Below are 72,089 nucleotides of genomic sequence, written 5' to 3'. Positions count from 1 at the left end.
AGAAGGTAAGTAGGGGTTATCGGGAAAAGGCAAATGCATCCAACTCTTAACGGGTTTTTGAGGAAGGAAGTGAAATGCTAACAGCAGCTTTTAGAGCAACTTCTCAGATCTCGACTTAGGGGAGCAAACAGAATTTGGTTATGACTGAATTAACTGGACCAAGTAGAAGATTGTGGGGCCCTATCCAGGATTTGACATGTCCTATCTGAGACCAAGTGGTGGGTGTGAGAACAGAGGGCAATGGGTGAGTCTAAAAACCAGTCCAAAGAAAGAAAAGGAAGACATGTTGACGTTGGCTAACCAAATGAAGGGGGAAGAAAAATTAAAAAACAAAAACAAAAACTTGGAAATGGCAAAAACAAACAAATAAACAAAAACTGGCAAGCAGACAACAGACAGGGAAGCAATCTCTATGGCCAGAAAGGGAGTTCAAGTTTTAATATGTTCATCTGGGGGGCAACGGCAGGACATGTGAGGGCAGGCATATCATTAGCACGGAGAACCCTTGGATAAGAGACCAGACTAAGATCCCTGTGAGGATGTGGAAACTGTGAAGCCCCAGGCTGTCCATCAGATAACTGTTATTATTTTGTAAAGTCTCAGAAGCTTCTTATAGGGAAAAATGGAACATAAGTACAAAATAAATAATGAAAACGTTTCTCCCAGCTGCCACTTTGCCCAAATTTCTCTTCATGTCACGCTTTCACACTAACCACTGGGCATTCCTGTTAAAATACTACCTCTACTTCTTAATGTCTGCCCATGTTTGTTTAGATGGGTCTATGCCTTTAATCCTTTTTCTTTCATGCTGTCTCAAGTAATAAGGACAATAATGACTGGAATCTGTCTATTTTGGCCTATACAGCACTGATTGGAGTGATATACTTTTATACCATGTTATTTCATAGTAAACATGACATTAAACTCAATTATACCGAAGATTAAATTCTTTAAAGTCAGCCTTTCTAATGGAACTAACCTCATAACTCTTTGTATGGCCTTTGTTGCACTACCGTGGGTAAAGGCTGAGCTACTATTAGAAACCAAAAAAACAAACAAACAAACAAACAAACAAAACAACAAATTCAGAAAGTGGGACTCTACCACTTGGAATTTTATTTTCATCCATATCCTAGTTCAAAAATAGCAGTCAAGTTCTGGTGGGGTTTCTTGGACATCGTCAACAGACGTGGCTTCTGTCTTAGGACTAAGATGGCTATCCTCAGTCATCGCAAAGGGTAAAAGAGAAAGCAGAGGGCAATCAGCTTCTTTTTTACCAAAGAACTGACACAGGTTGTACACACATCACATCTGCTCATACCTTATTGCTCTGGACTTAGTCACGTGACTTTGGGAAAGCCGGGAAATATGGCTTCTAGGTGGGTGGCCTTGTACTAGCTACTATCAGAGGGGAGCAGGGAGTTCAGGTCTTTATTACTAAAAAGAAGAAGGGGAGAATGAATTTGTGGGACCAGTTAGCAAGCTCTGCTACCCTTGGGTTCAGATCTCCGCTCCTCATTATGCTGTTCTCTTCATTTAGCAAGACCTCCTTCTACAGGTATCAAACCAATTTTTACAGCAACTAACCCATTTTGTAGTGCTGTTTTCAAATGGAACATATTATGATTTAAAAGAGCTAAAGGTCAGAGCTGCTTTGGTTAAAGTTGGAAGTGAGGGACCAGCATAAGCATCTGAGTCTCCTCTTTTCTCTCCATACCTCACTTCACAGGAGTCCCTTAATTCTGAGAAATAAGGAGTTCTTGGGTGGCTCAGTGGGTTAACTCAATCTTGATCCCAGGGTCCTGCGACTGAGCCCAGCATCGGGCTTCCTGCTCAGTGGAGAGCCTGCTTCTCCCTCTCACCTGGCTCAAATAAATAAATAAAACCTTAAAAAAAATCTAACAACTAAAATTTGGAAATTGCTATTACAGTGCTCTTATATGCTAGAGCACCTGGGCTTAAGATCTGCCTTGGGCTCAGGTCATGATCTCAGGGTGCTGGGACTGAGCCCTGAGTCAAGCTCCCTGGCTCCCTGCTCACGAGGGAGTCTGCTTCTCCCTCTTCCTCTGCCCCCTCACCACACATGCGCTCGCTCTCGCTCTCTCTCTCCCCATCTCAAATAAATAAATAAAATCTTAAAAAATGAAAAAAACAACTATGTTATGCTTCCTAAGCAGTCAAAGATAACCAGTGAAAATTACTCTCTACCTCTTAAATAATGAAAAGTCCTCTTCAAGTCCTGATTTACATCCATCTTGTCAGCTAAGTGAACAAGTGAGCATGGAGCCATTTCCCAGTCTGTTCTCAGAGAGCTTCTAACCTTGCAGAACACCCTGCCAAGTGTGAATTAATAATCACTTTGATGCAAAGGGCAAAAGGGTAGGATATTTCTGTGATTCTTCCCCACAAATCTAATCTTGACAAATGGAATAACATTATGTCTCATTAGCTAATAAACTATCTAGACTGAAATTGCATTTAGGGATAGAAATGAGCTCAAATTATGCATAATACTCCTGGAAACATCTTTTTTATCTTCATTTCAAGAATAGAGTGATGTGGTTTGAAGTGGTAGGGTTTGTAGCCAACGGCCAAGGGAAAGTTCTTGAGATGTCTTTGGTACAAAAAGGTGGTTTTATTAAAGCACAGAGACAGGACCCATGTGCCTAAAGAGCTGCACTTGGGTCGTAAGGAGTGGCTGGTTATACACTTTTAAGTTGGGAGGGGGTTACGGATAGTGTAGGTTTCTAAAGAATTTAGAAGCAAGATTTCCAGGACCTCGAGGGGCCTAGCTATTATTTGGAAAAGGTCATTTATTACTGTCTAGTAAAACCTTAGTCATGAGACCCTTCAGATGTGTATCAGGGGGTCATGTGCTTGGGGGATGATTGCCAACTTGTATCTTGGGGGTTAGAGATAAAGGAAGTTTCCAAAGGAATTTTTATATGTTAAAGGAGACTTACAGGATCCTGGGGGGGTCGGGCCAAGATTGACTTTTGCTCTTAGCAAAGTATTAACATTGAGGCAGCTGAAGTCCTAAAGGAATGTCACTCTGCCTGTTTCAAGGACTTGTCAATGGGCTATAAGGAGTAAGAAAATCTGATTTTTCTTTTGCCTTTGCTTCCCACGTCATTAAGGGCATTAAAAAAAAAAAAAAAAATCCCTAAAGAAAAGTCAACAGAACTAAAAACAAAACACTAAGAAATTTTTATTCTAGCCACTAATTCCATGGGTTTCATTATTGCAATCTAAGAAAACAGGGTAAACACCTTGGCCATAGGGGGCTGTGGTTAATTATTTCAAATTCTGTGAGTCAAAATCAGGCTATGAAGTTCATCAGGCCTCCTGTCAAAAATCAAAATATTTAACAGCTTTTTCTTTTCCATTTTTCCTTTTCTTTTTTTCTTTTCTCTTTTCCTTTTTTTTTTTTTTTTTTTTTTTTTTCCTGGTAGCATAGTACTATAATTTCTCATTTATAACTCCATGTTTGGGGTAAAAATAATTTATTTCTGAATGTGGGAGTAAATTATATCCAGCTACTTGTTAATATTCCTAGGATTAGTTCAAAATAAATCATATCAATACTTGTGGAAGGAAATTCTTTGCAGGACAATCTCATTGCCTGAATTAACAAAATACACATGCTTTATCATGGCGGGACTTTGTCATGGCCCAAGAACTCTTGTGTATAGGTTATTAACGGTGTCTTTATAGAATTCAAATGGAAAACTTGGGATATTGATCCACTTTATATTTGCAAGAGTAAAGTTTCTCTGTAGTTTTCAAGAGGTCTCTTGTTTATAAAGAAATAACTTACAAGCTATACTAACATATTTATTGTCTTACTAGCGATTACTTTGCTACTGAGAAATACAGGAGACTGATATTTAGAATTCATAATGAAACACACATTAGAGCATCTCGCATGTAAATCTTGTTTCAGTTTCCATTATTTTAATTTGCATAGAACCTCTGCCAAAACTTATTCAAGAAAATATTGGGATTTCAGATGTCGCATTACATGTTCTATCAGACAATATTTAGATGATCAAAATACTGTTTTGCAAGTCCTAGTATCTGAAGAGTTATGAATAACCCCTTGTATTCAAGAGTTAGAATCCTCACTCTAAGAATGCAATGTGTTATTTTTCCACCAATTCATATTCTAGCTGCTGGATCAAACCAGCAATTTATCTAAGTACTAGAGAGATAAAATCAGATTAAAATCAAATTATGGCACCTGGTCAAATACTTGCCCAAATAAAAACAGAAAGAGCAGATAATCCCTTTTTAAAGATGCCAGGTGCTTCAACTCACAAGATAAACAGCATTTAGCAAGTCCCAGCTCAGAGGCAGTGGCTGTTCCAGTGTGAGTCCTTTGCCTCTGTCAGTAAACTTCCTTAGCCTGCATCTTTCTGGCTTCCTTCAGTCCTTCAAGCGTGTGTGTGTGTGTGCACGCACACACACATAATAAGAGTCTGTTTGAAGTTTGTCTCTGGATCAAGTCATGGCCCATCATTACAGAATAAACTTCAACAGGACAAGGGCGGCATCTTTCTTACTGACCTCAAATCCTCAGGGATTGGCTCAAAGCAGGAATTCAATGAATAGTTTTGAACAAATTAGTGAATGAATAAACTAGTGCCAAGATTTCCACTCCTACACCCTGTAAAGCCTACATTTGTCAGGGTCCCCAGTGACCTCCATGTTGCTGAAGCCGGCTGTCCATTCAGTGTCCTTGTCTTTTTGACTCATCAGGCCACTTCACAATGTTGGTTCCTGTCTATTCTCTGAGATCTCCACTCTTTCTCAATCTTTTTCAATCCTTTTTTAACCTTGTTTGTCAGTTTCTCTTCTCCTCCCTGAGTTTTAATGTCAGAGAACCTGGACCTGAGGGGTGCTCTTTTTTGTTGTTTTTTGTTTTTTATTCTTCAAGGAGCTCACCCAATCTTATGGCTTTAAGTGACATCACTAACTTCCAGATTGATATCTACAGCCAACTCTAGACTATCCAGTCACTTCTTTTTTTTTAAGATTTTATTTATTTATTTGACAGACAGAGATCACAAGTAGGCAGAGAGGCAGACAGAGAGAGAGAGAGAGAGAGAGGAGGAAGCAAGCTCCCAGCAGAGCAGAGCGCCCAATGTGGGGCTCGATCCCAGGACCCTGGGATCATGACCTGAGCTGAAGGCAGAGGCTTAACCCACTGAGCCACCCAGGCGCCCCTATCCAGTCACTTCTTGATATCCCCGTTCGCATAGCTACTAGACTTCCCAAACTTCCCATTATCCAAATCCAGTTCCTGCTCCCCTTCCTATTGAGCCACTCACTTCCACCCCAAACATGCCCCATTTGCATTCATCTCCCTATTAGTATCAGTTCATGGCTTTTCTGTCCTCCAGGTGCTCAGTCACCCACCACTCCTACCATCACGAGACCGGAGACACCATCAGAAGCAGAAAACAATGACTTTTCTCTTCCTCCTACATTCATCCTCCTACCCTCCTTTCCATTGGCAGATTCTATGTGGAAACCAGCTGGCAAGAGAGTCTAGGAATAGTGGTTTGAAGCTTCCAGACTCATGGCACACAGAGGAGAGGTTAGAAACCCGAGCATCTGTGGACACTAGCTGCCGCAGCCTACTAACTCCTCTCCCTGCTTCCACCCTTATCCCCTGGATGACTCTCAACACTGCACCCAAGGGTACTTTTTAACAAATGCAAATCAGATAATGTCACTCATTTGCTAGAGCAGAATAAAATAAAACAAACTTTATTTGCTCTCCGTTTCACTGAGGAAAAGACAAAGTGCTCACAGATGGCTGCAAATGGAATGTGATCTAACATCTGTGGCCTTTCTGACTGAGCTCTGTGGCAGCAACCCTGGCCTCCTGTTCCTGGAATACCTTTAGCTCCCTTTTGCCCTTGACACTGGTGATTCCAAAAGCCTAAAACACTCTTTCCCCAGGTGGTCACCCTCACCACTAAGTCTTTGCTTAGTTGTTATTTTTCTAATGAAATTTTATTTTAAACTTAAATTTTAACTTTAAATCCTACCCCTAGCATTTCTAGTACCTGCACCATATTGTGATTCATAAGAAATATACATTTTGGTCATGCAGCTAACTATAATGTATATCTAATATGTATTGGTCTTTGCCCCTAGTTCTTCATTTACAGCTCCTAAAACCCTTGGAATTTCCTGTGATAAGACTGATTAATGTGTCTTTTGTTATGTTAATGAGGTGACTTTTGGACTCCACCCAAGGGTAGGGGCTGGCTGCCAGAACCAACCATGTGATTAAAAGGTTGGAAGTTCAGTTCTGCTTCCCTCACCCCCAATCTAAGGATCAGAGAGGGGCTGGGTGTTGAATTAGCCAATAGCTGGAGAGTTAATCAACTGTACCCAAGTAATGAAGCTTCCATAACAGTCCAAAAGGACAGGGTTTGGTGAGCTTCCAGGTTGGTGAACACTTAACAGATAGAGAGAGAGTGTTGTACCTGGAGAGATCATAACAGCTCCGCTCCCTTACCACATACCTTGCCCTCTGTATCTCTTCATCTGGTTGTTGATTCATATTTTTAATATAAACTGGTAAACATAGGTGTTTTCCCCTAGTTCTGTGAGCTGCTTTAGCAAATTAAAGGAATCTAAGGAGAAGGTCATTGGAACCTCCAATCTAGAGCTGGTTGATTAGAAGTGCAGTTAACAGCCTAGGGCTTGTGACTAGCTTCTGAAATTGGGGGGGGGGGGGGGCTGAACCTTTAACCTGTGGAAGGTGATGATGTCTCCAGGTAGATAGTATCAGAATTGAGTTGACACCAGCAGGGTGTCCAAGATTTGCTTGGTGTTTTCTTGGGGGGAATTTCCCACATATTCAATGAACTCCAGAAACCCTTAAAAAAAAAAAAACTACTCTGATTTCTTTGTTGGTGGTAGCATTTTTAACTTAGCACTCTTTACCTACTAAGCCACAGAACTAAGCCATGTTTAGTTTTTCATGTGATAAACCCCACAAAAGAGGCGCCTGGGTGGCTCAGTGGGTTAAAGCCTCTGCCTTTAGCTCAGGTCATGATCTTAAGGTCCTGGGATGGAGTCCTGCATAGGGCTCTCTGCTCAGCAGGGAGCCTGTTTCCCCCTCTCTCTCTGCCTGCCTCTCTGCCTACTTGTAATCTCCCTCTCTCTGTCAAATAAATAAATAAACCTTAAAACACACACACACACACACACACACAAAAGCATGAACTTTTGTTCAGTTACATTTTAGGCCTAGGCCAGTGTTTTCAAAGTAATGAAAACAATTTCCCACATGCTGACCCTAATGGATATCAAGTCAAGATTACTGACCAGGCAACTGGTTTGTGCAAAGAATCAAACAGCTGCAGATAACTCTTTCATGCCTTTTGTTACTTTATTTTTTTTTAAACAGTTAAACAGTTAAGCTTCATGCCTTTTCTGATAAATACCTTTAAGGAAGAAAAATAGAAAATGGGTATTGCAATGAAATGGTAGGATAACTGCCAAGTGACAGAATTGAGTATCTCAGGAGGTTCTCTCTCATCTGCAGTAACAAAAACCCAGTTAAGTCAAAAGTTGATTTATTGGGATGCCTGGGTGCCTCAATCACTTAAAGAGTATGACTCTTGATTTCAGTTCAGGTCATGATCTCAGGATTGTGGGATCAAGTCCCACCACTGGCATCACGCTCAGTGGGGAGTAAGCTTCTCTCTCTCTCTGTCCCTCTCCCTCTGCAACCCTCTCTCCCCCACTCATACACGCTCTCTCTCTCCAATAAATAAATAAATTTTTGGAAAAGGATGATTGTTGACCTCACAAGTGAAAAATCCAGGAATTGGAAATGACGTAACTGGGTCCAGATAACTCTAGTTGTAACCTGAAGAACCAGTCTCTTTCCTCCGCATGACTTTTTCTTCTCTGTTGGCTTTATTCTCAGGCAGGGACTCCCTAACAGCTGCCAAACCTGGCCACCAGCAGCAATAGTTTCCTTCCTGCTCATGAGGACCACAGTGAGGAAAGCGGCTCTTTTTCAGTGGTTCCAACAGAGTTTCCTGACTGACTCTCACTGTGCTGGATGAATCGCTACCCTTCTCAAATCAATCATTCAAGCCTTCAGTGGCCCTGTTTGAAGTCATATCCTGTTCCTCAGTCCAGGAGCTGGGGTGAACCCACTCAAACCAGATGAGAGTGACGGGTAAGTGGTTTCACAATGACAAGTCAAGAACTTTTACCAAAATAAGGAAGAAGGGGCACTGGATTGGTATTACAACTGATGTCTACAGTATTATGAAATGCCCAGAATTCTGAGAAAAAATGAGCAGTGTGTCTAGAGTAAAGTGATAGGAAATGAGAATGGAAAATTAGATTGGGTCTGCTTGTAAAGAGCTCTTCTTCCTCCTCCTCCTCTTCCTCCTCCTCCTCTTCCTCTTCCTCCTCTTCCCCCTCCTCCTCCTCCTCCTCTTCTTCTTCTTCTTCTTCTTTGTGAGAAAACCACTGCATGTGGTCTCAGGAGACTTGAGTTCTATTCCCAGATCTTTCTGGAACTATCTATGGGATCTTGCCAAGTAACTTAATATCTATATAAATGTGTCCTCAACTGTAAAATGATAAATTATACTAATATAATCTCCATATTTCCCACTAGTTCCATCAACTGATGATTCCCAAGGGACAAGGTAGGTGTTGCAGCCAGGTAATATACATAGATGTGCTTATTATCACCTAAGTGAAAGAAGAGGGAAACACCTGCTCTCTTTCTCTTGCCACAAGCTAGGAACACAGTTTCACGCCCATACGTAGTATAGTAGGGCATTCTGACAGATGGGAAAATTAATTCCAGGCAGAGAAAACTAGGTTCTGGCTAGTGCTTCCCAAACCTGGCTATGCTTCAGCATTACCTGAAAAACTAAAAAAAAAAAAAATAATAATAGACCTGGGCCCATTCCCAAGGTCTTGACTTAGGTTCATGAATTTGTATTTTTAAAATTCCCCTTGTTTTTGCCTCCTCCTTCTTTTCAGTCTTGGATAAGGCAGTTTTCTTAAATACTAATCAAAAATCTTATTGATCTACATGCCAAGAAAGATCTTGATTTGGGAATACACATCCACAAAATATCGCCTATATTGCTTGACACTAATATATGGGAGAAAAAGAAACACCACATTCACTAACATACTTGAGTGCTTTATGCAGAAGAGATGCATTTCATTTGACAAGAATTATGGTTTTCATAATATATACAAGATGCACCCTCTTTATTCTGCCAGTTTCAGAGAACTAGTCATAACTTTTCAATTTTCACAAAACATCAAGTCACAATAAGAATGAAGACACAATCTGAGGGGTTTGAAGTGGCGGGGGGGTGGGAGGTTGGGGTACCAGGTGGTGGGTATTATAGAGGGCACGGATTGCACGGAGCACTGGGTGTGGTGAAAAAATAATGAATACTGTTATGCTGAAAATAAATAAATTTAAAAAAAAAGAATGAAGGCATCCTCCACATATCTTCAGTCATTGATTTTTTTTTTCAATAAATCTCCAGAATTGTTTTAAATGTGGTGATGGTAATCAATATCAATTAAATCTAACACATCTGCTCCCCTTTGTGATGAATTTTTTAATAGATCAGTACATTATACTTGATTAAGTTCTTAATTTTATGAATCAATAAACTGCTTTAGTTTTAATTTTTCTCAGAGCATTTTTCTGAGATTTGTTTAGCCAATAGATTAATTTTTGCAGGTCTGTCCATTTAGATGTGATAAAATTAGCCACAAAAGGAGCCTGAATTCTGAGGAAATAGTATCTCACTGAAGACATGTTTATCTTAAATAGTGTTGTCATCCTGACTTCCTTTCTGTGTGAATATGTGCTCCGGGTTTGTCAAGAAAGAGTTAACCTCAGCATGATGCATATTCCTGAGACTAAAGGAAGGGAGTGCTGAGAAAGCTCAAGTGAGATGTAAATACAGTATTTCCTTTCCACAAACATAAGAAAATAAATAAGCATCAGGCATGCGTGCACACACACACACAAACACACACACAAAATACATTTAGGATCAGTATGTAAAGTGTCCTGAGAGGAATTTAAACAAATGCTTATTTCAGGTACAATGGAAATAATCTCCAAACATCAGATAATTCTGACAGCTATAAGAAAAAAACCTGAAAAAAATAGATTCCTCTTTTGCCCTCGAGAATAAAGGTGATGTTTCATTCTTTAATAAGGTACTCTCCTTGCCAAGGCTATTTTGGAATAGAAAGAATTAATATTTGAGTCACTAAATTGTTCAATCATTAATTTACCAAATATTTATTTAACCTCTTCTATATCTAAACAGAACGCTTGGTACTAAGGAGATTTTTAGTATCTTCCCATGTAAACCATGACTGATACTACAGTAGTTTTTTGAGACCATGGAGTTATCATAGCCTTCCAAATCGGAGGGGGTTCCGAAGTACCTCAGGGCCTCTCCAGCTCAAATGAATCACCTATCAGGACACACAATATAAATGTACATCTTTCCCATGTTCATAGAGCATGTCTTCTGTGCCCGGCACTGCCTTCCTCCTAATTCTGGGAATAGAGAGGTAAATCAGCCTCAGGTCCTACCTCCTAGAGCTATCGTACCAGTGAGGGAGCTGGACATGTAAGAAATGCTGTGTGTGTGCCAGAAGCTATGATCATTGCAGGTGCAGAGTGCTAGAGCGCAGGGAGGGCAGCCAGTTCCCTCTCTCAAGACAGCAGGGGCATTGAAAGAGACATAAAGAGTACGAAAGAAAGGCCAGGTGTGCGTGGCAGAGGGAAATGTCGGTGCAAGTGCAGAAACAGGCATGAAAAATCCGGGGGGAGTCCTCAGGATGGGTTCAGAGAAAGCAAATATCGGAAGGATAGAGAGAGAGAGGAATGTGAAGAGAGGAGAAGAGCGTGGGAAGAAATACTTGTTTTAGAAAGACTTTTCTGCATGTTGCTTGAACACTAAACGGACACAGTTAAGAGTGCATTTCAGAACCATCTCTCCAGGGTCACCTGGGTGGCTCAGTTCGTTGAGCCGCCCATTCTTGATTTTTGCTCATTTCAAGATCTTGGAGTTGTGAGATCAAGCCCTGCCTCAGGCTCCACACTCAGTGGGATTCTCTCTCTCTCTCACCCTCTGCCCCTCCCCACTCTCTCTCTAAGGGTAAAAGAAGAAGAAGAAGAAGGAGGAGGAGGAGGAGGAGTGTTAATGTGAGAATGAATTCAGGTGAGGAAATCTGAAGTTAAGGAAAGGGTTAGAAGACTATCTGTATCATAGCAAGCCATGATAAGGGTCCACAAAGTGGGGAGAGCTGCCAGTAGGAATGAGGAGGGGATGAGTTTGAGATTTGAAATGACAAATTTAAGGTGGAAGATGCAAAGAAGGGAAGAATCAGGCAGGGGTGACTAGCAATTTTCCAGTTGGAGAAACAACATGGATGGTGGACCCTCTGTTAAGTATAACAGAAAGAAGTGAAGATGTGGGAGAAAGTAGGAAGAATGCAGAAGATGCTGAGTTCAGATTTTTTCTTTCTTTCTTTTTTTTTTTTTAAGATTTTATTTATTTATCAGAGAGAGAGGGGGGGAGAGAGCGGGCACAGGCAGACAGAATGGCAGGCAGAAGCAGAGGGAGAAGCAGGCTCCCTGCTGAGCAAGGAGCCTGATGTGGGACTCGATCCCAGGACGCTGGGATCATGACCTGAGCCAAAGGCAGCTGCTTAACCAACTGAGCCACCCAGGCGTCCCTGAGTTCAGTTTTTTTCATGTGAAGTTTGAGGCACCTGTGGAACCTCCAGTAGAGGTTCCCATTGGGTAGGGGGAGGTCAGTCTGGACCGAGAAGACAGCTGAGGGCCGAAGATGTGGTTTCAGGAAACTTCTGCATGTAGGTGGCAATTGAAGACGTGAAAAGAATAAGGTCAACCTGGATAGTTGTCCAGTGAGCGTGGAGGTAACCTGAGAACAGAGCTCTGATGAAAACCAACATTCAAGGGAGGAATAAAGGAAAACCACCCACAGATGAGAATAAATTGGGATAGTTTGGGGGAGAAGCAAGGATTAAACAGTGTTTCTTAAAAATAGCAACAAGGAGTTCATTAGGGACTTCAGAAGAGAATTTCAGCGCTACTTATGGGCAGCAGCCAGATTAGTTTAGAATAGTGAATTGAGGGCAGAGGCAGAGAATGTGGACTATGAAACTAGACCATGAGAGAGAGGAGACTCTCTCTCCTGGATACCACCAGGAGAGGAATGAGGCTACACCAAGGTGTTTTTATTTTACTGCTTTGTGATAGAAGATGTTTATCTCCCTAGAGGAAAGAGGCACTAAAATAAAGACTGGAAAGCATAAGCCAGCGGAAATAATAAATGGGTGAGGTTTCAGAAAAGGCTATACAGAATGGGAGAAGAGGGGGCAGGGAGTGGATCTGGAATTAAACAGAGAGAAGAACATCGCTTCTTTGAAGGAAAAGCTTTGAGTGGATGCAAATGTTAATGTATGTGGGGGGAGGGACAGGAAGTTGAGGGCCTGCTCCTGCATTACCAATTTTCTCTGTGATATGGTCTGAGTCATCTTAGGAAGGAGAGCATCTAGAAGGCCCCATCGTTGCAATCTCTTCCTTGGGTCACACGAGGAATGTGACAACCTTGTGATCAGAGTCTGATATTTAAAATGTACAACCTTCTGGGGCCAGAGCTGCTAAAGGATCCCCTCTGTTCTGAATAACTTCAGAGGTAAACTTCACTGTGTGGGGATGAGACTCCACTGGGAGATACCAAACGATTTATCTGGAAGGCAGCAAATGGGGCAGAGAGGAGGAGACAGGGAGTCCTTTCTGGGGTCCCAGAAACTCCAGGCCCCAAAGAGTGTCAGAGTTCCAAAGGATTTCTAGAAAGGATGAATCTTGATATAACTAATCAGGCAAAGAAGAAGGCTTGTGTAGAAACATGTTCATCGCCATCATCCAGAGCTGAGTATTACACACTGGAAGAATTTTAGAATTTATTTGCTGAAGTTAAATACCTGTCAACAAACTTAAATTTAGACCCATTTAAAATCGAAGGCAATTTTCTGGCTTTGTGTGCCAATAGCAATCGAAGAGCTAACCTTTAGGTAAGACTTCCTGCATTTATTTTGGTAGAAGTTCTATTTACCTAAGGTATTGATAACGAATGTTATAACATTATTAAAACTTCTTAGCTATACATTTAAGGCCTTCCTAAGCCTGTCAGTGTCATTTTCCTTTTATTCAACTTTATCTGCACAAGCCCTTCTCTAGTCAAACAAGTCTATTCAAATACAGTTGTATTTCCTTTTGTCATAAAACCTACTCTACCTTGCCTAAAATCCTTTCCCCACTCCTATTTTTCTGGATCATATCCACCCTCAAGACACAGATGGTATTTCTTCTTCTTCACCATGAAGTCACTGGGAGCTCTTTCTTATAATGATGTCTTATGTGAACCTCCACAGAAGCATTGCTTACATTAGTCTTCCAGTACTTGCAAACATCACCTTTATCATAATTTTATTTTTATCTGGGTCTAGCCTCCAATTCGATTTGTAAATTCAGTATAACTAAAATCCTTTCCTATGCTTCTTTGTATTCCCTCCCTCCGCATCACTACTCTGTAATACTATCTCCAAAGTCTCCAGCCCTGACAACAATCCCCTTGGTATCCCCAGAGCTCTTCCTCTTCTTCCTACCACAAATGTTCTCCTGCTTCATCCTTTTCGTGTCATCCTTCCCTGCATTTTCTCTCAATCTATCAGTCCCTTCTTTATGTTTCCTTTTCTAGACATTCTGGATCATGTGGTTCACCTCTTAGACCATACTGTTGTCAACATTATCAGCTTCCTTCTTGTTCAAAGTCGTCCACCCAGTAAAATATCCAGGTTTAATTCACCCAACCATCATCCAACTCCATCGCTGTGTCTAGATTGCTGAAGTCCCCTGAGCATTAGCACTGGGGTCTCCTGTCTCAATGACTCAAGGCCATCTTCCCATTTCACTCTAGTCACCTACTTCTCCCACCCCACACTACAACCCTTCCAAAATGTCTCCACTCTCCTTTAGCCACTAGCTCCACCAATACTCCTCTCACTCATAAGAGAAGTTGGTTCACCTTCTAATTTGCAGAGAAAATAAAAGCTATTCAGCCTCATCTCCCATAACATCAGTCCTCTCTTCTCTGAATAAATCTATTTATTCCAATATTATTGCTTTTCTTCAATCCCAATGAATAAATAATTTCCTTTTCAACCAGAGTTAATCATGATATACATATATATATATATATATATCATATTTTGTATATATATATATCATATTTTGTATATATATATATATATATATATATATATATAATATTTTGTATTATCCTCCTCTGCTTCCTCAAGAACCTTGTTTTTTCTCCCTCTCCCTCCTATATCTTCAACACCTCACTCTCTATCATTCTTCTCCCTAAGCTTATGAACATGGCCTAAGGTGTCCATATTTTTTTTAGAAAGAGATAGAATTAAGCTTTCTTGATTCTATGTCTCATTTATCTATGGCTGCATATTTGTATCCACTTATGGCCATGCTACATGAAAGAGTGGTCTATACACACTCTCCCTAATCTCTTACTTCCATATTTACAGTGTATCACTGCAAAGCCACTTCAGAACCCTGTGTTCCATTGGAGTAACTCATGCAAATGGCACATCTAAAGGAATATTTAGCCTTTGCTTTTCCTGATTTCAGTATCTAACACTGTTGACTATTCTCCATCTCTCTCCCAGTTTTCAGAAACCCACACCTTCTGGTTTTTTGTCTATTTCTCTGGCCATCCTGCTTTAGGCCCTATCTGGTTCCCTCTTCTTAGATATTTCTAAGGATCATGTCCTCAATTCTCTTCCCTTTGTATTATATAATTTACAACCCTCATGGCAGGTTGGAGTCACTCAGAGAAGTATTTGTAATTATTAATGCCTAGTCCTCATTCCCAGAGGATTTTATTCTTTGATCTGGAGTAATTCATACATCAATATTAAAATAAAATAGGGATGCCCGAGTGGCACAGTCGGCGAAGTGTCTGACTCTGGTTTCAGCACTGAGATCTCAGCGTGATGAGATGGAGCCCCATGTGAGCTCTGTGCTTAGTGAGAAGTCTGCTTGGGAGTCTCTCTCCCTCTCCCTCTGTCCACCCCACCAGTGTCCTCTCTCTCTCCCTCTCTCTTCCTTCTGTCCCAAAATAAGTAAGTCTCTAAAAAAATAAAGTAAAATAAAATAAAAATAAATGTTGCCCGTGATTCTGGTGCACAACTATACCAAAGAACCACTGCTCTATAGAGTTGTCTTGTGTAATTCTATCCATTTCCATAACTGCTTCCTATCCATTCTCGAGTTTAGGTTAGCCAGCATAAGAGGGGAAGAAAATCCTGGATGATCATGTCACAGAGAGAATATGAATAAGCAGAATATACTGCAAAATAGTTTCAAAGCCCATTTATTTAGAAAGACTCATTTTAAATATTCAGGGACACGTTTATAGACATCATCCAGATGTCTTCTAGACATCATCCAGAAGTGTTCATACAAGGGCAGTGGTTTAAGATTACGTTATTTAAAGAAAACGGATCCAAAATCTCAAAGCTGTCTTCCTCGTGTTGCCGTCTATCAGAGCTGAGATCTTCCCTTGATCAGATATGAAGACAAGGACTACACACAATCCATCGCATTCTGAACACATTCTCTTCTCTACTTTTTAAATGGTCCATCGAAAAGCTTATGTCCACAGCTCATCTCCTTTTCGCTGGTTGACCCCTGCCCTTCACTGCCATTGTCTTTTCCCACATGGCCATTTTCCTTCCGTCCACATCGTGATTCTTTTTCTCTCAAAGCTTACAGATGGTAGAGTCAAAATACTCATTAAAAAACAAAACAAAACAAAACAAAAGCAAACATCAAAAAACAAACTTTCTGGCCTCAAAAAACATGATTTGCAATTTGCGTTCACACCCGCAGGATGACAGTTGTCCCTTGCCAGCCTTGTCGCCTCATGTCTGTTTGGTAAGAAAGAAGGGTTCCCAAACTGTAATAACCACTTTGTAAGCTGTTGTAGCCTCCAGATGATAAATATCGTCTAAAATACTGCTTCACGGAAATTGTGTTTTTTCGACAAGTATACTATTAAACGTCTTTTAAAACCACATTTAATACACAACCTACAAAAAGTATATCTTGGGGGCACCTGGGTGGCTCAGTGGGTTAAAGCCTCTGCCTTCGGCTCAGGTCATGATCCCAGGGTCCTGGGATCAAGCCCCACATCGGGCTCTTTCCTCAGCAGGGAGCCTGCTTTCTCTTCTCTCTCTGCCTGCCGCTCTGCCTACTTGTGATCTCTGTCTGTCAAATAAATAAATAAAATCTTAAAAAAAAAAAGTATATCTTGATCACTACGTATGTTTAGGGTTTCCAAATCTACAGCTCTGTCTCAAATTCTTTGTAAGAGTTTCAGACTGTCCTGCCAAAGATCTGCTGAAAAATGCGCCTGGTTACTCACTCCATGGCTGTCTCACACTTCAAATGTCCAAAATTGAATTCATTAATCTCCATCATCCTTTCTCCAGAGCCTGACTCTGGAGACTCTCTCCTCCAGACACTCTCTTTTGGAGATTTTCACAACTAGCCCCTTGCTGGCCCCCTAGCCAGACCTTGCCCATGCGCAGGGCCCTACATGGGCTAGTATCCTCCCTCCCTGGCATCTACTCTATCTCCTCATCTCATATGGAAGAGGGTGAGGGATACGGAGAGAAGACAAATTATTTTTCATTATTTTTTCACTGTTGCTGTTGTTACTATAATTACTATTCGTTTTAAACAGGCACATTCACTGTGGTCTCTTTAGCCTTCTAGTAACTTCCTACTAAAATGAATACAAAATCAAAATCTACCACAGCCTACCTGACCCCACAGGAGCAGATCCCTTTCTGTTTCTAAGATCCTCTTTTCTCTTTCTTGCCCTCACTCACTTATAGCCCCATAGGCCTTCTTACAATTTCCGGAACATTCCAAGCTTGTTCCTGACTTGGGAGACTTTCCACCATTGATTCTCCTTCTGTACAGAATACTCTACCTCAGCCTTCATAAGGCTGGTACCTTCTTGCCCTTCTGGTCTTAACCCAAAGACTTTGCCTCAAAGAGTACCTCCCTGTCCATAAACCTAATTAAAGCCAATGCCCCATCACGATCACAATAGCTTATTTTGCTGTCTTTATAGCATATATTACCCTCTGAAATTATTATACTGGTTAACTTTCTTGGTTTTTGTCTGTCTCCCTTCAAGAAAATTCAGAAAATTCAGAATCCTTCTGAAGAGCAGCTCTGCCTCTCTTGCTCACAGCTCCATTCCAGGACTCTACCTCCAGGAGCTAAAACAGTGCTGGGGCAGAGTAATGCTCGGTCATTTGTAAATGTTAAATAATAATGATAAATACTAAGCTATCCACTAAACATGAAAAGGTACATTCCAAACATTTATTAGAGGACAGGAGGAAGGGAACATCAAGAGAAATACTAATTTGGAAAATGTAGCAGAATCCCTAAAGGGGTTTCTGTTAGAATCCCCAGAGGGATGATTTGGGTTGGAGTCAAGATTGGCAGAAAACAGCCAATTTGTAGGAAGTCATGGGGACGAAGACAGAACAAATTTTCAGCAATTGTTTTGAAATCCACCTGACCCAACTCTGAGTCCCTGGATAGGAACCACTGGGTCAGGAAGCATGTGTTCATGGTGTACCTTTCGTCATTTAATTGCACCACACCTGGTGTAGTAATTTGACTCTTTAACGTACATGTGTGTGCCTCCTCTTGTGAGGCAGTGTGGTGTGGTGCAAAGACCCAGACCTGAGGTCATTAACCAGCTTTGTGACCTTGGGGAGGAACTATACATCCTACTCTGCTGACTCATCTGTCTCCTGCCCTTCAAACCAGCTAGGACACCAAACTATTCTGGGGTAGGATTTGAAAATGCTGCCTTTCTTGAATTGGCTGCTCTTAGATTTAGCCCACACTTGATTTCTTTCCACAATACCCCTTATTATTTGTTTATAACATTTTTTTTTTCCTCCTTAGGCCAGATCTTCCTTAAGGTCTTGTTCAGGTCTACATCTTATCTTCCACCCCCAACTTCTTATCCCTACCTACTCCCAAACCCATCCCTTCACTATTATGCAAAATAAAAAGTGTTTGTTAAAATGTTCCCCAAAACTTTCTGGAAAACAGAGTAGTAATATGTATCAAATTCTTTAAAAATAAGTGTACTCTTTGTTTCAATTATTCTTTTAAAACCCTAATCTTAATTAGTAATTCCAAATGCAAACAAGAATATGTGTGCAAAGGTGTTCAATCCAGTGCATCATTAATCGCAAAACAAAACAAAACAAGGGGTGCCTGGGTGGCTCAGTTGTTTAGCAGTCTGCCTTCAGCTTGGGTCGTGATCTCAGGATCCTGGAGTCGAATCCCACATCGGGCTCCTGCTCAGTGGGGAGCCTACCTCTCCCTCTGCCCTCCCTCCTGCTTGTGTGCTTTCTCTCTCTCTGTTTCTCTCAAATAAATAAATAAAATCTTTTAAAAAAATAATAATAAGGCAAAGCAATGAAACAACACAATCACCAAGAGCTGAGGGCTGAGTAATTCAGAGAAATAGCCAATGATAGAAGATTTACATATTCAAATATATGATATTTGAATTCTTTACATTCTTGTAAAGTGAAGTTTTTTTAAACAGGGTAATAAAACATACTACTAAGTGAAGAAATCGAGTTTTAAAACACAATACACATTATTATTCCAGTTGGACAGTATTATAAGCACACACACACGACTGAAAATATAATGAAATGTTAACCATGAATATTCTTAGAGTGAGATTTTGCATGATTATTTTTCTTTTAAATCCTTTTCTAAATTTTCAGCTTCTATAATGTACATTAATTACTGCTTAATAGTCAGAAGAAAAATGTCTTAAAATTTTGCTGATTAGTGAACTGATTAATTAAAAAAAATTGGTATCAAACTAGTTTAACTATAAAATGGGACTAATAATACTATTTCGCTTCCCACTTTCTCCTGTGTGAAGCTTAATGGAAACATTATTACACTTTGCACTCTGATTGTTAGTATTAGTTTCCTCCATAGGTTAGTGACATTTTAAAGAAAAAATGATGATATCTTATATTTCTTTCGGATTGGTGAATTCCAGTGCACATAGCCAATAAACAGATGTTTAAAAATTATGATTTATAAAGATTAATTTTTTAACTCTGAAATTCACAGTAATACAAATCAGTGCTCATGTACAGACATTACAAAAGAAGAAGGAACAGAGCTAGATTTGTTGAGAGCATGTTAAATGTTAGATAATTTACATTTGTTTACTGGGAACTATTATATGAGGCATATGAGGCAGGGATTATTTACCTTGTTTTACAGTTTGAGGGTGTTGAGATTTGGAAAAGTAAGTTCACTAAAATCACTGAAGTAAATTATATTCCAAACACTCTCCGAATGCTCTGCTTCCAGTGGCCCCTTCCTTACACGGAGTTCCACAATCCATCATTGACTCACGCTTAGCCTCGGGCCTTGTTTAAGCCAATGAGCAGAAATATCACATTGATGACCATGACTCCTCTTTCCCCCCGTCCCATGGGGCCAACAATGTCCTCAATAACAAGATACAGGCTGCATCCTTATTCTGGTTTCTGGAATAAAGAAACCATGGAGCAAAGACATAACCAACCCAATAAAACATGTAACTTGAGTGAGCAATAAATCTTTGTGGTAAACTACTGAGACGGGGCAGCTGTATATCCTAATCTAACCTCTGCTGACGAAGACTCACTAGCAACTGGTGAGGACAAAATGCAAACCCAAGTCTGTTTGGCTCCAATGTCCATGCTTTTTTCATGACATCACTCTACTTTATGCTTTCAATTTTTTTTTGATGATAATTATTTTTATCCTGAGAAAGAATCTGTAATAAAACAATAGCTTCTGTGGGTCAGGGATGTTTTCTAAATGCAAAGCTGAAATGGCGAGCATTTTGTTTCCCCATGATCCCTGTATCTTCTATTACACGACAAGTAATTTTAAAGATTGAATCTAATACACTGGAAATAGTCACTCATGCCTCCTGAGTGACACCTTGCTAAGATTTCATGTGCTGGTTAGCTTTATCACCTAAGTGTTCCGATAGAAAACCCACATCCAAGGGAAGATTAATTGAGCTCAAGGATAGGGTTTGTTTTTTTGTTTTTGTTTTTGTTTTTTTTTACAAACCATTTCTGTGGTTGAGGAAATAGGCTTTTTTAAGGCTTCTGCTTTTGCCTTGGCACACCATGGATGGGGACCTCTCAGTCCTACCACTCAAGAAGGCTCAGACCTATCAAGAAGCCATTCCTAAAGAAATGGGGGTTTCTCTCCTACTGGGCATTGTTATTTGCTGCCATGGAAACTCAAACCTTTGGCAGCTCCTACTGGACTTTCTATAGGATTTTAGAAAATTCCTGGCAAGCTCACCTTTACTATTTCGGAAATCTGGAACTAAAAGTTAGTTTCTAACGGCTCACAGTTACAGCAATAAAATTGATGATCAAACCTAGTCAAACTCATTAAGTTTTGACCTTGGGTCCCAAGAGCACCCACGTGAATATTAATACATGTACATGCTATCTCCTTTTTAAAGCAGCCTAGAGCCCCCAGATTAGCCCTTGGTTGTTCACCAGACTGGAGCACAGCTGAGGTCTCAGTGATTTTTATACCCAGTGTCTCTGACACATCTCTTATTTTTTCATGTAAAATTCCAGCCTTCTTTAACATGACATTCCTGTCCCCAAGATGTATCCCCTGCTGGAAAGTATCCCCAGCAAAAGTTTCCTGTGCATTCTGGAACAAGTTCAATCCACAGGACACAACATAACCTTTCCCAGGCTTCTCATGGAAAATCAGCAAGCCCAGGAACATCCCCTGGCCCCACCATTATTTTGACTATTTCTGGATGACACTGTCTTGATAAAGGTGCTGTCTCCTCATGTACTGAAATTATATGGCCCTCAAGACACTGAAATATGGCTGTGTTCCCATCCTCTCTAAGCTAGGGACCTGAATCAATATACCACCATCAACTATTTTTATTTCTATCCACCCACCCCTCCTAGGAATGATGAACAAGCTATCTACCCACAAAAACCATAAAGTAAGCTACACTCAGGTCTCATCACCACCTAAACCACTACTTCAGGTTATCCTCACTGAGGACCAACACCCATTTCCCTTGTAACTCTTATTTCTTTATAATATCTTATGAGTTTTCTTTCATTTATGCCCATAGTGCTCTATGGAAGTACAATTTACATGCAGCAGCATCAAAACCTTAGGTGTACAGCTTGATGAAATTTTATATACTTCAGTGTAGCTTGGTCAAGATAGAAAATATTTCCACAACTCCTGAAAGTTTCTTCAGTCCTTTCACAATCAACAAACCCCATATTCCGCCCACGTCTCCAGGTAATCACTATTCAAAATTCTATAGCCACAGAGGAGTTTGTCATATTCTTGAATTTTATGTAAATAGAATCATACATCTACTTCTTGTGTCAGGATTCTTTTTCTCAAAAATTTTTGAATGTGTTAGCTGAGAAACAGTTATATGCTACAGTTGGCTTATCCATTCTTCTGTGACTGGCCATTGGTTGTTTTCATCTGAGGCCTATTATAAACAATGCCACCATGAATATTTTTGTAGAATTCTTTTTAAGGATGGATATCTAAAAATGAAATAGGTAAGCCATAGGGTAAATGTCTTTTTATTAGAACTTGCCAAAGTTTTACAAAATGAGGTACCATTTTATATTCCCAGTGGATACGTGTTCCAGTTGCTCCACATACAGAAAAGTATGTGATGATATTTCATTGTCCTCCTGGTGAATTCCTGAAAGTCCATGAGGCAATCAAATCTGGTCCTATGGCAAGCATAACATAGTTACTGTGTGCAGGTCAAACAGTGATTTTTTTAAAAATTGAGATAAAATTGACAAATAATATTATATTTGCATAATGATGATTTTTATATGCTTATAGGCTTCTAAACACTGGAAGCTCAAGATGGATTTTCCTTTTCAGATATCAGAAAAAGAAATTACAGTAAAAGTTTGGAGGCCTTTATCCAAATGAAATTGTTCTATGTGGGCTGCTACTGTTGGGCATGCCTGAAGGAGAAGTTTTTCATTCTGGCTTGACATTTTTATTACTTGATTGCTCATTTTCAGAATCCCTCACGCTTGAAGGGTATTTTGTGTTTTCACACATCCATTGGCTCTCTCATCGCAGCCTGTATAAGTTAGGGAGATAAAAGTGTTATCATCCTGCCTAGAACTCCATGTTGGCACTGGGTGTTGAGCAAAAATAGCAGCCACGATAAGAAGGTTTCCCAGAGGAGCACCGGCACATGAGGCTCACTGTTGGGCCTGAGCTGAGAATTAAACCAGAATTAAAGTCAAAGAGATTTCATACCCAGAGACGTAGTCCCTAGAGCCTCCACTGCCCCTCAACACACCTCACATGTGCAACAGTGTTGATGACACAGCTGTCACGTGCTCTTTGCCTCAGCTAGGTATTTCATAAGCAGCTGGACCCAGGCCCAAATCCATTGTTGGAAGGTGTTGACACTTAGAGAGGGAATCATTTCTTGAGTGTTTTTTCATAATCAATACACGGACACCACCCCTCCACTGGAAATCTGTGTATACCAGGGAAATACATCCTCGGGTTCCTTTTACTCTGCTGTTTTTATAGTAGCTGCATTCAAAGCTAATTGATGCATGATTTTGACCATTCTAGTCCTCGCATTATTTATTTTTTTTAATCTTCTCTGGGTTCCAAATACTTTGCAGTCACAAGCATTTGCCCAGGATCTTGTTGGTGGCCCAAGATGCAGCTGTAACCACTGCTGACAATGATTTTGATTCTTCCTTGAGTCACTTGCTTTCCAACCCTCCTTGGAGTTATCTCAAAGTAACAGTGAGAATTTCTTAAATCTACTTGAGGGAATAGCCTAAGTGATTCCCGAGGAGAATATTCAGGACACATACACGTTCTCCGCCCACCCACTCAGAGTTGCTTGACCTTTGAGAGCATCCGTCTTCTCTGAAAAATGAAATTCATAATATTTCCTCTTGGGATAGTTGTAAAAAGTGAATAGACTATTCAATCTGAAAGTCCTTTATTAATTTTAAGGCATGGCAAAATATATTTTGTTACCCTTAAAAACAGAAAAGCCAAAATGAGTGCATGGGGCAGGATATCGCTGTGTCTGCATCTGAATGTGTGCCTAAGATGTGTGGCATTTCTTTCAAAGTGCTTTGTATTTCGTGCAAGGTGGAAAAAAAAAAAAAAAATGTCCAAAAGAGAGCGTGCTGATAAAAAGTATGTCAAGATGATATTTGAGGGGAGGTGCTACTATAGCTAAGGATAAAGGCAAAGAAAAGAAATGACAACTAGAAAAACTAGGAAAACAAAGGCGTCGGAAGAGATGATAACAAATGAAATATAATTGTGCTAATCAAATGTAGCAATAAAACCATTATAAGTATAGGATATCTAACCTCTCCAAGATGCATGTGAAGTGACATTTAGGAAGTATATAAGTCAAAGAACTATGTCAATTCTCTTTTCAGGCATACCTGATATTTGTAGAACCTCTCCCTACTTACCACTCAGGCCTTTGTGAAATCAGTTTGAACTTCTGACCCAAGATCTGTTCTGGTGATTGAGCTTTAGAAGGTCCATGAGCTACACTTGTTTATCATCCACCTCTAGGCGAGGTTCATCCACATTCTGAGCTCTCTTTGTCCTAGGTCCAGTTCACCTCACTGACATTCCAGGGGCATTGTGCTTTCTTTGTCCTCCATCAGCTCAGTAGAATTACACTTGGGTGAAAAAGATCTGAGTTCCAATCTTTAGGATTGATTACTGCTGATTAGAACTTCAGTCATTGACATGAATTTGGGAGTGACTCTGGTTAACGTTCTCTGGCTTTGTTTACAGTAGGATTTTGTCTACTGTAGATATTGTCACACTCCCATTGACAAAGCCTGATGCACAAAAATGCCTACCTTGTAAATGGTCCCATTTAGAAATACTGCTTGGGTTTTTGAAAAGGTTTGTTGTACAATTTCTTTAGGTCTTTTACTGCATTTGAATAAGATTTTATTCATCAATTTTCAAGAACACATCTATCACAGGTAAAGGGGGGGGGGGTATTCCTGTAGAAGGAGTGCAGGAAGAATATCTTTAAAAGTTCAAAGGCCTGCTGGGGCACCTGGGTGGGGCGGTGAGTTAAGCAACCAGCTTGGCTTCCTCCTGGGTTGTGATCTCAGGATCATGATCTCAGGGTCATGAGATGGAGCCCTGCATGCTCAACGGGGAGTCGAGACTCCATGCTCAATGGGGAGTCTGGATGAGATTCTCTCTCTCTCTCCCTCTGCCCCTCCTGCTCATGCACTCTGTCTGTCTGTCTGTCTCTCTCTCTCTCTCTGAAATAAATAAGTAAATTGTTAAAAAAAAAAAAAAAAGAATTAAAGGTCTGCTTGAAAATATTTAAAAAAAAAAATGCCAAATGTTAGTCTTGCTTATAAAGAAGAAAATGGCCCTGCTTTTTCCCAGGACTTATTAAAACTCTATGCAAACATGGGACACTACTCCACTGTCCTTTGCCTTCTAGTTGCTTGGACTTGACACCCAATATATCCAGAATCACTTTTTATTTTTGTTTTTGTTTTTAAGATAAACCCTCTTTCTTAGGGGTGAATGTAAGAAAATAGTGCTAGAGGGAGTCATAAGGTTAAACATTTATTTTGAAACTAGGATGAAAAGAGAGTAGAAGCAGCCCTCAATAATCCATGTTAAAAAGGGGCAAGATTAGTTTACTTAATCCAGAAAGTTTTATTTTAGACACCACATGCAACTTTTTAATTAATTCATTCATGATAAATAATGCTTTTCCTTTCTTGTTAATACTTTCGCCAATTCTCCTTCCTAAATTTCCATTCAATTTTTGTTTCCTAAGACCCCAGCAGTATTCTATAGACATAAAGGAGTTAGATCACACCTCTTCAACTAATCCATCTTATTACCCAACTCACCCCCAAGCAATGTGCTAACCAGAAAGACAACGTATTTCATTAGTGAGTTAACAGTGGTTTGCAGAACTGGATCAACCAGATTCTCCTCTGCCAAGGCCCAGGTTTCTGAATTTCTGTCCTCAACGCAGCTCTGTAGGTTAGGGTAATGTATCAGAGACATTGGAAGCTTAAGCTCATTTCTGACTTCTTCTGCTATACCTTCTCTCTTTCAACAGTCTTTAAACATGTATATATGTTATATGTATATAAACATGTATATGCTTATACATATACATGTTTATACCTGGGTGGCTCAGTTGGTTAAGCATCTGCCTTTGGCTCAGGTCATGATCTCAGTGTCCTGGGGTTGAGTCCAGCCTCTATCTCCCTGCTTGGCGGGGAGCCTGCTTCTCCCTCTGCCTCTGACCCTGATTCTCTCTCTCTCTCTCTCTCTCTCTCTCTCTGTCAAATAAATAAAATCTTAAAAAAAAACAAAAACAAAAACAAAAACAAAACCCTTCTCCTTTGACCCCATTCTACCTCTTGGACTAGCATTCAAATTTTTTATTCCTTTTTCCAAATTTATCAGAAGTTCAACATGCATTCTAATTTGCTTGAGAATGCAAATGAAATCTGACATCTGCTTCATTACTTGATTGAAATTGCCTATTGTTCTTCCTAAGGTCACAAGCAACTTCTAAGCGACCAAATATCCAAAGGATATTTTTCAGTCTACCTGTGGAAGGCAACTTGGTTTAAATACTGTTGTTGACTTCCTGCTTCTTAAAACTCTACTCCCTTGGCCCCGGTGCTACCGCACCTTCCTGGTTTCCCTTATATTTCTGTGAGTCTTCCTTTTGCCTGTTTTCTCTGCACAACCATTCAGTATTGCCCAGATGTATAGGGCTTTATCTCACCATTTTCCATCTATGTTCTGTTCCTTTGTGGTTTTATCTACCCATGTAGTGCAAGTGTTATATGTTTGCTAATAGCTTCCAGATTTTACACTGAAGACTGAGACTCTTATGCTGAACTATAGGTTGGATAACTCCATGAGAATACACAACAAAACTTGAAATTCCACATGTCCAAAGCTGAAATTATCACTTATCTCTTGAATTTTTTCCTATTCTTGTATTTTCTATTTCATTTTTATGGGATTGCCATTCAAACAAATGTTTAATCTAAAAACCTGGGTGTCACTCTTCACTGCTGCCTTCCTCAACCCACACTTGTGTAATCAATGAATTTTAAACCTTGGTGATTTTACTTCTAAAATATATCCTTTATTACCCCAATTGCTAGTATTAATACTGAAGTTCTAGTATTAATACTAAGGCTCCCCATCTAGGAAGACTCCTACAGGGTGTGCTAACTTCCTCAACCATCTCATTGACATTCTTCTCACCTTCTACTACCCCCTGGAGTTAGAGCTACAATATCTATCTCTTTAATGGTTCCCTATCTCCTCACAGTGAAGACCACGCTCCTTTGCATGGAACAGAGCCCCTTGACCATCTCTATGCCTTCACCCCTTGCCACTAAATCTCATACCTTTAATTTTTTACCACTCTATCTCAAACTTTATATTTCAGAAAATTCAAAATGCTTGTAGTTTCCCACACAGCATTCAATTTCTTGCCTTCATATTTACTTAAGCTGTCTCCATTCCTATCTCTTATCTTCCCCTCACCCTAGCCAACACCCCCTACTGCCTAGCTTCTACTCATCCTTTGAGAATGAGCTCATCGTAATCTCCAAAAGCTTTTCTGAGGGTAACACCCTCCTTTCCACCCCAGGGTAGTTGAACTTCTCTCCTCCAAGACCTCAGATGTGTTATATATCTCCTTCTGTGTACTCATCCTCAGTCTTCAGCATCATACCTGACAGTAACAGGCTCCCATGGATATTTGTTGAATGAATGAGTGTGGAGTAACAGGTTGGCTTCCTGCTGACTGGACTTTTAGCATTATATCAGTCTAAGATATGATGTCATTTCTTTCCATTGTAGAGGAGGCAGAGAGGAATATGACAAATGATTTTATCACATTTCCTTTTAACAGTTCAGCCTCATGATTTTGTTTGAAATGTTATAGACTTGCAGAATACCAAATGCATACAGATCTAAATGTGGCCATCAAGTTACGTTTCAAAAGCAATAATTTTAAAATAGCTCCCATTGTGGAAACTGTGTGACAAGCTTCCTCTAAGAGAAGACACAGTCGGAGACTGCCTATAGTTTTCATGTCCTTCTGTTACACATTTTCCATAGGCGACATCAACAATTAGGACAAGTTTCCCATGTGTCTGCTTTCTCTCTGGTCCCAGTATAGAGGTGGTAATTGATGTGAAACTTGGTTAAAGTTGGTTACCAAAGAGGAGAGAAGGAAAATCTAAAAGCATGGGAACCATCCTTCCAATAATCAAGAGATAGCACAGTGCGTTTTTACACTATTTTAGCATTTTTCAACTCCAGAAAAAAAAAGAACAGTGCTTCCTGTAACTCACAAGTCAGCGCCTGGGCTTTGTCTCACAGGAAGCATCTGGGCGCTGCAGGTCAGAGGCGAGGAAGGTTACAACGGGCAGGTTTCACAGGCAGTGATTAAGAGTGTGGAAACTGGAAGTTTCCGGGAATAGGATGTGAATACTTTTTAAGACAAGAGCAAAGAAGGATAGACAACAGAAGAACTATCGGAAAATATCTGAAAAAGAAACTCAGAGGCTTCAAGAAATAAAAACAAAATAAGTCAGATAATTACTACCCACTGTGTTCAAAAAGGGAAAAATTAAGAGAAAGAGTTTTTAACTTAAAAATATATATATATTGACAGAAGGAATGCAGCAGTGACCGTGGAGGACGCATCTAACATCCTTTGGGAGATGCCCCGGAACAAAGCAATACTGAAAGGGAGAATAATAGCAGTTTTTGTCAAAAAGTTTTCCGATTTTATAGACAAGAAAGTCTTTAGTTCTGTACCTGCATAATACTTCCTTTGTTAAATCTTATGTTACATATTACTAATGTTCATTTAAACTTTAAAAATAAAGAATTTTAGGGTCCCTGGGTGGCTCAGTGGGTTAAGCCGCTGCCTTTGGCTCAGGTCATGATTTCAGGGTCCTGGGATCGAGTCCCCCATCGGGCTCTCTGCTCAGCAGGGAGTCTGCTTCCTCCTCTCTCTCTCTCTGCCTGCCTCTCTGCCTACTTGTGACTTTTCTGTCAAATAAATAAATAAATAAATCTTTTAAAAAATAGAATAAAATAAAAGAATTTTAAAATTGTCTTAAATATTTGATTCTAGATAAGATACAGCTCATTCCATTCTTCCACCTATACTGGTTTCTTTTCTAATTTTGCAATATTAGCATTTTGAGATTTATATTCCATTCATACACTGGATATCCTCCAGTCAAAGCACCTCGTGAAATCCAACCTCAAACTCTCCAGACTCGTGGATCCCTTCAGCTTCCAGAAGGACTCAGCATGCCCTTCATTTTCCATGCCCTTCCTCCGAAGGCATTTGACTCAGTCATTCAGATGCCATAAGTTTCTTAAATAACAGTTTCTAAAGACTCAAGTCTTTTTGTAATAGAATAAAGCTTATACAATTAGGCAATTATAGGTCCCTCTGATAAATGAAAAAAAAATAGAAAAAATAAATGCGGACTTTTTTTTTTTTTAAGATTTTATTTGTTTATTTAACAGAGCTCATAAGTAGGAAGAGAGGCAGGCGGTGGGGGGGGGGGGGGGGGAAGCAGTCTCGCCGCTGAGCAGAGAGCCTGATGCAGGGCTCAATCCCAGAACCCTGAGAGCATGACCTGAGCGGAAGGCAGAGGCTTTAACCCACTGAGCCACCCAGGTGCCCCACACATATTATTTTAGATTAAATGCAAGTAAGTTCAGCATAAGCTTGAAAAGTTCATTATATGGGGTTGGCTTAATACTTTGCCATAACACCACACATATGTACCACTAATAAAAGCTTTAGATATTTAGACAATATCTTTAAAATTCAGTATTACCAAGTCATTTTATATACTTGGAAGCCAAAGCCCTCCATAAACAATGTATAATTCACAAATATCTAGCATCAGGGAAAAAAGCACGGTACTGAAAAAGTTAAATTTATTGCTACATGGCGGAATCCTAAATTCATCCGCTTATTATGCAAAACAGTGATCTTTTCATTTCTAAACTATAAACACACCTGTAAATGTTACAAATATAACATCCTATTGATGACTAAATCAGCTTACTCTATCATGAAACCTTTACTCAAGGCTGTTTTTCATGAGCTACAGAGAAAAGAGCAAAAGATAGAAGAAAAAGCATCAGTACTCTATATTTCATTTGGCTTAAGGTTTTCTTTTTGTTTTAGGATGTCCCCAGGCAGTAATTTCATTAATGTTCATGTAGGGTATTCCTACCCATCCAGTAAGAAATTCTTCTGATAATGTTTGTTCATAGCAGTTGAAAGAAAAACTAAGGTACCAGGAAAAAACAAAACATTCCCTGCCGAACAGGAAAATAGGATCTGGAAAGTCTGAGCAGAAGTGTAGAAAAAAACAGCCTATTCCTCTGTATTTTGCTTGTTCAACATCCTTTTTGATAGGGACAGAATCTGGCTTCTTGGTACAGGATGATATGGTATGTATATTACTTACCCATTACTGGTTACAAATTACCCCTCAATTACCATAAAAAAGAAATAATATCTCATGCAGTTTCTGGGAAGTCAGGGACCTGACAGCCATTTAGGCAATGGTTCTAGCTCAGGGGGTCTCATGAGGTTGCACTCAAGCTAGGGTGACCAACACTCCCAGTTTGCCCATGACAGAGGAGTTTCCCAGGAAACACTATGTCAGTGCTAAAACTGAAAAAGTCCCTGGAAAACCTAGGCAGTTGGTTCCCATAAATCGAGTGTCATTTGGGGCTTTAATCTCTAGGGATGACTGGGTTTGGAGGATCCACTTCCAAGTTTACTCACATGATTGTTGGCAAGAGGTTTCAGTTCTTTACTGTGTAAACCTATCTACAGAGCAAGCTTATAACATGGTTCCCCTCAGAGACGGTGAGGCGACACCGCATTTTATGGCCTAACCTCCAAGGCATACAACCTAACTTCTGCTTTAGTCTATTCATTAGAACCGAGACACTAAACTCAGATCACACTAGAGAGCAGAAGACATAGAAGGTCGTGCATACCAGGAAACAAGGATCATTTTAGTTTTCTGTACCCAATAAAGGGCAGTGCCTACCTTGAAGAGCCCAAAAGATGTTTGTGGAATGAGTTGCATTGCGGTCGACGGGCTTCCAGCTTTTACACTACCCAGTGTTAGAACCATCACTCCTCTCTTGTCAACTGCATCCCAAAGCCCAAGGGCACAGACATCCACAAAAGCACCCACCTCTGACCACCATGAACCACTAAACGGATCACCTGCTGGCCATGACCTGAAACTGCCTCTTAGCAACCACAAGCATATTTTCATTTAATGGAATTCATTTTTCTCTTCCTTTTTTTTAATTGACTAATCAAATCCATAATAAAACTGCTTTAAGTTGGTAAGAATCACTCTGTTTAAACAGTTTTTTCTTCAAAGATAGGGAATTGGGGAGTAAATAGTATTTATCACATTTTGTTTTCCTTTAAAAGATAATCATAATCCCTGATGTAACTTTTTTCCCACTTTAGGCCAGACAGTTGTGATAATGATCTGAATCAGGTTTGGAAAAGAAATAATTATTTTTGCTGGCATAAGCCTTTGAAGTATAATTGGGTTTCCCTGCTGGGAAAAAATCTGTCAGCTGTTATGAGGCTTTCTCGGTTCTCAAACTACAAATGTAATACTGAGACCTTTGCAACACCAGTGAGTGATCCCGGTGTCCAGTAGCTGGAATAGGTAGAAATAGCCCAGCTATTGGCAAATGCTACAACCATAATATTGTGTCTCCAGAATCCACAACTTTTCCAAGGCTTCCTGGTCCTTGGATACACCTCAACATTCTGAAACATTCTGTGATTCCAGCTACTGAGATGGTTTATATCTAAGGAAATATTCTCGTTAAATTCAGGTTGTTTTTCTATCTGTGATCTCAGAGCAGTTGACATTTGACCTGTGGTGGGAAAGATCAAGATATTTTATACAAAGGACAACCCGCCCCCCACCCCATTTGTCAGATGCTTAGTAATAGTGGAGAGCTCCAATGTGATTTCATCTGCTATCTAGTTTGGCTTTCTTCCCATAAGCACTCAGACATGGTAAATGACATCATCAGAAACAGGGTAAATACTTTCAGAATGGACAAGCTTATTAATGCTCACATCAACATGGATAAAATGAAACTAAATTTGCAAAACTCCTTATCCTAAGAGAGCAAACATATGTAATATTTAACTTTGGAACATCAGGAAGGTTTCTAAAGATTTTTTTAAGAGGATTTTTCTTTTCTTTTCTTGTAAAAGACTTTAAGATCACAAGTAGTCAGAGAGGCCGGCAGAGAGAGAGAGGGAAGCAGGCTGCCCTGCCCACTGAACAGAGAGCCAGATGCAGGGCTCTATCCAGGACCCTGGGACCGTGACCTGAGCTGAAGGCAGAGGCTTAACCCACTGAGCCACCCAGATGCCCCAAGAGGATTTTTCTTTCTCTAAGCGAGATGTTTGTTACCATTTCTCATAATTTAATTGTCCTTTATTTCTAAACTTTAAATTTTGTCTTTTGTCTTTTTAAAAATTGATTAAGATAGTGGGATATCATTGTTCAAATTAGATGTGGCATGCAACGAAAATAATAATGAAACAAATGACTCATGACATAACATTCAGGTTCTGTAACCATATTACAAATATCTGAGAAGCATCTCTCTTTTTAACTTTTTAAAAAGCCTCTTAAGAAGTATCTCCCTTTATAATATTTTTAGAAGACTCTAACACTTTCTTACTCTCTCCCTCTGTCCCCCAACAAGGCCTATACACAGAGGGAACTAAGTAATGATTATTGTTAATGATGATGATCAGAATTAGCCACTTTTCAAAATTTTTAATAAAAATCATCCTTTTCCTCAACCTTAATTCATCTATTCATTGTAAAAACTGTTAGAAAATGTAAATAAACACAAGGAAGAAAATGTGAAATACTCCTAACCTCACTTCCCTAGAAAATCACTGTTACATTTGGAGATTGTCCTTATCTCTCTTCTCCCTCTAACTTGTAAAACTTAAAAATAAAATATCATGTGTCTGTCTATACTTTTATAACCATCTAAAATGTTTTATGTTGGTATCTTCAAGAATATCTTCTCATCATTGAAACAGCAGATATGCTCCAGTGCCTCGTGGGGAGCACTTACACAAGTGCTCCATAAAAATGAATCAGTGAGTGAAGGAGCAGACAAGTGAATTTGTAATGAACGTACCAAGACCTATCTTTGTGGAAAGCTGAATGATTGCTTTCATAAAGTGTTTTTGGCAAACATGATGATCGATAATAGTACTCACTTTTTGGCATTTTTTTTTTAGCACACTACGAACCTGAGGAGATAGGTTTCGTCCTTTACCACCACCATGTCAGTGATCTCTGAGACACTGAACAAGCTGCCCAAGTTTTGAAGCTAAGTTTCAGACTCAGACCTGACTGAATTGAAAAGCATGTAGCTCTCTCCACCATAACACACTGCCTTTCAAATATGGCTCATACACTGAAGTGAAGCTTTGTCAAAAGGACGTCCCCACCACCTACAATACAGGGAATTGCATAATGACAAGAAGCCTTTCAGAGCCCCTCACTGCACGGACAATCCCTGTGTTCCCTGGTGGTAGAGTACAGCTGTTACCATCCATCCGGGGGTGGCTGTTTCATACTGGTACCGTCGGGGCCATTGAAATCACAGACACATTCACTCAGAAGAAAATGAGTGGATTTTCTTTTTCTTTTTGAGAAAGCTTTTTACAATAATCCACTTAATCCCATGGCTGATTTGCCATTGAAATCTGAGGCACAACGTCCTTTATCAGGAATTTCCTAACTTTGAAAAAATTTAAATTAGCCAGTAAGATTTTTATTATTGCTCCTTCCTTAACTTTAAAAAAAAAAAAAACAAAAAGCATGTGTGTATGAGTGTGTGTGTGTGTGTGTGTGTGTGTGTGTGTGTGTTTGGATTGGAAGGGTGAGGATGGAAGGGGGAAGCATATGGATTCTTTCAGCAAGATGAATATCATTTCACCTCTGAGAAGAATTATGGCATATCCAATAAAAACAAAGAAAATTGGATGACTTAGTTGTAGTGAAAGATAATTTATTTTTTTAAAAAAGGAGGATTTGGAATACATGTTGTTATATACTTATAAAAACCTACAGAATACACAACACCCAAGGTTAACCCTAATATAAACTATGAACTGTGGGTAACAGTGATACGTCCGTTTCATCCGTTGTAACCTATGTACTATTCTGATGGGGGATGTGGGTAAGAGGGGAAGCTGTGTGTGTTTGGGGGCAAGAGGCATATGGGAACTCTATATTCTACTCAATTTTGCTATGAAGTTACAATTGCTCCCAAAAAAGTTGCTGTTGTTGTTGTTGTTGTTGTTGAAACCAGACCGGCATGACACAAATGAATGTATTTCTAGGTCTTACAAAGAAGTAAACAATGCTTTTCTCATTCCAATGGAATAAACAGAATTATATATATAAATTTCTGGTCTTCTAACTTTATTTATGTGAGAGGTGAACCCGTAGCCATGGATTTCTGCCTTAGTTTTCCCTGGTTTTGAATGGCATCACAACCTCCCACTGCTGGGCTCAACCTAATGCAACAAAAGCATCTCCTGGGAACTTAAAAGGAATGCAGATTCTTAGGTACCACCCAGACCCACTGAATCAGAAAATCTGTCTCTTAATAATAAGCCCTCCAAGTGATTCTGATGCAAACCAAAGTCTGAGGCCCACTGGTTTAGAGGATAGTGCTGCGGCATTCTCTGGCCAGATCATTCACAAACACACAGGCCAGCTGCAGGGATCAAGTGTTCAATGATCTAAAATGGGAGAGCAATACCTTTTTTATAAGAGTGCTATGGCAATTAATGACTTAGTACATATAAAATACTGAAAACAAAGCTTGGCATATATGTGTCTATTAATATTAGCTATTGTCCCTGCCATATTTACCATTATAAGTTATCCAGCTCTTTGAAATTGTTCATGAGCATAATTTTAAAACTATGTTGGGACAACTGAACTTGGATCTGTTAACTGCTCATAAATTCTGTTTATGGGGAAATGTTTGTATTTGTTGCAATGATAATAAACTCTTAACCCCCAGGTAGTTTCTACACACAGACTCTTCATTGTCTAGCCCATTAGGGCCACGGGTAACAATCTCTCCTCACAGGTGCACAGTGTGAAAAGGATGTTATGAGCCAGCCTCATGGGATAAGATACTGAGATTAGGAGAAGAAGGACAGAGTGCTCTTAGACAGGCACTTAATTACTGGGGAAGTGGGAGATGTTTGGCAAACAGCTAAGGGAAAAGTTGTAAAGAAACACTAAAGAAATAAACTGTGTGGGGAAATAAAAGTAAGCCATGAAGTCTAGCTGTGAAGACCCAAACAGGGTATTTTCTACAGAGGGAGTTAATAAAGGAACAAAGGAACATCAGGGAAGACAGGATGAATGTCAGGAACCAAAGATGGCCCCATCATTTCAGTACATTTAAAAAGTGGGGAAGCTCAATAATTGTTTTAGTATATGACAAAATCGCCTTATCAAAATGGCTATCCTCAGGATGCCTGGGTGGCTCATCAGTTAAGTGTCTGCCTTCAGCTCAGGTCATGATCTCAGAGTCCTGGGATTGAGTTCCATATTGGGCTCTCTGCTCAGCAGGGAGCCTGATTTTCCCTCTGCCTGCCTCCCCCCTGCTTGTACTCTCTCTCTCTGACAAATAAAATCTTAGGAAAAAAAAATGGCCATTCTAAGACATTCCAGACCCAACATGGACAGAGTAAGGAAGAATCTGAATATTGACAATGGCCACTGCTATCATCTAGTCTCTGAAGATGAAGATGAGATTGTTATAAATTCTCATGGCTCAATGCCCTGCCAAAATTTCCATGTCTTTCCAGTATATTTATGTTGTTATGGTTCTCATCAAATTAAGATTGTTTATTGATTAATAATAATAGCTAAAACATATATTACTTACTCTGAACTAGGCACTTCTGAGTTTTACAAACTGTAACTCATTAGCTAGTGACCACAACCTCAGGGAGTGGTTATTACTATTATTGGAGGAAACTAAAGCACAGAGAAGATAATAAGTTCCCAAGATAACAGTGCTGGTTTGAGGTTCAATCCCAAGCAGCTTGGCTCCAGAGACTGAGTTCTTGTCCACTTAATGGACAAGTTTTGCTGACTTAATGTTGTCCTGTCCTGCGTGTGCTGTTTTTGTTGTATATCTCATGGACTCTACAATGGCTGTGTTATTTGGCTGACCAAAAAAGGTAAAGAAGAAAGAGAAGATTATCACACAAGACATGTATGCGTGTAGTTGACTTTATTAAAGCTTTGAAAAGATGGACAGAGCAAGTCTGCCTTACAACAATTAAGAGAACTCAAAATTGAATTGTAAATGCCAATGTATATAAAAAACATTTTTTTTTTAATGTCCTAACCTTCCAGACTGAAACTGGGCCCCCTTTTTTTCACATCCTGATGGTCTGCTTAACTTTGTTCATAAGGAAAGAAAAAAACCAGTTTGTCCCTAGAAATAATTTTAGCACTTGCCACCAAGATAATCATTTTTATTTACCCTTGTTGCCCTCACATTCAGATACCAGAGAAAGCCAAGAGCCAGTTTAAGTAAGTCCCCTCTAGAAGGGCTAAGAAGCTAGAATTATATAAACAATAGGCCCTAATCCAACCTGGCTTCACTGGAACACAATGTGAAAGGGACTGTTGGTCATGTTTTTATGTTTTCTTTAGGTCATGCACATGAGTTAAGAAACAACTCTGTCCTTTGAATTTAGATGCCACATGGGCCCAGGTAGACGCTAGGATCGGTTGACTAAGATGCCCCTTAGACCCCCTGCAGTGCAGGCATCTGGCATCTCGCTAAGGTGTTCATTCAGTAAGAGCAATTTGAGGACCACATTCAGAGACAGCATCATACACACGTGACCTGCGCAATTGCAGACCCCCTGCCTTCAGAAGAGCATCACACTTGGTTTAATGCTCTGTTGTCACTGTCCTGAAATTCTTAATGATTTTGAGTAAGGAGCCCCATATTTTCATTTTGCACTGAGCCCCACACATTATGTAGCCAGCGCTGGCCCTAGCAGCTGCCTTACATCCATCTTCTCATGTGCTAGTCAGCATGGACAGGAAGGTAAGTTAAAACTGTCAGAAGATACTAAACCAAACAGCATCTCTGCTTGATCACACACCAACTAGAATTTGACTTTGAACAGTGTCAGGTAGCTTCAAGCCATGCTCCTAAAATACAAAGCATAGATACTTGAAGCCCATCTACAAACTGTGAGTCCTCAGAGAGACAAATAGCAAAACTGAGAGTAAACATTCAGATTTTTTTTTAATATTTTAATTTTTTATTTTTTATAAACATATATTTTTATCCCCAGGGGTACAGGTCTGTGAATCACCAGGTTTACACACTTCACAGCACTCACCAAAGCACATACCCTCCCCAATGTCCATAATCCCACCCCCTTCTCCCAAACCCCCTCCCCCCAGCAACCCTCAGTTTGTTTTGTGAGATTAAGAGTCACTTATGGTTTGTCTCCCTCCCAATCCCATCTTGTTTCATTTATTCTTCTCCTACCCACTTAAGCCCCCATGTTGCATCACCACGTCTCCCTCCCAATCCCATCTTGTTTCATTTATTCTTCTCCTACCCACTTAAGCCCCCATGTTGCATCACCACTTCCTCATATCAGGGAGATCATATGATAGTTGTCTTTCTCTGCTTGACTTATTTCGCTAAGCATGATACGCTCTAATTCCATCCATATTGTCGCAAATGGCAAGATTTCATTTCTTTTGATGGCTGCATAGTATTCCATTGTGTATATATACCACATCTTCTTGATCCATTCATCTGTTGATGGACATTTAGGTTTTTTCCATAGTTTGGCTATTGTGGACATTGCTGCTATAAACATTCGGGTGCACGTGCCCCTCTGGATCACTACGTTTGTATCTTTAGGGTAAATACCCAATAGTGCAATTGCTGGGTCATAGGGCAGTTCTATTTTCAACATTTTGAGGAACCTCCATGCTGTTTTCCAGAGTGGCTGCACCAGCTTGCATTCCCACCAACAGTGTAGGAGGGTTCCCCTTTCTCCGCATCCTCGCCAGCATCTGTCATTTCCTGACTTGTTGATTTTAGCCACATTCAGATTTTTTTAAAGATTTTATTTATTTACTTTGAGGGAAAGAGAGCACCCAAGTGTGCCTATGTGGAGAGAGAGAGGGAGAGGGCATCTCAAGCAGACTCACACTGAGTGTGGAGCCCAGTGCTAGGCTCCATCTCATGACCCTGAGATCATGACCTGAACTGAAACTATGAGTCACTTGCTTAGCCAACTGAGTCACCCCAGATACCCCAGAGCTTTTTTTCTAACAATTGGACATTACCACAATATCCAACTACATGAGAATTTCTCTCATCATTCATTTTCATTAGATTTTATAAAATTATGAGTCCATGACGGGGGGAGAGGGAAATACTCTGATGCTTGCCACAGATATTTTGAAAAACACTGCCCAAGTGAGAACCTCTTTTCCAATCAAGATTAAGAAAAAACAGAGACCACAAAAGAAATGTCAGATTAAGATGCTGCCCTTGGAAATTTGAGGCCCTGCGAATGAGACATCCTAAAGGGATTTAAAAATAAACAATACACCAAAGACATTTTCAAAACACTTTCTGACTAACATTTGCCATAGAAAACATAACCTTATTTCTTGGAATGTCTTCTTGATATTATTGAATTAAAAGTATATTCTTTGAACTCAAATGTAGGGCAACAGTAGTTTTATACTTCTTACCATTTCCAGGTTCAGATTTAAACGTTAACAAGTCCTGTGCTCTACGCTGGACCTGGCCTTTCCACCTCTTAGGAGAGGCCAACTATACTCCAAGCATTATTTGTCACCTGGAGGGCTGATACCGCGTAAAGATTTCACATAAAAATGTAATGCCACAATTTATCTTCTCTGGTACTCAATTAATTCTTCCTCTCTGGGTAGACTATGACTTTTAGTTGGCTTACATTTCATGTAGGTGAGGAGCTAGGTGTTTGCCTATGGTCAAACTAGGGTACCAAGACCATCTGCTTTCATTTCCTGTCTGGAGCCTTTTGAGTCACACTCTTGTCTACCCTGCAGATAAGAAGAGGCAGAGTAGTGACTCTTGTCGTGACTAAACTGAGCTTTGGCCAGATGCCATCTGCTCACACTGAGGCCTGCCCCATGAAAAAGCCCCACATTCTTAAGTCTACGAGGAGGTAGTTTGTTGGGTTTGTTGTTCATAATATTATACCCTGGGGAGAAATTCCTGCCTGTCCTTAATATAAGCAATAGTTTAGTTTTTCCTGTCCAATTAGTCTCTCTCTATGCCATGGACGCTGTAAGTTGTATAAGTGATCAAGCAGCTTTCTCTTTCTTCCTGGCTGCTAGGATGCCAATTAGTACCAGATTCATAGTCCTTTTGTACCAACTGTGTAGGCTTTTATGGGATGTGCTTTTATACTTGGTTTGTTCTTAGCTCCCTGCTATCCCCCTCTCTAGTTTGCTTTTTCTTTTCCCAACTACGTATAATTTATGCTATATCCCATCATAAAATACTTCAGTTGTTACTGAAAAAAGACATCAGGGAAAAAGAGAATGGAGAAAGAAGAGATGGGAAACACAGCAGGGGAGAAGCAGGAGGGGGAAAAAATGGGGGGGAATATAAGGCAAGGAAGGAAAAGGGCTATATTTTTGTGGTAATAAATGGAAATGAGATTGAAATGAAACTGGATTCAAATTATAAAAGGGACATAGAAAAGGAAGTATAGATTATTGTAGTCATGAATTATATAAAAATCATTTCAAAAATAAAAATTGGGAACTCTCTAAATACTCATTATCTGTTGCTATTTAATTACGTCAAAGACATGAAATGTGTAACAAGATATGGAATGAAGCTTCTCTTGTTGTCTCAGAGGTTTGGCTTCAAATCTGAAAGCTTCAAATTTAAGAACCAAGGTCACTATTATTCCCTTGCCCATTCTAAAAAGATGGTCTAGACACATCCCCATAGAATTTACTAGGAAGTAGCTGAACTGATTTCTTCAACTACCGAATCTATTAGCCAACACCAACCTAAAGAAGCTGAAGATGCTATGGAGGAGATTTTTTTGAAAGGCATTAGTGGGAATGAAAAGCAACTGATGTTTTTCTCTTATCTCCTCCATGAATGCTTCCTCTCTCTCAAACACACACAAACACACACACACACACACACACACACACACACACTCCTTAAACCAAGAGAGAAGACCCTGAGGGAAGCTCTCATAGCATTTGGAATCATCTTCTCGACGACGCAACTGGCACCTCAGCCTCCAGATGGATACAGGCTGAGTTGCAGACTCTTGGGTGCCTGTGCCTTTAGAGAAGACTGGGGAGAACCTGACGTGTTTAGCGTCTCCAGGAGTTTGGTGTTATGCCTGAATATAGACACTGAGGCTCCCTCTTCATAGAGAAGTCTGAGGATGGGAGGCTGGCTGGAGGAAACTATAAGAAAGGATGAGGAGACAGGACAGCAGTAAGGGTGACCTGCACTTCCAGAGTTTTCCTTCAGGTCATGTGGAAGTTGCAGAAGGTAGCCAGACTCTAGGCTGCTCAAAAGGATCCCAGGGGAGGGGATTACCAGCCAGGTGGAGGAAACCCCAAGGGTGGGCATCTGTGGTAAGAGAGGAAGGTTCTGAGATGTAAACCAGCGGAAACCTCACCCATGTGAGGAAATCACAGTGAGGATATCCCCAGAAGGGTCTTCCCAAACAGCCCTCCAAAACACCTGGCAAAGGAATAAGCATTGGGCATCTGTCTCCAAAGAAGGCTGACCCTGAACTGTGCACAACAGTCAGTGAGGGGCGCCTTTTCTCCTTTGCCTCTGATGACTGAAGCAGAAGCCGTGCCTGCGTTCAGCCGCAGTTAGGGAGAAGGAGTACGCCTTTGAATTGAGTGCCAATGTAATCGTGTTTTAAATTTTAATTAAACTTTTTTTTAGCTAGAAAAAAAAAATACTGTTGTAATACCTAAAAGTAACTTCAAAAGCAATGGGATCTCTGGTTCTGGGGTGGAAAATCTAAAAGATGGTAGAGGAAATTTTTTTTCATGATTTGTATGCTGTCAGACCTAGCCCATTCAAGAAATCATTTACATAACTGTATAAGTAATCCAAGTCAAAATAAGACACAAAGCAATCGAAATATATATTAAAAAAAAGAAGAAGAGGAGGAAGAAAAAGCCTGGGACACCTAAAAATATAAACTACTTATATTCTCCTCAGGGCACCTGGGTGGCTCAGTGGGTTAAAGCCTCTGCCTTTGGCTCAGGTCATGATCCCAGGGTCCTGGGATCCAGCCCCACATCGGGCTCTCTGCTCAGTGGGGAGCCTGCTTCCTCCTCTCTCTCTCTCTGCCTGCCTCTCTGCCTACTTGTGATCTCTCTGTCAAATAAATAAATAAAAATCTTAAAAAAAAAACTACCTATATTCTCCTCAGCACACTTACATGACATGTTATTTTAAAATTATATTGATAGTGTTACCTCACACCTTAATTTTTCTCTTTCTCAGATAAATGATTGACCTTCCCTCTTCCTTCTCCTTTCCCAGGTTATCCCATTTTTAATTTACTTTTTTCTATTTAGTTTAACTGGAGTAAAAGGAAGGGAAAGACAGTAGAGGCAAGAGTTTCTAACTTTCAGAAAATCAGTGTAACTTTTAAATTCATTGGGAATAGGAGTTATAATAACATGGCTATGGAGACATTTTCATACACCAGTGAATTCATTCAGTTGTGTATGCAGCACTCTGTTCAGGGCCTTGCTCAGAGGACATACTCTGTGAGGGCAGAAAAGCCTTCTATGCCATAAAGTGACTTACTCAGACTACATCACTCTCAACAACGCAGCTTCGTGAGATCAGCCGTCACTAGGCATCTTTCTTAACACGACCTCACATTCTTACTGCAATCAGCAGTGCCAAATGCTTTACCATTTAGATATAAAATTCTCCACTAAGAAACCTTAAATCATTTGCAAATTGCTTTCATAACGACACCCTAAACTGAGCCTTCAAATTTTTTCTCTCTATAAAATTGAGTTTTCTAAATGAGCATGGTTCTTCTTCTTTCCTAGTGACTCTGCACACAGGCTATTTTAGCTTAGTTGAAACAGGTGGCTGGAGCCAGAAAAACTGGGGCCTGAGTCTCCAGCCCATTGAAATACATTTCTTCCCTAGCAGCAGCTGCCCGTCTGAGTGTTTTTTAAACTGTGAATCCTCCCACTAACAGTACAATTAATCAGTGACTGCTTTTAGTGACTGCATGTAAAACCTAGAATACAATTAAATTAGACAAAAATTGGTCCATATAGTAAACCAATTTTTGTAGACTGTATATAATCCTTCAAACCCACAAATTGTTCCAAAAATATGTAAATGAATGAATAAATAGTTTCATATAAATCTTTTTTTTTTTTTAAGTCTCATATAAATTTTCTGATGTGCCTCTAATTACACTTGCTTAATCACAAATCATCACAAAACTTAAGGCTTTAAAACAACTACTTTATTTAGGGCAGTATTCTGTGGATCGGGAACATAGGAAAGACTTGGCTGGGCAGTTCTCTACTGGAAACTCTCAGGAGGTCACAGCAAGATGTGGGCTAGGATTTGGAGCCAACTTAGGGATCTACGTGGCTGGTCATCCCAGGTGCTGTCTCCAGAGGGCTGGCAGTTGATTTGGGCTATTTCTGGACATTCAGCTGGGGCTGACCAGAGCCCTAGCACATGGTCTCTCCAGCTCGGCAATCTCAGGATGAGACTATAATGGCAGCTACTTCCCCCAAAGAGAGCATCCCAAGAAAAACTAGAGGAAGTTGGCGGTTTTTTAGGATCAAGCTTTTGAAGTTGCCTAGTGTCCCTTCCACTGCATTCTGTTGCTTACAAACTAGTTACTATGTTTCTCCCAGATTCCACAGGAAATCCCATAGACCTCACCTCTCCATGAGAGGAATGCCATAGGATTTGAGGATATGTTTTAAAACGGCCACTTTCCAGTTCTTCTCTTGTAACAACAATCTTTCCCCTGCCTTGTACACTAACTACCCCCCACGCACACAAAAGAAGGCTTCTGTAATTACATTACCCTTTAAAAATCCTGACTGAAATGTAAAGCATTTGAAAGCACAGGATTTAATTATTTAGCTTAAAAAAAATTTTTTTTGGTTGTTAGGGGGGAAAAAAGTTGAAAGATATTTTGTCTGTTTTCACCTGGATGGTATGGATGGAATTTAAACATTTTTACATGGGTTTGACATTGATTCACTGAGACTGAGAAGTCTCTATGAACAATTCAACTAATGAATTTGATTCTAAGCCATGGCTTCATAGCACTTTAACACCACACACTTAAACACATTTTCCAAAAAGTATCCCACCCTCTTAACCACCAAGTAGTGATTCTCAAGGCCCCTGACAATGCCAAGGTCATTTCAAAGCATCTCTATTCCTTTTGCAATGCATAAGGTCTTTAAACATTATTGTTTTTTTATGGCTCTGGAGTCATCTTGCTTAGCATTATCTTCTTTCCAGGAAGACCAAAAAGCACTTGAGTAACTCTTAGTAAAATGAATGAATTCATGAACTTTCCAGTGGAGCTTCTGAGGGTTGGAGCATTTCTAAAACTCACTTCTACACAGAAGGAATCACCTACCCCATCTTTCCTGTCCCACTTGTCTTGTATAAAGTTCAAATAGAACAGGGTGCACAGTTTATTGTTTATTTGTCTATCTCCTCTGCAAATTAAATACTCACTGGCAAGAGTGGAGGTTTCAACCATCTTTTCATCCTCAATAGCTACAACATAGAAGATGCTTCACAAGGGTGCCTCGGTGGCTCAGTCGTTTAAACATCTGCATTCTGTTCAGGTCATAATCCCAATGAACATTGAATTATTCTATTTTTTTTCTTTTTCTTATAAAAGCATTGTTGCTGAAGCTTAAAAAAAAAAAAAGTGTCAGTATATATTGTTTCCCTAAAAGAATGTCGAATGCCACAGGTTTTCAAAACTTCCAGGGATTACTGTTTTGATAACCTAAATCAGTGGTTCTCAAACCTGAGTCACACTAAAGATCTTTAAAAATTCCAACTCCCAACCCCAGAAATCTTAATCTAATTGGTCTGTGATGAGGCTAAGGCATCTATATTTTTAGAAACATTATTTTTTTTTTATCTTGAAGTACATTTAGACTTACAGAAAAGTTGCAAAAATAGAACAGAGAACTTCTATACACTTCTCACAAGGCTTCCCTTAATGTTAACATCTTATAAAACCACATTACAACTATCAAAACTAACAAATTAACATTGGTGCAAAATTTTTAACTAAACTACATAGGTTACTTGAATTTTACTAGTTTTGTAGGAATGTGCTTTTTCTGTTCCAGGATCCAATCCAAGATCCTATGTTGCATGCAGTTGTCATGTCTCCTTTGTCTCCTTCAATCTGACATCTCCCATCCTTTCCTGGTCTTTTATGACCTTACCACTTTAGAAGAGTGCTGTTCAGTTGATTTGTAGAATGCTTTCCAATTTGGGAGCATTTCACTTTCTGATTATTGGATTGAGGCTTTTCATTTTTGCCAGAACACCACAGAAATGGTGTCACCTTCTCAGAACATAATGTCAGTCAGTACATTATGTCAATATGTCTTATTTCTAGTGATACGAATCTTGATCACTGCATTGAAGTTGTATCTGCTGGGTTTCTCCACCACAGTGCTACTAGTTTCATCAATATAATTAATGAAATTTCTGGGAAAAGTAATTTGAGACTATGCAAATATACTCTTTCTATTGATTTTTTTCCCTCAAACATTGAAACTAACTTTAGCACATACCCATGGATCTTGCCTACAACAGCTCTTACTATGCTGTTTCTAATGGCAATTTTCTATTTTCCTTGTTTCTTCCACAGTTATTAAGTTCATCTGGGGGGAAACACTATCCCTTATTCTCCCATTTGTTTAACTATTCATTTATTCAATTATATTTGTATGAACATATGGATCAAATTTTTGTGAGCTCCAAGGTGATTCTAATTTGTACTCAGGACAGAAAACCACTGGGTGATCTTTGAATCTGGCTCATAATGTGCTTCTCCTAGTCTGTCTGCTAATATAACAGTCTGTCTTTTCAATATATGTGTTGTTGGTACAATCTGTTCAAAAAGCTTGTTGCCCCTCTAAAATTTATATGGAAATTCAAAGGACCCAAAATTGCCAAAAATTTTTGAAAAAGAAGATAGAGAACTAGCACTACCCAATTAAGACTTGTAAATCTTGGGGCTCCTGGGTGGCTCAGTGGGTTAAACATCTGCCTTCTAGCTCAGGTCATAATCCCAGGGTCCAGGGCATCAGGCTCCCTGCAGGGAACCTTCTTCTCCTTCTCCCTCTGCTCTTCTAACCCCCTCATTCACTCTCTCTTTCTCCCTCTCAAATAAATAAATAAAATCTTTAAAGACTTGTAAAACTTGTAAAGCTACACTAGTCAAGACAGTGTGGCATTGGTTAAAAAAAAAAAAAAAATAGGCGAAAGATCAATATGACAGAATAGAGTCCAGAAATAGACCCGCACATGCATATAGGCATACTTCTGAGATACTGCAAGTTTGGTCCCAGACCACTACAATAAAGTAAATATCACAATAAAGAGAGATAAATGATTTTTTTAAATTTCCCAATGCATATAAAAGTTGTGTTTACACTATGCTATAGTTTCTTAAGTGTGTAATAACATTATGTCTAAAAAAAAGTACATGCTGTAATTTAAAAGTACTTTATTGCTAAAAGATACTAACCATCATCTGAGCTTTCAGCAAGTCATAATCACTAATCACAGATCACCATAACAAATCTACTGGTAATGAAAATGTTTGAAATGTTATGAGAATTGCTGATATGTGATACAGAGACATGCACTGAGCAAAAATGCTGCTAGGAAAAAGGTGCCAGCTGACTTGTTTGCCGCAGGATGCCACAGAACTTCAATTTGTAAAAAAAGAAAAAAAAAACACAATATCTGCAAAGCACAATAAAGCAAAAGGCAGTAAAATAAAGTATGGCTATAAGCAATTTATTTTCAACAAATTGCCAAGATAATTCAATGGGGGAAAAGATAATTCAATGGGGGAAAAGATAATCTTTTTGGAAAGAGGTTCTGGAACAATAAGACATTCATATGGAAAAATACACATAAATCTTGACCCTTTCCTCATAACTAATTCAAAAGAATCATAGACCTAAGTGTAAGAGCAAAAACCATATATCTAGAAGAAATTTCAAGGAAAATCTTAGTGACCTTGAATCTGGCAAAAGCAAAGACCACAAAAGTCAATAAATTGACTTAATCAAAACCACAAATTTTGCTCTTCAAATGTCACTGTTAAGAAAATGAAAAGGCAAGTTTACAGGGTGGACTTTTAAAGTTTTTGTTTTGTTTTGTTTTTTTGACAGAGAGATCACAAGTAGGCAAAAAGGCAGGGGAAGCAGGCTCCCCACTGAGCAGAGAGCCTGATGTGGGGCTCAATCCCAGGACCCGGAGATCATGGCCAAAGGCTTAACCCCCTGAGCCACCCAGGTGCCCCACACAGAGTGGACTTTTATATATAATATCTTAAAACCCCTACTACCAATAATGAAAGGACAAATGGCCCAGTTTTTAAAAGCTGAACAGACACTCCACAAAAGAATATATATGATTAGGAAATAAGCAGATAAAAATATGCTCAACATCATTAATCATTAGGCAAGTGCAAGTTAAAGCCACAATGAGACATGACTATGAATCTATTAGAAATGACTAAAAATTTTAGAAGTGGTCATATCAAGTGTTAGCAAAAATGTGAAGGAACTAGAACTCTAATACACTGTTGATAAAAATATGAAATGGTACAGTTGCTTTAGAAAACAGTTTGTCAGCTGTTTAAAACTTAAACATACATTTACCATGTGTACTCTTAGATAAAATGGACGTATACACCTATACAAAGACACAGTGGCTCAAATCATATATCTGCCAATAAATGTAATGATAGGCAAATTATGGTTTTTCCATACAATGGAGTACTACTTAGCAAAAATAAAATAAAATACTAATAATTTTTTTAATTAAATGACCCATTGATACATGCAACTTCTTTCTGGGAAAAGACACCAGAACAAATAGTACATACTGTACAATTCTATTTATATATAATTATAGAAACACAGAAAAAACTATAGTGATGGTAGCAGGTTGAAGGTTACCTGGGGATGGTGGGGAGAAACAGAAGGAAGATTTTACAAGGGGGCATGAGAAAACACAGATATGTTCATTCTTGGTTGTGGTAAGGGTTTCATGGGTATATGCACACATCAAAAGTTATTACCTATTAATCATCCCTCAATACAGCTGTTTTTAAAAAGAAAGATATTACAAGAAAACAAAAGTACATGCCCATATCCCTCATGAACATGGATTAAACAACAACAATAATAAAGCTGATTCTGGGTCCCTTACCCAGAAATTTGGATTTAATTGATAGTATGACCTATATGTCAAGATTTTTTTTTTTTAAGATTTTATTTGTTTATTTGACAGAGATCACAAGCAGGCAGAGAGGCAGGCAGAGAGAGAGGAGGAAGCAGGCCCCCTGCTGAGCAGAGAACCCGATGCGGGGCTTGATTCCAGGACTCTGAGATCATGACCTGAGCCGAAGGCAGCGGCTTAACCCACTGAGCCACCCAGGCGCCCCTATGTCAAGATTTTTATTAGGGTTCCGTACATGATTCTGATATGCAGCAAACTTAAGAATCACTGTTCTGTTCCATGACCCTAGACTACACTCCTAGCCCTGGGGAAAAACCTCACTTCAATTAACACCTTTATTTGCTAGGGCACAGTGTTAGGAAAACATGAGTGGGTCATGTAGACACATCAGCACTTACAGAAAACAACCTGAAACACTTAATATTGATGGCTCATCAGTTGTGCCATCTTAGTAAAATACGGGTTATATTTTTAAAAAGAGGAGAAAGGAGTGAGCTGCCGAGGATTGGGTAAGAGTGCTAATGACAAAAACACATAACCATACCTGCAGTGAATAGGGAATAAATAACTCAGAAAATAAAGCTTTCTGAAATGCCCTAATGAACAGGGAAATATGAAAGATATGAGAGAAGTTGAAAGAAAAGAAAGGAAGGAAGGAAGGAAGGAAGGAAGGAAGGAAGGAAGGAAGGAAGGAAGGGGAAAAAAGAAAGAAAGGAAGAAGAAAGGGAGGAAGGAAGAAAGAAAAAAGGAAGGATGGAAAAAGGAAAAAATCAGAAGTTCTCAACAATAGATCAGGAAGTCAGAAGTCAACAATGTGACTCACTGCTCTGAAAGGCATTATCAGTCAATAGAAGCTTATGTTTACTTTCATTTGGTGCCTTCTATGTTTTTTTTTTAATTGTACAGCATTCAAAGTAGTTTTCTCTTTTAATATACTTGTTTTACTTCTCCTTTCTTCAAAAAAATATCTGAAATTCTTTTCCTTCTTCTTATCAGCCATGCAAGTAGTTGTGCAATTTCATGTTTTGGTTTATGAGTTTATTAATTTTGAGGATTTAGGGCTTCTTTTTGAACTTCTTTTACCGTAAGAATGTTTACATTCCTTTTCACCAACTACTGCTTATTAAAGGATGTGAGGAAATGAGTTCACTGTGCTCAATCCTCAGCTGTTTTCTTCCAGCAACACTGATAAGGCCCAGCAGAATTCCTTTAGGAACAAGAAAAGAGACAGAAATTGTAGATTTCAGTCATCTGTCCCTCCCTAATGCTGACTAACATGTGTCCTGAATTCCACTGAAACACTTTGCAGATAATGACAAATCTGTATGATCCTAACTGAATACTTGGCAACTTCACTATTTTATAAAGGCAAGAACCCAAGGGGGAAGCAAGAGCACTTCGAGATCATGTTTGACCTTCAACCAGGGTACAAAACTAAAAGTGCTAAAATCCTACATTTTGTAAGAGGAAAAAGTCCAATTTCCTGTATTTATTAGAAATGGCAAAAATATAGCTTTATTTTATAATTCTTTATAGCTGAGATACTATTTAACTGGAAAAGATAGAAGACTCTTTTCCAGAAAACATGGAAGACCTCAGATCTACATCATTTCACACAGAAATATATCTGATAACAAGTTGATTAAGACATGGGTCAAAATGGTTTCAGAATATTTGTATCATTAAATCATAAGTGGACTAAGTAAGATAAAAATCTTATTTTTTTGCTTTGTTTTCTACTTATTTCTAGTCACAATTTTTAATTTTGTAAGAACTTTACAAGCAGTGACTTAATTGTGAGTCATATACAGAAAATGATTCCAGCCAAAATTTAAAAATTTATTAATAAGAAATTCATTAATAAGAAGAGAAAGTAGGACTTCCTGGTCCTCACTGTTGTGTGGAGTGCAGCCTTAATGAAATGAGCTATGGAAGATGAAATGTACTAGGATTTCTGGAGAGAACCTGGTGACCAAAGGAGAGAAAGACCACATGGCCTCTCGTGAGCACAGTTTAAAAGACATGAGAGTTATGATGAGAGCATGAGAGAGAAAAAAAATCAGAATAGATGGCATATATTATTACTGACAAGCACAGGGGCAACTCAAATACAGAGAACTGCAAAATAAATTTGTACAGCATGCATAGTCATGACCTAAGGCCCACATAGATAGAATGAGACTGTAATTTAATACCCAAACAGGACACTCTTGAGAATAAGAGGGCACAATTAACAATTGCTCTGGGGCAGCGGCATAAACCAGGACTATCTTGGGCAAGCCAGCATATATAACTCCTTACAGAGCACAGAGGATAATGAGATTTGAAGAAAGAGGGCAACAGGAAGACCAGAAGGACTTGAAAGGCTGCTTAAATTTGATGCGATAGGTCACTAGAAACTACTACAAAAGAGTCTTTACAAGATAAAGAAAATAGTATTTTTGGTGTGAATGCAGCTGATCAGATGAAGACAGACTAAAGGCAGGGAAATTGGCAAAGAGGTTTCTAAAGGCAGCAAGTTCAAGGCCGTGTGGCAGTAGGATGAAAATATGCCAAGAGTGGATTTAGGAAACAGCTGAGGGGAAGACATGCAGGATGGACAGCGCACTGATTGCTAAGCAGTCTAGCAGAACTATACAGCGATGAGTCCAACAAAGTAGGGATGGGAAAAAGGATCAAAAAGTAACCTGGAGAAAAGTCAGCCCGAGTGAAGATATTCAAGAACTTCATGCGAAAAATGTAGGCCTGTAGATAGGACACAAGATTGGGGCATTAGAAGAGTCCAGGAAAATGTAAATGAAGGAAAAATAAGGGGGGTGACGACGATGAAAAGAGCAGAGTAACTTTGAAATGAGGGGCATCTAGTATAAGAAGGAAGTCAGTAGTGTTAGAACAGCATCGAGCCTGTGAAAGAAAAGAGTACCTTTGCCTTGAGGGACATCAAGAAGAGGTTTCTTTTTTTTTTTTTTTTTTTTGGTAAATATGGTTATGAAAAGTGAGAGATACTGCAGTCTTTAGAGAAATACTGTGATCCCTTGCAAATGTTGTAAGGAATCAATTGGAAATACAATCTGAAAATGAGAATTTTATTTGCACGGCAAAGGAAACCATCAACAAAACAAAAAAAACAACTCACCAAATGGGAAAAAAATATTTGCAAATAATATATTTGGTAAGGGGTTAATTCAAAAATATATGAAGAACTTCTACAATTCAACACCAAAAAGACAACCCCATTTAAAAACAGATAAAGCATCTGAATAGACATTTTTCCAAAGAAGACATACAGATGCAGGAAAGATGCTCAACATCACTAAACATCAGGGAAACACATCGAAACCACAATGAGATATCACACCTCACACCTGTCAGAATGGCTAGTATCAAAAAGACAACAAAGAATAAGTTGGTGAGGATGTGGAGGAAAAAAATGCCTTCATGCACTGTTGGTGGGACTATAATTCGGTGCAACCACTGGGGAAAACAGTACGGATATTCCTCAAAAATTTTTAAATAAAAATACCATAATAATCCAATAATTCTACTACTGGGTAAGAAAACAAAGAAAACAAAACTACTAATTCAAAAAGATATATGAACCCCTATGTTTATTGCAACATTATGTACAGTAGCCAAGATATGGAAGCAACCCATGTCCATTGACAGTTGAATGGATGAAGAAGTTATGGTATGTATATGCAATGGAATATTACTTAACCATGAAAATAGTGAGATCTTGCCATATGGAATAACAGGGATAGAACTAGAAGGTATTATGCTACGTGAAACAAGTCGGAGAAAGAAATACCATAGATTTCACTTGTATGTGGAATCTAAAAAACAAACAAACATACAGAGAACAAATGGTAGTTAACAGAGGGGTAGAGGTTGGTGAAGATGGGAAAAATATTAGAAAAGTTCAAGAAGTACAAACTTCCACTTACAGGTGAAGGGGTTTGAGAGGTATAAAATTTCAGATATAAAATAAATAAGTCACGGGGATGAGAAGTACAGCATAGGGAATACAGTCAATAACACTGTGATAGTGTTATGTGGTGACAGATGGTAACTACACTTACTGTGGTGAGTACAGTATAATATAGAGAATTGTTAAATAACTGCATTGTACACCTGAAACTAATAAAACGTTGGATGCCATCTATATATCAACTTAAAAAAGAAAGAAAATAGGAATTTTATAGGATTTTGGAAAAAAAAAATTGGTGGCTGCTTTTTTGCTGCATTTATTTATTGTTGAATTCAACATGCAAATCTCATCATTTCACCAGTCTTTGATATTCTCATTCTTGGTTTCGCTGGGCTTTCCTTGGTTTTCTGCTTATAATTTAATACTCAGTTTTGACTACAAACTCCTATTAGTCAAGTTCAGTTCAATCAAATCGCATCCAAGATAACTAAAATATTCTAATTATTACTCCTTTTTGAATAGTTTCATTTTTCACTATGATATAACTTGATGAAATATTGGATATGAGAGAAGTTGGCCTTAATGAGATTACAGAAATGGGGAAAAAGGTGGAAATATCCTTCAGATGAGTTCCTCCAATGACCTAGGAAATGTGGAACTAGGACCCTCAGACACCTGTGAAATTTAAGTCAGAAAGAATTCCTCTTTTCCTAAATTGCCTGATATCTGAAGATGTATAGACTTATTTTCTAATCAATTCTAAATTTTTTTGATAACTAAGTGTGACCCCTGAAATTTTGATACTCAACAGACAACAGTGTTGTCTGATGGGACACATACAATATGGCAGAATTTACTGACTGTCTTCTTGTCCTCAAATATAAATTGGATTATATTCCTATTAATTGCCTTCTAAATGAATTGATCATGAAATAAGAATCCTAATGACCCTTCTCTTTAGCTTAATTCTTACCTTTTTTTCATAACTTTGTTCTAACTCAGGCCCTACTTGCTTCAAGCTTTTGTATACATTAGAAAAAGCACTCTTCTCCAGCGCTTTGCTTCGATCGTTTGGAACAATATGAGAAATGTGACATCTATAACATCTCTGATCCGAATGATGCCCCTAGAGTTGTACAGTATACAGCCTGCACAACCATATGCAGCAACCCTGGGAAGTTGTTCCTGGTGCCTTTCTCTCTGCTCCAGAATACAGAGTCACCTAGATGAGGTAAGACATAGACCTGAGGCACAGAGGAATGAGGCAACTCTTCCATAAAACCTCATAACACACAACGATAAAACAAAAAGGGAGAAATGCAACTTCCTGGCACTTATGACCAGGCTAACCTGAATTCTCAGTAATCCTCCCAGAGCTGCCAACCTCCCACTCAGTGGTGATGCCCTAACATGCCCTAGGAAGGATGACATCAGTGTTACCTCTGCTCAGGGCTGAACCTTAGTTGGGGAAGCAGCCTTGTTCTGGAAAGGAATTCTATTTTCTGATATGCATCTCTAATAATTGCCTGCATTTATACACACAGAGGATATGAGCCTCACCTGCGCACCTTATAGACTTTGAGATTCTCAAAAGAAATCATCTATATGAACATTTTGTTAACTATAAGATGCTGAGAAGAGGTGTAACCGTGAAACATAAAGATATTTAATACAAGACAAAAAAGAAAAAGGAAAGAAAGAAAGAAGAGGGAGAGGGAGGAAAGGAAAGGAAGGATTTGCTTATCATTAGAGAAAGGAGAAGTTTGGGTCAGGCTTACCCCAAGGGCTTGTTCTAACAAGACTTGAGTGTCGGTGCTGCCCTCTCTGTTCTTGCTTTTCCAACAGGTAGACACAATCTCCCAAAATAACCTGGCTGCCAGTTAACCAGGTGACGCTCATCCAGTCCAAACACATACCCAGCTCCGTGCAGCTACTCTGGAATAAGAATGCTTTCATGTTATGCAGTACTTCTCATCTCAGGATTTCCAAATATATTTTAGTCAGTAATTAAGTCATGTAGTACCAAGTCGGCCTCCTAAAGAAGAGTTGCAGAATGTTAAGGCTACAGGTCAATGCCTGGATGGGAGTGATACATCATTCACCAAAGTTCATTCCTCTTCTCAGGGAGAGGAGTTCATCTCATTTTTCTTTCTTCTCTTCCTTTGTGAAGTCAACGTACATGAACTGAACTGGGAACAAGGAGCCTTGACAAACTATTAAAGACCTGGGCACCAGTTCTGGCTTTGTGGCCATCTGGACCTATCTCCAAGCCACTTTACATTTCCGGGCCTCAGACTGTGCACATGTAAAGGGCCTGAGGCCACTGGAGTTGTTGGTTAGAGCCTCAGTAAGGGGATAAATACGAATTGACCGAGACTGATGGAAAGATTAAATAGCAAACACCTGCACTGCCATTCAACTGCATGTTCTCTCTAAGCCTTTCATCTCCTGTTCTGTATCTGGTCTTTGCCACCAAACCTCTCAACCTATTGATCTAGTGAAAATGAACAGTAATGAGTCAGTGATTAATTGGTTCAAACCAATGAAGATATAATCAGAACATTGTTTTGAATAACAAACACTTCACACAGAGCTTTCAGAAAAATCTATCAACCTGATTTGATTATTACTAAGATACGTGAACCTCTTTAGTGATTAGGTTCTGGTAGTACCTATTTTTCCCCAAGGTTTCTCCTTGCTTCATTAGATGCTCCCAACACTTAAAAATGCTACACACTCAAGCAAACTGTCATAAGATATCTCAAAGCCTCCTGCCTGCTGAATCTTCACACATGTCCCTCATGCTTGGCTTCCCTCTGAAGTTAGCAGACAAGAATGCTTGATGAGATTTTTTTTAAGCGTCTCCCCTGACCCTCATCCCATGTTGCTTTCAAAAGCCTGACATTAGATTTTTTGGAGGAGTGAAGAAGAAAAAAGGTGGAGAAATTTATGTATAATCTCCCTTCTTTCCAGAGACATGCTGCTGTTACTATTAAAACATTGCTCTTGCAGAGTTCCTTTATATCCTAATTACTTTATATCTTACTTTATATCCTAATCTTCCAAGCTGATGAGGTCTGAGGAAATTCTTCAGATACCCAGTTCCTTTCAACTATGTGGCATGCCTCTTCTTTAGAAACCATAAGATATCATCAATGCTATTCTGAGGGCCCTCCTTCTCTAAAATAAGAATCGAAGGAAGTTTTAAAGTAGGGCTTTGAGTTTTGTTTTGTTTTAACTTTTGGTACTGGTTATGGCAGACAACTCACTCTTCATGATTTGGGGCTGACACTTAACCCCTCTGGCCTCTTGGCATCTTCATCTGAACGTCAGTGAGATGGGACTGAATGACCTCCAAGGTCCTCCTCTCACTGAGAATCCGGGTCCTTTGGAGGCCTTACGTGATTAAGAATGCAGGTTCTGGGGTTAAACTGGTTGGTTTTGCCTACTGGCTCCACCACTTCCCTGATGTAATTTCTGTGATACGTTCTTTATTCTCCCTAAATACGGCTCTCATGTCCATCACACTCTGCTCAAACGCATGTGAAGTGAAACCTTTCCCAAATGGTCTTTTTCCTCTGTCACCAGATTCTCTCCGAACACTCCACAACACTTCCTCTCCAGATAGCCCAACATCCCATAGCTGCAGGGCACATGACCTAACAGGAAGGGCCTGAAATACTGAAGCACTGCTTGTCAAATTGCCTATATAGAGTTTTACAGTCTATTCATAAATTCAGGATATGATCATTTACCTGTCTATCTCAGTGATAAGTTCAAATTGGAAATCATTAAGAGATAAGAAATCAGATGCTTTTCCACTTAAAATGAAGATTATCATTTACATTTACCCATTCTTCCTTTGAAAACTGACCCTTATTTACTTCTTGTCCTTTTTCGATTTGATCATTATGGTGGACAAGCCCTCAAGTGTCCCTCTTGATCCTTGCCCCCATGGTGTTGGTGCACCTTGTATAGTCCCCTACACTTGAGTATAGATGGGATCTATGGCTTGTGTGTCTTACCAGTAGAACACAACAAAGGTGCTGGGATGCTTGTGATTACATTTTGTGGTTGCATTCCGTAGAATGTAACAGGACACCATCCCCTCAGTCCTGGCTTAAGGAAGCAATCAGCCATCTATAGAAGATCCGCATGACCAGGAGTTGAAGGATGACCAACATCCAGCAAAGAAATGGAATCTGACAGTCCACAAGGTATGAAATAACCACTGCCAACAACCACTTGACCTTAGAACTGGATCTTCCCCCTGTCAAGCATCAGGTGAGTCCCCAAACCCAGCCAACAGCAATTACAGTGCTCTGAGGCACTCAAGAAGAAATATTAGCCAAACTATGCTGCAAATTTGGATGTCAAAACTGTGAGACAATAAATGTGTGTTTTCTTAACCTACTGTGCTTGTGCTGATATAGTTATACAGCAGTAGACGAGCAGCCCCATCCTTAAACTATCCACTCAAGTCAAATTTATTTCTTCCTTCTTGTTTTAGTCATCTTGGACTGCTATCACAAAATACCATTAAGTGGGTGGCTTAAACAATAGACACTTATTTCTCACAGTTTTGGAGGCTGGGAAGTCCAAAATGTGTAGACACATTTGATTCTTAATGAAGGTGCGCTTCATGGCTTACAGACCTCTACATTCTCATTGTGTCCTCCATGGTGGAGAGAGGAAGCTCTGGTGCCTCTTTCTCTTTTTCTAAGGGCACTAATCCCATCATGGAGCACATTTTCATGACCTATTCTAAACCTAATTACCCCCAAAGTCCCACTTCCTAACACCATCACACGAGGAGGTAGGGCTTCAACATATGCATTTGGAGGGAATATAAACTTTCACTCCATAACACCTCTCTTCCTATTTCTTGTCTCCATACTTTCTGCTCACTCTATTACCCCTTCCTGAAATCCTTTCTTCTTTTTACTCCAATTCTTTTCATGTTTCAAACCCAAACATAGTTGGCTCTTACTTCTCTGGACTCTTACGGTACCAAACTGAAAAATCAGCCCTTTAAGAGCTAGATTATTTATTTAATAATGCCACTACATGGATAATGGTACTTGCTTTTTTGAAACCTAACTGAGTAACACAATGTCTTGAATATAACAGAAACTCAAAAATGGTTATCTTTAAGTTAATAGAGGAAAACATTACAGTTCCAATTTTTAGTGGGGTAGAAGTACAATGATATGTATATTTTAATGAAAATAATTTAGTTACTCTTAGAAATAAGTGTTAATAGCCCCTTAAAACCAAATATATATTTCAGGGCCACCCTACAACTTAAAGTTGGGTTTAATAGTGTATTCATAGAGGATATATATACTCTGTGGAAGGAATTCTTAACAAACAGGTGAATAAAAAATGACTTTAGAAATAACACTTTTTGCTTTGCTTATTTTTTTTTCCTTTTAGAAATAAGTATGTGTTTCCAAAATGGCACTTACTATAGAGTGCAAAAAGTTAAAATGTGCATTAAAAACTCTGTCTTTGGAAATTATCTTTAGAAAAAACATAATTGCTTGCTTTAAAGATAGAGTATATTTTAAATAATTCATTCATAAATACAAAAGGCTCTTTAATATCCTAGTCTGTTAAAACTAACCCTCGTTAAATTACTCATAGTAGTGAAAAAGAATAGTCAGATGCTAAAATGCTGCAGTTTAAAATAACCCCAGGCACTGATGTTGTTTGCAGGGTTCACAGTGAGCTCAGACAAGGCAAGATTTGGCCTCTCTCCTTTGACCAGGGCTCTGAAACTACATGTGTTTGCACAGGGGTCTGTGGGAGGTGGAGTGACTCACCCAAGGATGCTCTTATTCATACAAATATATTACAGCACTGCTCTGAGATGCAGACCAAATTGCTCTTGGGCAAGTCAGAAGAGTAGGAGCTTTGTCTGTATTTGTGGACTAAGAAAATATGCAGTGTTCATTCTAAAGAGCAGTTAAAACCAGATAAGGCCAAGGAGGGAGAAACAAGGAGTCTAATGTGAAAAGAATTATAGATAACTGCTCATTTTTACTTTGTTTAAGGAAAACCAAAATGAATTTGCCTTTGAAGAAAAGAGGTTAACAATTTCTGATGAAGAAAGAAAGGATAGTTTGCCGTTCTAGTCTTTGATCCTGAAGTTCCCCCAGCATTGCTTCTTTTCTGCATTTTATCAGACGTACATAATGTAAGGCACAATGGAGGGAATGGACATGTGCATGTATGTGTGTGCATGTGTGTGTGTGTGTGTGTGTGTGTATATATATATATGTATATATATATATATATATATATATATATGGTAGAAGAAAGTGGAGAACAAGAGGGGGAAATAATGAATAATTTTTGCACACCACCAATTTAAAATCTCTCTCTACTAGTTCTTTTGGGGCTGAAATCCACCCAATTCCCAATCCCCTACCCCTACCATTTGTGTAAATATGTGGGTATTTATGTTATAGAAAGCATAAGAGTGTGTTATGAAGCTTGGTTCTATTCTTAATAAAATATTTGAAATGACTGGGAAAAAAAGGTTATTTGTAAACTTAAGGTTTATATACTGGCATAAGAATATACAATGTCATTTTGAAATTGAAACAAACACAGAAACCATAATGGTTAAGGAAAAATGAATTGAAAACAAAGGACACATACTTTTATAGTAAATATGACAAATGCCCTTCACCTCAAGGTTATTAACTTAGGTCTAGTGACACAGATCACTAGGTAGCAAATGCCCACAGGTGTAGGAGAAAAAATCTGACTGTGATATAGAGTAGCCTGTGGATATTAAGAAAATAGAGACTGGAACATATTATTGGTTCTTCTTAGATGATGTAAAGTCTTCTTAGAAGACTCTAGAAATGTTGCATCACCAACCCAAGAGAAAAACAAAACACATAATCAAACAAATACTTTAATTTTCCCCAACTAACTGGACCTACGTCATTGCTTCTTATGAATATAAAAATAGGTGTTCAAAGAAAACGGAGTTTGTAGAATATTAACTCCTTAAGATTAAATTGTCACATGACTGGATACAGCCCAGATTACAAAGAAAAAATTCAAGATGGTCACGAATTAAATAATGTCCTATGATTACTTGGCTTCCTAAGTTCTTAAATAGTCATAAGAAGTTCTGACTGAGACCACACATTCCGACCTAAAGCTGAGCAGGGCAAATCTACACTACTCGGCTGTTAAAAAATCTTGCTATTTTATTTTTCTTTGCTGACTAAGTTGGGAGAATTTGGCTGTGAGAGTACCCTTGTCAATTTGCCTATAGCAGCCTTTTGACTTTCAGTGATGTATCTGGCATGAAATGAAGCAAAGCGCCAGCCTGTTCTGAATTCCATCATGCAGGATCCAGGATAAAGAGTAGTCAGAGCTTTTTAAAATGCACCAAAGCAGTAATTCTTAGAACATTTGCCTTGAGGTCCAAGCTAAACTTATGTTTCTCTCTCAGCTGGGCAAAAGGCTTTAAGTAAAATCCCAGAGTATTCAGTTGCAGCTCCGGAAGCCATTAACAATGGGGGCTCCTCTAGTTGAGAACAAATGATTTGCAAACGAGCTATCACGTTCTCCATTGCGGATAAGAATCTAAGTAAAAAAACAATGATATACTTTTCTTTTTACTTTCCTATTATCATCCGTATAAAGAAATTCCAAAGAGCTCTGCTATTTAGGGCTATCAGACAAAACATGAGCCTGCAAAGTTTAATATATTTGTGACCCCAACTCTCTCTTCAGTGTCTCCCCTCAAATTCTTCCCCTCCCACACCATCCTCCAAATCAACCCACACATAAATATACTCCAGATCTTTCCTTTGAATATTTATGAATATTTTGTGTGTCGATAGCTAATAATCATGTTGAAACATTCTTCCCATAGCTTTATGCATTTTGCCCAAATCAAAACTGTATGCGTAAGGGTTAACAGATCACTGGTGCAGTACCAGACAGAGCAAAGATTAGGCCTTGGAACACGAGAGACAGAAAGACATTGAATTCTTTTTTTTTTTTTTTTTTTTAAAGATTTTATTTATTTATTTGACAGAAATCACAAGTAGGCAGAGAGGCAGATAGAGAGAGAGGGGGAAGCAGGCTCCCTACTGAGCAGAGAGCCCGATGCGGGCCTCCATCCCAGGACCCTGAGATCATGACTTGAGCCAAAGGCAGAGGCTTTAAACCACTGAGCCACCCAGGAGCCCGACATTGAATTCTTATTTTATTAATTGGGTAGACAGTTTAGCACCAAGTCTGTTCTGGGAGAGCTCAGTAGTTAAATCTTCATTGCCAAGAGTTGCACAAGAGAAAAATTATTTCAATGGAATAAGTTGCTTTTACATCAACTAATCTACCAAATGATTTTGAGATAACATGGTAGAATGACAAGTTTACAGAATTTGAAGACCATGGTTCAAGTTCAAAGGAGCAACCACAAAACTTCTGATGTTAAAAAACAGACACAGGACATGTTTATAGTGGAAACTTTAAAAGTGTGGATGTATACAAACACCCAAAGGAAGAAATGAAAATCACCTGCAACTATACTAGTTAAAGAAATGATCCCTGTTATGATTTTGTTTTATATCTTTTCTGTCTTTATGTCATGTATAATATAAATTTGGGGTTGTTTATATGGTTATGACTTGATCTTTTAGTCAATATAATACTACTATTTTTCATGCCATTAAAATATTATTTCAAGGCATAGTATCCAATTGTGGCTACATCATAATCTACTTAACCAATCTCCTGTTGTTGACATTTAGGTGGTTTCCAGCTTTTTACTATCATAATAATGCTTCCGTGAAAAGGATATCCTGGTACATAAAACATTTTATACTACAGTTATTTCCTTGACATTAATACCTAGAAATGGAATAGTAAAGCATAAGGACTTAATATTTTTTAAAACTGATACATCCAGCCATGTTGCCCTCCAAGAAGACTTTATCAATTTCATACTGCCTCTCACAATTTACTAAATGTTCTTTTGCCTAAAACTTTATTAAAATAATATTTCATATCTACCCATGATGAGTTGAAATGTATCCTCTGCATTGCATTCCAACATCATGCATTTCTACCAACCAACGCGAAATTCTAATATACAAAAATTGAGTAATTAAGCAACATATCATTATTATGGGTTCCAAAGAAGACAAAAAACTTAAAATGCCTTATTGTCCTTTGCTTTTTCCGACACTTCTCTCAATGGTATATATTCTTTTTGTAATGCCCTTCACAAGTGTGCACTGACTTGGACAACCTGACTTAAGTCTCAAGACTAAGACTAGATGCTGAATGCTTTCAAAATGTCAGATGATTTCCATCTCTGTCTCTATAGCCTCAGTGTGAGCTATGTATCTTCTATCAATAACATAAATAATGCTTATTTCTCCATTTTTACTCATTTTTGTAAAGTAAAGCAAAATATGATAAAATATTCAAATGATTTTATGAACATTATTATATGGATACAAGATACACTGCTGAAACTGAAATGTTGGCCAATAGCACCAACTTTCCACATTCTAAAATATTCTTATCAGTTAAATGTTCACATTAAATACAGTAAAGGCAGCTTAGTTATGTCAATGTATTAGGCACAAGAGTCAAACCTAATCAAAACATGGAACCCATATAATGTCATCAGCGCTTTATTTCCCAGTCCTTTGATTCCTAAGGACAATGAACATGTTTCCCTAAGTGTATCGGTCATATGTTGTTCTTCTGGAAATTTCCAGTTTATATTCTTTGTCTATATTTTATTGGGATGTATGTATTTGGCTAATAAAATATTATAAATATTATTTTCAAATTCAGAAAATAAGAACTGTCATAGTTAATTTGACTAATGAAACCTGATTGTCCATATGCATTTAGATTTGGCTTATGGTGTTTATTACGGATCTGTAGATATTCTTAATTTTTATGTATGCAGTCAAATAATCTCAGTGCTATCGTTGAGATGCTTCTATGCTTCGTTACTTTAAATGATGATTCTACTCTATTTAGATCTATTTTCTTCAAGTTCTCTTTTTGGGAGGAAGAGGGATGGTTGTTTGTTTACATTTAATTAATTAAACTGCTATTGATTTTATGGCTTCTTCTAAGGTAGGAATTTAACTGTATTATATTTCAAATTGTAACCAATTAGTCCAGCACCATTTTTGACTAATCTACTTTCCTCCTGAATTAAAATGCTGCTTATTTTTATAACAAGCATTTACATGTATCTGGGCCAGTCTCTCAGTTTCCTATACTGCAAAATTTCTGTTCCTTAGAACTTCCTGTCTATTTTTTTACACATATATTATAATAAGAATTATTCTGACTTTTTAATATATTTTCATATCCTAAATCCTCTTCTTTCATTATTCTGTTTTGTAAGTTATTTGTTTCATTCATATAAACTTTCAGATAATTGAATAATTTTGCTGAATTAAAAGAAACATCAACTTGGGTTTTTAATTAGAATTACATTCAAATTATGAGTCAATGTAGGAAAATTTATACATTTGCTATGCTGAATTTTTCCCATCCAATGTCATGCTGTTAATAGAACTCATAGAAACTCCATTACTTTAAAATTTTATTTACAGTGCTCAGTAGAATCTCATGGCTTTCCCCATAAAGTTCCTGCAGAGCTTTCATCAAAGTTCTTGCTATGTTTGTTATGATTATGATTTTTTCCCTTTTTATGGAAACCATTTTCCTAGGTTATGAGGTATCCAAGGATGTAGAACTTTGGGAAAGTTGTAGGCAGACTGGGACAGTTTGTTACCTTATTTTATATTGTTCAACTGATTATAACTGGCATGTAGGAAATCTAATTATTTAAACATATATTTATTTTGCTCCCAGCCACTTAACTCTATTTTAATTTTCAACAGAATGGTAGTTGACTTTACTGTTATTTAAAATCAAACTGCTATTTTATCTACAAATAGTGATAATTTCCAAAACTTATAGTGACTTTTTTCTTGCCTTATGGTACAGATCAGTTTGTCCAGAATAATGCTGAGTAGTAAGTAATAATAGTGACATTGGATATTTCTTGGCCATTAGCTTGATGGGTATTATTTACCAAGTTAGAGAACTATTCTGTTTTTGTAAGACTGTGTTAGTTGCTGTTTTCTGTTTGTTTTAAAATTAAACATGAAATGTTTAACTTTATAAAACAAATTTGGAACTTTCTATTTCAGTGATTTCAATGGCAAAAATTTAGGGAGAAAGAAGGAAAGCACTCTATAGGAGGTTACAGCAAAATCAATTGCAGGTCTTTTTTCAAACTAGACTATAATCTCAATCCCATCACTTCCTTCTTCCCTAAGGTAAGAGGTGTGTATGGATTACTCCTATTTTAGAATCAATGATTGTATGAGCCAATGTAAAAAAAATGTTTTTTCTAACTGTCAAATAGACATTATAATTTTTCTTCTTTTATCCAAAGATGCGATAAAAGTATACTATTCCTAATAATAATCTGTTCTTGTATTGCTGAAATAGACTTCCTTTTTGTTTTAATAAACCACCAGATATGAGTTACATAACTTTTTACAAAATCTCTATTTATAAATGAGATCCTTTTGTAGATTTCTATGCCATTTGAGGACAGACATTCATATCACTGTATCATCATAAATATGAAAACTTGGAAAATTATACATCTTTTATCCTCTGATCTTAAACAATTTTATATATATTGTGAATATCTGTTCCTTGATAGTTTACAGGATTTCATCCATGAAAGCACCTAAAGAAACCATGCTTTTATGGAGAGAATTTATCAACAACTTCTGATGGGTTCTTTTTTTTCTCTCATAATTATTGGACTCTTTAGTTTTCTATCTCTTTTACATCAATGTCATTACTTTAAATTTTTCTAGAAATCATCCATTTCAACAAAAACTCAGTTTATAAGATTTACTTTTACAATTTTAATTTCATATTATATAAATATATATGTACATTCAGTTTCAGGTTCTTATTTTGGCTTTGATCATCTGTTGATTAGACTAGCTAAAGCTTTGTCACTTTATTGTTATTTATTTTGTCTGGTTAAAAAAAACAGCTTTTGGATCTCTTACTACTTCTATATGTTTTGTTTATGTATTTTCCATCTTTTTGTCTCTTGATATTTTGGTCTAGTCACTTGGATGAGTTCTTTCCTATTTTCCAGTTCTCTGATTCTGTCTTAATGAAATCTATCTATTCTGTTCTTACTTGCAATTATTACATTTTTTCCAGTTCTCGAAATTCCTTTTAACTTACCTATATTTTTCCAGTTTCCTGCCTAAATTCTCCATTTTTTCTCTTAACAAATAAATGACAGATATTTTAATATCCATGCCTGATCATTTCAAAATCTGGATCAACTGTGGGTCTGATTTTATTGTCTGTTTAAATTTTTTCTCTTGCGTTTTGGCCAACATGACCAGCTATTTTTTTTTTTTTTTAAACATAACGCTGGACGTTGTTTATGAAAAATAATTTGAAGCTCTAGACAATGCTGTCTTTTTCCAGAGAGGATTTACTTCTGGTTTTGAAATAAAGCAAAGGTATGTCACTTTAATCCAGTTGATTAAAGTTGACTGAACTCTGCTCAGCTTGTCAGCCTCTCATATACTATTTTCTGTAAAACTTCTAGCCTCTCAGAATTCACCCATGCTTCTAATTAGCAAATGCCTTAAGATAAAAAGTGGTGTCAAAGATAGGGTTCATCTCTCTACACTCTTCTTTTCTCCAGGATCTTGCTCCTTAAGTCCTTGCTACTTTGTAGATTTTCAGTGTCTTCAAAAAGATTTTGTTGTTGATATTTCGCTTATTTAAGTTTTTCCAATATGTAGAGTTGGCTTAAAATAAATAGTCTGCCATTACCACAAAGGGAAATTTTTCATTCTGTTTTTTCACTATTTTATCTTCTTCCTTTTGTCTTTATCCAGTTCCTTAGCATATTTTCTTTGGTTTGTTTTATGGTAGTTTTTCTTACTGATTTGAATATTTAATCTGTTTATCTGTTTTTAGTGCTTGTATCATTGCCTTTAATGTAAATTCATTTTGAACTTGTCCATGAATAGTGACCAGCAGAGTCATAGAACTTGTTGTAATGACCCAAAATTAACCTAGTAAATAACTGATAATTTTCTACCTTGTATCCATGATCTACCTCCCACTTTTTAACAACACTCAGATTCAAGTATCTGCTATTCTCCCTCCAGCTAAATTACTTTGACGGAAACTGATTTCACCTCCAATTCCAATCTTTGGCCCTGGAATAGTTTAAATCAAATGTCACATTTCATTTTTCAGGCCACAAAAATTGGTTCTGGTATATACATATGATCTCATCAATTTCAGTAAGAGTGATCTTAAGATCTTGTTTGAAATTCTAAGATAGGAATGCTTTTTCTCCCCTGTATACGAGTAAGAGAACATCAAGCACTGTTTTCTCTGTTATTTATTTTGCAACCATGAGAGAAGTCTGCCAGGGACTAACATGATGCATGCATGGAATTGGACAGAGCTAGAATAGTCACAGAGCAATTCACCCAGAGCCCTGATTAAACCATGCTGGAAGCCCACCTTCCAGCTGGACTTTTAAGTTACTGAGCCAACAAAGTCCCTTTATTATTTAAGGCAGTTTGAATGTAATTGACTTTTCTCTCACTCACAGCTAAATACATGCTAATACACTTGATTATATAACAAACACTTTGTAATGGTGGTGACACTGAAGAAATTAAAACAAAAGATAAAAACAAAACCAAAACTAGGCTTATGTTATAAGACCATATCCATTGGTCCATTACGTAAAAATATAAGGTACTCATTTTGAGCACCTGGAATCTTACTTTTTTTGTTTCTACTTGTACCTGTAGGACCTAGTCTGGTGCCTGATATTTTCTGATAAATATTCAATAACTATATGTTGAAATAGTGAATAGTTATGGATTTCAATATTTTTTTCTAAAGATATTTCTATAAACTTTCAAGTAATGGAAGGATAACATTTCCTCAGTGTGCAAAATGTCCCAACCCTATGCCAAGGTGGGAATCTTAGCACTCATAAGATCTCATTCCAATGAAACACTTTTTTCCTAAGACTTCCCAGGTTCAATCAAAGGTTATGTGCATAAACAATGAGTATAAATCCCAGGTACTTAACAATAAATCTCATGACATATATTTTTATAGACTATTAATAAGAATAGTAGCAATGTGTCAACAATGTTTAACCAAGCCACAAGACAGTTTAGTTCTGTCATTTGTAAAATAAATTAAATGAATGCTTCTAAGATTATGTCCAATTCCAAAAATAATATGAGTTTATGATCCTAAAGTTGTTCTTTTATCATCAAAATGATCAAATTCATTCACAACTCCAACTGTTCTTCTGATGGCTTCTGTGGCACTTTCACCTGCTAGGTGATCGATTTCAGACTGCAAAAATTTAATGATCTGGAATATGCTTGTCCAAAAACCAGGAGTACTTCGAAAAAGTACTGAAGCTCAACTGATTACAGATAGCATGAATCAATCCTCTTCACCCAAGGGAGGACTCACAAAAGACCTTTTTGGTGAAGACTAGGGATGGCAAGCACAGAGTGCAATATAAATCCAATCAGATACACTCCAAGTTAGAGCAAGGAGTCAAATTAAATTAGGGTTTACTAGTGTGGAACACATTGGGGTTAGGGAGAAAGGAGAGGAGTCACCATATACTTAGAAGCAAACATAGTTCATGTTCTTATATTTTTCCAGTAGAAGAAGATTTGAGTCTATGCCATGCCGGTAATAGCAAATGCTTGGCCTTCAAAACATTTCCCACCCCAACATCTGCCACAGGAGAAGACAGTAGCCAGTAAGGGACTGTGGAGACTTAGAATCAACAGCACTGGATGGGGGAGGAATGGCAAGGGTCCTGGGTAGCAGCACAGGTGGCAGCCAAGTGGTAACATGCATGCCAGATGGGAGAGTGTCACATGCTGCCCTCTGGCATACACAAAGCCCATTTTAGAGAATTAAGGAAGCCCTGTACTTCTCAAATGAACATATGGTGCCAAAGAGGAAGGTATAAAATTTTATTTTGTGAAAACTGATGAATAAAATCAAAATATTTCTTTTTTACTTACAGAAGAACTGTAAATAAATGGAATTATCAATTATAATTTCCAATAAAGGAGAAAAAAATTTCTACTGGAACCTGAAGAAAGAAATCTGCCTAAATGAGCTCATTCTCCAAGATGGCTACACCCAGCTTCCGTGTACAATCCACCTTCTTTTTCGGCATTAATTTTCTCCCGTCTTAATTCCAGCTGCTCATTTCAGGTCTAAGCTTTCCCCACAAGTTACTATCGTGGAGTAGCTTTTCCAATCCACCCACATTGTTGTAGGCATGGTAATGGAACCCTTCAAATAGAAAATTGCTAGTTTAAAGATACAGGACACTTAAAGCCAAGGCAGTTGAAAAGATGTCATTGTGAGTTAATACAGCAGACAAATAGAATCTGGAAAGAATTCCTTCCAAATGTATTTGGACATGAAGAAGGAAGTGGGTCAGAAAATTATGACCTCTGTATATTTAGCCTAATCTACATCCTCATTCCAGGCAACTAATTGTGAGCTATTGAAAATGAAAGTCTACAGAGAATGTCATAAAAAGACATTCTCATAGCTTCTCCTCTGAAGATTCCATAAATAGATTGGAAATAATCTCCAGGGGACCTTTGCAACAGCTTGTGGACTGGTAGCAGTAATTAACAGAATCCAAACACAATGTAATCTACTTAAACACTGTCACCATTTCTTACTTTTCCTTAAAATTGTGATTATTTCTTGCTAGCTTTCTTGGCTCAAAAGATATATTTAAATTGCCCTACTTCTGTTCCCTCCATATCAAAAAGGGGAAAAAAAATAGACTAGTGAACCAGAAAGGAAAACAATATTTCTATAAGTATATAATCTTACTTTGAAACTGGCAAAGCAAATAGAAGTGACTAAAAATATTATATCTTTGATTTCCATATTCATTATCTCCATGTGAAACCATATAATATGTGATAGTTGCAGTAATCAGGTCTTTGTTTCTCACTAAATGTAAAAAAGCTCAAGCAGGATGCCTGGGTGGCTCAGTGGGTTAAGCATCTGCCTTCGGCTCAGGTCATGATCTCAGAATCCTGGGATCAAGTCCCACATCGGGGTCTTTGCTCAATAGGGAGCCTGCTTCTCTCTCTCTCCCTCTGCCTGCCTCTCTGCCTACTTGTGATCTTTCTGTCAAATAAATAAATAAAATCTTAAAGAAATCTTAAATAAAATCTTAAAGGAAAAAAAAAAAAAAAAGCTCAAACATAAATCCTAAAAAAGGGATTTTACCTAGATACTAGGAAGAATTATCTTCCTTTAGGTGATTCTCAAGTGCTGGAAGAGGAAACAAGGAAGGTTATGTAATTTTCTTTTTTATGAGATTATACAGAAGAAACTAACAATTTTAAGGACAGTTTGTCAATATATCAGAGAGAAAGAAATAATATGAATTCTCTTATATCGCATAAACTCATTGATGGCATGACACTATAGTTTGTTTTTTTAATAATTTTTTTAAAATAGGGAGGCTGGGTGGCTCAGTGGGTTAAGCCTCTGCCTTCAGCTCAGTTCATGATCTCAGTGTCCTGGGATCGAGTCCCGCATTGGGCTCTCTGCTTGGCAGAGAGCTTGCTTCCTCCTCTTTTCTCTCTCTGCCTGCCTCTCTCTCTACTTGTGATCTCTCTCTGTCAAATAAATAAAATCTTTTTTAAAAAAATTTTTAAATAAAAATAAACTATTACAGAAAATATTTGTCTAGGAATCATTCATAAATGCTCTAAATTATGAATTTGTTTTCTTCTTTTGACTAACAAGAGGATTCTGAAAATTATCCAACAGTAACCATCCAACTAATAAAATGAGGTTCAAAAACCTCATTAGGTTTCTAAGCCACTGGTGAACATGTGTGTAAAGTACAAATTCTATGGGGTCTCCTTTAAGGCACATTTTTTGATTCACTATGATATCTAAAGAAATATGTATTATTTTTCAATGTGTATGAATGAATGTGATTGTGTGTGTTCAAAACTAGCATTGAAATTAATAAGGGATTTTCATCTAAACACTGTTCCAATACACAATACTAATACAATGCTTGTATTAGTTTCTTAGGGATTCTGTAATAAAATACCACAAACTGGGTGGCTTAGACAACTGAAATTTATTGTCTTATAGTTCTGGAGGCTAGAAGCCCAAGATCAAGGTGTTAGCAGTATCAGTTCCTTCTGAGAGTTGAAAGAAAAAATCTGTTCTATGCTTCTCACCTACTTTTGGTGGTTTGCTGGCAATCTTTGTCATTCCTTAGCTCAGAGAATTATCTAGATCTAGATCTAGACCAATCTAAATGTCTGCCTTCATCTTCATATGTTATTCTCCCTGTGTGCATGTCTATGTTCAAATGTCCTTTTTTTTTTAGTAAGGATATTTATCATATTAGATTAGGGGCCACCCCAAAAACTTCATTTCAGGGGCGACTGGGTGGCTCAGTGGGTTAAGCCGCTGCCTTCGGCTCCGGTCGTGATCTCAGGGTCCTGGGATCGAGTCCCATATCAGGCTCTCTGCTCAGCAGGGAGCCTGCTTCCCTCTCTCTTTTTCTGCCTGCCTCTCTGCCTACTTGTGATTTCTCTCTGTCAAATGGATAAATAAAATTAAAAAAAAAAAAAAAACTTCATTTCAATTTGATCACCTTTGTAAAGACTACCACCAAATAATGTCACGTTCTGAGATACTGGAGATTAGGATACCAACATATATTTTTCAGGGGCATGAGGGTTGGGGACAGAATTGAACCAATAACATGTGCCCTAAAAGAATGATTACGTCAACAGACTGGAAGATACAAAAGCAACCAAACATATTTAACCAAACCAGATGTCTATATTTATTTATCATACAAAGATTAGTCCTCAATAATACCAAAACACATGGGCATTTTAATTCTGTCCTCAGACTGAGCTAGCTCATTGATTAGTGTTTTAGAGATAAATAACCCATTGGTAATTTTTTTAAATTCAAATTTCCTAAAATTGAACATTGTGTAGACACAGCAAAAACTAAAACTGCCATACCACTGGAATGACTCAGAGCTATAATCACAGGTCACACAGGCACAACATTGTGTTCTAATGATGAATATCAACTGAGCCTCACAAAGAAAACTCTTAAAATTAATGGTTTCGCTGTCTGATGTATGCAGATTACTTCAAACACTCCCTGACACAGAATTTTTCCAAGTTTTATATTACAGTAGTTAATTTGTTTTGACACGATAGAATAGAAAATAGAAAATATTACAACTGAAAGGCGATTTCAAAATTGGCCTGTCCAATTATAGATCTGAAAACTATGTATCTGAGCAAGTAAGTGACGTGTTCAAGGTAATCTAGCAAATTGGAAAAAAGCCAGGAAAATAACCTGAGATTTGGCTTTCCCTCCAGGTTAATGATGTTCTGCTGCTAGATCCTCATCCCATCACCTTGTCTGGGAATCACTTCTCACACTCAGAATTAGGTCCTCAATGGCTACATGGAGCGTAGAACTCAGTTTAGAAACTGTCACAAAGGTCATGATCTATGTTGGCACAGGGTTGAACCACAATCTCCCTTATGGATTCCCACAAAAGCTGTGTTGTCTTTAGTGCTTTGTTTAAAATGTACTATATACATTTATTATTGTAGTTGTCTGCTTCCTCCTTTAAATCTTGAGTTCTCCCTAGATTATGGCTATGACTGCCAGAGTTTCAAATCTGAAAATCAGGATACATGCTCTGATAGAAAATGTATTTATCGAATATGCTGGCACAGAACTCAGTATTTGTTTCAAAATGACCATTTTCTGAAAGTCTCAAATTGGTTCGGATTCTTATGTACATATGAGTGTTACATTGACATTCACGGTGGTATATGGCAATGGAAGAACTGGAAGGAATATTTAAAGTCAGGATTGCCCTAGGTTGCTGGTGGGGTGAGGGTAAAGAGCTATTAGGACACTATGGTTAGGGCAAACAAGCTTAGGACACCTCAGCGACTCAGTTGATTAAGCAGCTGCCTTCAGCTGAGGTCAGGATCCTTGGGTCCTGAGATAGAGTCCGGCCTTGAGCTCCTTGCTCAGCAGGGAGTCTGCTTCTCCCTCTGCCTGCTGTTGGCCCCTGCTTGTGCTCTCTCTCCCTCTCTAATAAATAAATAAATAATTTTTAAAAAGATTAGAAAAGCTTGAATGTGTGGGGAAGTGAGAATGATTATAATGAAGGCTCCACAAAAAACATGTTTGCATTTTTTCCCCAATAAGTGACAGGTGACAAAAATATCGAGGTGAATAATACAGAGTCATTTTTGGTATAGGAACAAATATATCCCTCATCAGGGCTGGGAGTAGGGCAAATGAGGCACCTGGGATGCAACCTTTAAGGAAATAGTCACTTTTAACTCTATGATGGACAGAGTACTCCCTTAAATGTTCCCTTCTGGGTGCTTCTCACCTCACCCTGGTCCCAACTGGCTCTCATACACCCGCCAGTGGTCCTTGAGAGAAAGGTTGTTGCTATACTACAACCACACTACACACTAATCAATTGTTGCTACACTACACACTAATCAATGTACATAATGATTATTCTGAATCATCGAGATACTAAATTACTACAGTCATACTCTCTTATAAGACAGAGAAACACACAAGTTTTATGTAGTCTAAGTTGTACGTTTTGGCAAACAAGCATTATTTTTCTTGCAAAAAAAATAATAATAACAAGCAAAATTTTCCCAAATTTTCTGAAATATGCTGTGAACCATATAGCCTCATCCCTGATTCCACCGCACGACTCGGGCGATGACTGTACGTTATATTCCATTCTATGTAGACGAGCTTTCCCCTTCTCTGACTGGTCCAGAGCAGTCATCTGACCCAAGCCGGGCCCATCAAACTCTACCGTCAGAGAATTTGAGATTTAGATACAGAGATTGGAGGCTCCGCAGAACCGGGCAGGACCGGGTCGACCCGTTCCAACAGTCCGGGTGCTGGCGTTTCCTTCCTGGTCTCAGCTGTTCACCGCTTAGAGTCCATTGATGGCTCATCACCTTTTCAATCAATCCCCCTTTGGGCTAAAGTTTGCCATTAACTTCTTCCTTGTGACTCCCAAAGCTGAAACAGAAAGAGACTCCCCTCAGCGGCAAGAATTGCGCTAGGAGCGGAGGTAATGAGGACAGACATAATCCAGTTCCCACCTTTGCACATTTCACAAAATCAATGAATGCTAAATGTGGTATTAGTTTCATCTCTTTGATTATCCCATAACTACTAAAAATGGGCCCATATCTTTTCTTCCTATGAAGAATTCCCTTGGTGTTGTCTGATGCTAGAAATTTGGGGACGATAGGACATACAGAAAGCTGTGTGGTTATGTGTATGAATTACAGGTTTTAACTAATGCTAATAACTTCATTTGTTTAGCTATAGGATATCATCTTTTAATAAAATGTTTCATGTAAGATAACATTTGATCTTAGTAAAATTTAAATATCATTTAGAGACATTTTGGAGAAAAAAAAATGTATCTTTTAGAGAAAAAAATAATATGATAACCATAAGGTTCCCAGATAGTTTACAAGGAAGAAAGGAAGTATTTAAAATGCAAAACTAATATTTAGTGAATATTTTTCATAGTTTGCAAATACATTTTGCTTTGAACAGGCAGAATTTCAGCAGCTGGAAACCTGTTATATGTTTAATTAAATGGCCCACACATGTGTTTATAATACACAGAACTGTGGCCTGTGAATGGATCCCTGGGGTGGATAGTCGGACATTTGCCTCATGAACTCCCCTCTGGAGGTCATGGGAAAGGGGGTGCTTGTTTGAGTTTTCTCCTTCCTAGTTCCACATTTCCTCCACCAGCTACTGGCCTGCAAACACACTCATGTCCCAAGCATGATGGACTCCGCTGACCTAATCTGCCCTGAAGTGCCAGACCTGTCCACACATCTCTGGATT

Source organism: Mustela nivalis (assembly GCF_964662115.1).
Source record: "Mustela nivalis genome assembly, chromosome: 5".
NCBI classification, from domain to species: domain Eukaryota; kingdom Metazoa; phylum Chordata; class Mammalia; order Carnivora; family Mustelidae; genus Mustela; species Mustela nivalis.
Note: the sequence above shows the minus strand (reverse complement) of the source record.